This window comes from Micromys minutus (genome assembly GCF_963924665.1).
Source record: "Micromys minutus genome assembly, chromosome: 30".
Classification (NCBI taxonomy): domain Eukaryota; kingdom Metazoa; phylum Chordata; class Mammalia; order Rodentia; family Muridae; genus Micromys; species Micromys minutus.
The window spans coordinates 30,827,661-30,898,483 of NC_137965.1; the positions used below are offsets into that span (position 1 = coordinate 30,827,661).

General features: G+C 48.1%; 3 protein-coding genes across 11 annotated transcripts in view; 1 reads left to right on the plus strand and 2 right to left on the minus strand.

Moving 5' to 3' along the window:
- Positions 1-4,732: 4,732 nt before the first annotated feature.
- On the minus strand, positions 4,733-14,739 carry GALP (galanin like peptide; the record flags this gene model as incomplete). Its single annotated transcript, XM_080941907.1, is given in 5 exon segments — positions 4,733-4,800; positions 5,947-6,024; positions 8,958-9,002; position 9,005; positions 14,668-14,739. Coding segments are annotated over 5 exon segments (264 nt in total).
- A 6,691-nt stretch (positions 14,740-21,430) lies between these two features.
- ZNF444 (zinc finger protein 444) lies at positions 21,431-40,005 on the minus strand. Of its 6 annotated transcripts, XM_080941796.1 has the most exons (6): positions 39,117-39,236; positions 37,849-38,140; positions 33,630-33,682; positions 30,572-30,911; positions 26,181-26,289; positions 21,431-25,190 (listed from the first exon to the last, which is right to left on the minus strand). In XM_080941796.1, exons 4-6 carry the CDS (start codon positions 30,881-30,883, stop codon positions 24,610-24,612), a joined length of 1,002 nt encoding a protein of 333 aa, XP_080797922.1. In that variant the 5' UTR covers positions 30,884-30,911; positions 33,630-33,682; positions 37,849-38,140; positions 39,117-39,236; the 3' UTR covers positions 21,431-24,609. The 6 variants fall into 6 exon arrangements, with proteins under 6 accessions (XP_080797922.1, XP_080797919.1, XP_080797918.1 ...); XM_080941793.1 differs by lacking the exons at positions 33,630-33,682; positions 39,117-39,236 and adding an exon at positions 39,892-39,924 and having other exon boundaries at positions 37,849-38,115; XM_080941792.1 differs by lacking the exon at positions 33,630-33,682.
- Positions 40,006-55,974: 15,969 nt separating this feature from the next.
- Positions 55,975-70,823, plus strand: part of ZNF787 (zinc finger protein 787) — a 24,392-nt gene continuing 9,543 nt past the window's right edge. Inside the window, exons 1-3 of one of the 4 annotated variants that reach the window (XM_080941754.1) lie at positions 56,319-56,393; positions 56,550-56,707; positions 68,668-68,756. In XM_080941754.1, the coding sequence (XP_080797880.1) occupies positions 68,678-68,756 (79 nt within the window). In that variant the 5' untranslated portion in view covers positions 56,319-56,393; positions 56,550-56,707; positions 68,668-68,677. Of the gene's footprint in view, positions 56,082-56,309; positions 56,708-66,548; positions 66,575-68,667; positions 68,757-70,823 lie in introns of those variants that run through there. The other 3 variants (XM_080941752.1, XM_080941753.1, XM_080941755.1) reach the window with 3 other exon arrangements.

Consider the following 70,823-nt stretch of genomic DNA (forward strand, 5'->3'; position numbering starts at 1 on the left):
CACGTGGGTGTGAGCTACCACGTGGGTGCTCTGGAAGAACGGTATTCTTAACCACTGAGCCTGACGTAGAAAACAAAGTATTGAGGGGCTCTGAGACTTTTCCAAAACACCCATTCTTGAGAAAGTAGACAAGGACAGAATTTACTGGCTGACAGCCACAAGGTCTCATAGAAAAGTCCAAATATGCGTCATCATCAGCCTAAACCCCTCAAAGTTTTTGAGAATGTATAAACAAAGTTTTAATGGACAGGTCAGGCTATGCTGACTAAGCTGAGTTAGGACAAAACAAAAATGACTGCTTTAGGAAAAAAGGACCCTCTACCCCTCCCAGTGATAAATTCTGAGAACAACCACGAGGAGCCAGTCTGACCCTGCCTGACCACCCAGTTCCTCCTGCCTTGGAAATTTTTCCAAGCCAGCCCTTCCCGAGGCCAAGTGCAAAGGCTAGATGAGAAAATGACTAAGAACCGCCCCTTGCGCGGGACTAGCCAATGCCTGATCCTTTGTCCTAAGATCCACCAATGAGAGTAAGCCAATTACTCTGTTGCTGCAATCTGCCAGCTGTAAAGAATAAAAGATGTGTGCTTGTTGAATTCGGGACTGACTCTCCCTTCGAGGATGAGCAATCCCATATGTATGGAATAAAGATTAAACCTCTTGTTATTACTGCGATCTATCATCTAATTGTGTTCTGTGGGTCACGCTCCTGAGCTAAGACTCCTCGGGTCTTATAACAAGCCATATCTCCAGCTGCTCTCTGAGATTTTCAGTGTTTCTTTAAGAACTTTGTTTTATTCGTATGGGTGTTTGACACACATGTGTATCTGTGAGCACGCCCAGTGCACAAGGTAGAAGGTAGTGTCAGATCCCCTGGGATGGCAGTTACAGGGGTTGTCAGTGCCGTGTGGGTGCTGGGAACTGAATCTGGGTTCTCTGAAGAGCAGCTAATGCTCTTAACCACTGAGCCACGCCTCCTGCCTCCTATAATTCTGAGATTTTTTTAAAGGTCAGTTCAAGAGAAAGACAAAAGAGAAGAAATGACAGACAGGGACAGACAGAAACATGGAGTTTGTGTCACAAAAAAAGGATGTTGGACAAGGAAGAAAGAAGGCCATCCTACTGATGTAAGATTTTGTTTCTATGTATTTGTTTTAGCTGTGTTTATGGGTGTGGGCTTATACACCTGAGTGAAGGCACCCAGGGAAGCCCAGAAGAGGCCATCAGATCCCCTGGAGATGGAGGTGGCTGCTGGTGAGCTTTTGGAAACCAAACTGGGCCTTGTCCAAGCACAGCCTGAACTCATAAGGACTGAACCATCTCCCCAAACATGTTCAAAGTACCAGGTCACCACACTGCAGCGGTAAGTTCTCTACAGTCTCTGACTAGTGTCCAGTGGTGCTGGTATCTAATATCAGCAGAGCCTTAACAGCCATTGTTAAGTAAATATTGGAAAGTTTGGCATCACAAACCACCACAGGAGGTCTCTTCTCTGGTTGGGACTGAGTATTGCATATTTAGCATGTTTTCCAAAACAAGACACTCCCTTTCCTTCCTTGGATTTTAGTGTCATTATCTTACTGTTTTCAATTTGAGCAAGATCCCAGCCCACCACCACCTTAACCTCCTCTAGCCTCACCCACACCCTCTGAGGTTAGGACTGGGAAGAAGAAAGACTCCAGAGTCTTTCAGAACATCAAAGTAGCCACTGAGATTGTGAACGGGATCTCAGAGGATTGTCCCAGTTTGAGCAGGTGAGTTGGCTCAGCAAGCAAAGGCTGGTAACCTTGAGGTTGATTCCCAGGACTCACATGATGGAAGGGGTGAATCAGCTCCCTAGAGCTGTCATCTGACCTCTACACTTGTGTGTGGTTACGTGAATACACACTTGTGCATGAGCAGAGGTGTGTGTGGGGGAGATACAACCAGCCAGAATTTATTATAAGGATGTCCTGTGATTATACACCTTCCCCAAAAGAGTCTCCACATTACTCTTAGGTTCCTTGATAACCGCTATCTTTAGGTTGTGCATGTAGCCATGAGCATCTGAGGACAAGTGTCCTTGGAAGCCAGAGGCGTTAGGCCCCAGAGCTGGGGTTTCAGGCAGTTGTGAGCCACAGGATATAGATGGTGACATAGAACGTGGGTCCTTTGTAAGAGCGGAAAATACTTCTTACCAATAAGCTGTCTCTCCAGCCCCCAGTTTATCTTTTTTAAAAGATTTATTTTTATTACTGTTGTATTAAAATTATGTGTGTGTGTGTGCGTGTCTGTGTGTGAATTTGTGAAAGTAAGTGCAGGTACCGTGGAGGCCAGAGGCATCAGAGCCCCTGGCGCCAGGATTATTGATCGTTTTGAACCTGACAGTGTGTGTGCTGGGAACTCATGTCCTCTGGAAGAGCAAATGTGTTCTTAACCCTTCATGGCATCTTAGACTTGGCCCAAGAGCAATCAATAAAACCAGAGATGCTCCAGATTGCTTCAGAATAATTCTTTAAATATTACATGCCTTAGTGAGATTACAGGATAGAGTTGTAGGGTCTTAGTCTTAGCAAAGGGTGTTGAGAGCCCTTCCTGGGGGTGGGGGAGAATGAGCTGGAAACAAGGAGGAGTGAGGTGTGGCTAACTCTCTAGAGTTTAGGGTGGCTTCTTCCTTGGGAACATTCTTGTCTAGTATGTGCAGATCTGCAACAGGAGAGCAACAGGTGGGTTAATTTTCAATTAATGTTATTAATTAGCATTGTTTGTGTGGTGATAGTGATGGCAGGTGTGTGTTTGTGTGTGTGTGTGTGTGTGTGTGTGTGTGTAGGGGATACAAGTCCATGGTGCCTTTGTGGAGGTTGTGGAAAATTCTCCCCTTTCACTTTTGGGTAAGTGCTTCAACCTTGGATAGTTTAGAGCAATGTCACTGACCCCAAAGGCAGGTTTTGAATTGCTCCACCCCACTAGTGATGCAGAGGCCCTAGGTGGGCTCATTTGCTCTTGTGAGAAAAGTTGGATGTTCTCTCTCTGTTTCACTGGAGACTGATCAAGGCAAGTGTCAGCCAAGTGGCAGTGATTCTGTCCCCTCCCCCTCCCCACAGGGCTGGAGTTACAGACTAACACATGAGGTTTTTTTACGGGTACTGGTTATGTGAGCTGAGGTCACCATGTTAGCAAGATCTAGAACCCTCTGAGCTCTTCTTCCCAGCCCCAACATGTGTTTCTCAAAGGAGCCGATACAGTTGGAATAAAGCTGTGGGGTACTGGTTTCCAAGAATTGAACTGTGACTGAGGGAGGAGCGGTCACTTGAACAGAAAATACTGAGAGCCAAGAAAGAGACAGCATTAGGTGAAGTTCCAACACAGGAAACCTGCAAAGCTGAGGCGGCAGCGCACAGTGAGCACACATCAGTGGTTAGAAAGCGGGATGTGGGCCAGGTGTTGGTGGTTTCACCTTTAATCCCAGCACTCAGGAGGCTGAGGCAGGTGGATCTCTGATTTCAAGGCCAGCCTGGTCTGCAGAGTGAGTTCCAGGACAGCCAGAGGGAATATCCCACACTTGGATAATTTTGTTCTTTTTAAAACTTCTTTACTTATTTGAATTTATCCTTTTTAAAAACTGATTGACATGGGCTGGAGAGGTGGCTCAGCGGTTAAGAGCACTGACTGCTCTTCGGGAGGTCCTGAGTTCAATTCCCAACAACCACACGGTGACTCACAACCGTCTGTAATGGGATCCAGTGCCCTCTTCTGGTGTGTCTGAGGACAGCAACAGTGTACTTATATATAATAAATAAATAAATCTTTTTTAAAAGGAACCTATCAAAAACTGATTGATTGAATTTTTTGGAATTTGCTATGTAGATTGCCAGTCTGACCTTGAGCTCACAGAGGTCCACCTGCCTATACCTCCAAGTGCTAGGACTAAAGGTGAGCACCATCGCATGCAGCCAAGTACCTAGTATAAACCTGACACTGCACCAGACAGCAAGCAGTGCAGAGACAGCCCCTGAGCACCTGGAGCTTATGCTGGTTGTGGTTTACTTTATATTGCTTATGACCAGAGTCTCTTGTTGTCCCTGGCTGACCTTGAACTCCTGATCCTCCTGCTTCTACCTCCTAATTGCTCAGATTTAAGGTGTGTACCACTACACCAGGTTTGCTTTACAGATCAATTCATGAGCCAAAGAAGAAAAGAAGAGGGAGGGAGGGAGGAAGGAAGGAAGATAGAGTCATGGAGAAGGCTCAGGGGAAAGGGGCAGGCCACCAAGTCAGGTACTTTGAGTTGAATCCCAAGGTGGAGGGAGAGAACCAAAGCCTGCTGTCCTGACCTGACCTTCTGTGTAGATCACACACACCACACCACCCATGCACACACACACACACACACACACACACACACACACAAAGTAAATACTGGAGAGATGTGTCAATAGCTAAGAATGCATACCGATCTTGCTAAGGCTCTCAGTTCAGTTCCCAGCACCCACACCAGATGGCTCACAACTGCCAGCAACTCCGACTCCAGGAGATCATCCCGGAGATGCATTTCTGAATGCCAAGAACACAAACACGTACACCTACGTACACAATTTAAGCAACAAAACAACACTCTTAAAACTTAGTTCTGAGGCCAGTTGGTGGTGGCACACACCTTTAATCCTAGCATTTGGGAGGCAGAAGAAGGTGGATCTCTGTGAGTTCGAGACCAGTCTGGTCTGCAGAGTGAGTTCCCCGTCTTTACCTCCAATCTTCATTGGACAAACGTTTCTCCCATTGTCCTTTTGTTCAGCCATGGAGAGCGGGAATAAGGGAGTCCATCCAGGAAAAGGACAAGACATTGTAATCAACTGACATGCCACAGAGCTATGGCGCATGCGCACACGCACGTCAGTAAATGAAGTAGGTAAATAAGTCACTACAGAGGCTCTATGACATTCAACATTCATACGTGGCATGTGGCTTCGCTTTCTTTATTTTCTTGGGCTCTTTTCCCTCATCTCTTTAGCCGTGTCTAGAGAAGTTTTGGGTTGCCATGACTGAGGGGAAAGGGATGGGCAGAAACGAGGAACGCTGTAGTGGCCACCTGGGATTGGCCCCAGCAGCCTAGAAGTACCCAGCTCCAAATGTCAATAAAACCCAGGTGTAAAGCCAACTTGGTATCTGCCCCCTTCAGGTGACAACGAGAAGGCAGCTCAAGTCAAGTCCTGCACGGACTCCCAGGGAAGCAGCAATCCCTGACCCCCTCCTAGCCAGCTTCTGAGACTCTCTCTTAAACGAGTTGTACTCCTACTATGTGCCAGATTGTTTGGGGCTTTGGTAATGAGCGTGGGCTGCTGTGTTTGTGGAAACCAAAGGTCAACATCAGGCTTTGTTTTCCATTGTTCTGTGCCTTAGTTTTTAGAGACAGGATTTGATAACCAAACCTGGAGCTCACCAGTTTGGCTAGACTGGCTGGCCAGCTGAGGGGGTCTCTGAAGGTGTTGTGCAGAGAAGAGAACTCTGAAGAGATGAGAATGAGAACTTGGTTCAGATTGCCTTCGTCGACAAACCTTGTAAAGAGTCTGGTAGCAGGTGGTTTGTTTTCAAGGTATTTTAAGCCAGTATTACTAGGTGGACTAGGGAAGGTGGGGTGTTTCCTGCTATAATACAATTTCCAATGTACAAGGAAGCATAATTACATGAAATTCCACTCAGGGTCCATGTCATTTCTTCCAAGAAGATGGATGGGTTCCAGAGATAGGCTACCAGTGCTGGCTTAAGGGCCTAGGGAAGGATCTGGGCTGGTCTTGGTCATACAGATGGCATCGTGACCATGAGCAAGTCTGTGAGCCATCTCTCCAGCCCTGCCCCATTTTCTTCTTACTAAGAAGTGACAAAGTGACGAGGAGAGCCCACATCACCAGTCTCCAAAGCCAACTGTGAGGAGGAGGAGGAGGATGCTGGAGAAGAGGGGTAATTACTCACCGATGGCCTTCCACAGGTCTATCTCAAGAGCTGAGTCTCTCTTCCTGCCCTGGTTGGCCTGTGAGGAGAGGTGGAGAACTAGGAAAGGGATGGGAGACAGCAGGAGAGCTGTAAACGGAATGGAATCACAAAGGATCCAGCAAGTCCTTGCAGCGTTTAGCAGAACAACCAAAGCTGCGGACCGGATGCACATAAGGAACTGTGGCAGGGCTTAGACTAGGGTTGTAACATACCTGTCTGGGTTCAAATCTCATGCTTTGTTTTTTTTAAGATTTATTTATTTAATGTATGTGAGCACACTGTCCCTGTCCTCAGACACACCAGAAGAGGGCATCAGATCCCATTACAGATGGTTGTGAGCCACCATGTGGTTGCTGGGATTTGAACTCAGGACCTCTGGAAGAGCAGTCAGCGCTCTTAACTGCTGAGCCATCTCTCCAGCCCAAATCTCACATTTTCAATTCTTTCTTTCGTGTTGTCATGACAACGTGAGCTTTTCTTTTTGTTTTTCCTTCACATTTATTTATTTGTTAGTTTTGTGAGTGAGGGTAAGAGACGGAGGGGGAGGGGATCCTCCACCAGACGAGAATAAAACCACAGCCACACTTTTGAGCGTCAGTTGAAGCAAGCTTTAATTAAATACTGGCCAGGATGGGCTCTCGCCAGGTCCTTCCCTGGGTTCTCAGAAAATGGCCGCAGTCACATTTCGCAGAGGCTTTAAAAGGCAGCCCCATGAGACCAATGTATTTTCCATCGGGTCCAATCAGGGACAAGCATGTGTCCTAATGAATTTCCTACCTATGCACCGCTCACTTACATGTGATCAGGTACATCCCATGCGATTTGGGTCAAACTTGTTTAGGGGCGTGAAAACACGGGGTTTGTTATCTTGCCTTTATCATTCCAGGAAGTACTTTCCTTGGGCAAGAGGCTTAAGAGTGAGAGGCATTTTTGTTTCATGGATCTCTTAGGCACCGTGATTAGAACTTAAGATGTAACTTTGCCTCTCAGAAGATACAGAGGGAGAGGTGGGGCGGTGCACATGACATGGCACATGTATGGAAGTCAGAGGACAACTATGGGAGTCAGTTTGCTCCTTCTGGGGTTGAACTTGGGTCCTTGGGCTTGCCAGAAAGTCTCCTTACCCAATTAGCCATCTTGCTGGCCTCCAATCTGAGGATGCATTGATCCCTGAAAGAAGCCTGTGAGGTTTTCATTTCATAACAAAAGCACAGAGACTTGGGATAGGAAGATTGAAGCAGTTTGGTTTATGATTTTGCAAAGCCAAGTCAGGAATGACAGGAGTGCTGACCAAGTCCAGAGAACAGTTTATAAAACAGAACACATGACCTCTGCTCACCTATAAATTTGGAACAGAATCTTAATATTACTGTGTAGACCAGACTGGCCTTGAACTCACAGAGATCTACAAGCCTGTCTCCTGGGTGCTACGATTAAAGGAATCCTACCACACCTGACCAGTTTTATTTCTAACAAACGGAGCCCAGCCTCAGGCATAGTTGGAAGGATGGTGTGTGGTGGATTTGGTAGAAACTGAGCAGTGTGTGGCTAAGTACACATGCTCCTTAGAAAAACCATTCGGAGAAGTGGAGAGGCAGGGATGGAAGCAAATCAAGAAAAAAGAATGGCATCTCAATCACAGTACCCACTGTGTGCCAGGGCTGCTCAATTCATCTGTTAAAATTAAATTTATAGGGGAATTTATAATGGAGGATGTGTTTATATGTGCAGTGCACCCATGCCAAGACACCCCTGTGGGAGACAGAAGACATCTGTACCAACTGGTTCCCTCCTTCCACCATGTGGACACTGGGGCTGCAACCCAGGTCATCAAGTGGAAGCAAATGCCTTTATCCATAAGTCCTCTGGTCAACCCCTTCCCTCTCCTTTTCTGAAGGCTTTAGGATCAAACTCGGGTCAGGAGGTGTGCACCATCAGGCTGCAAGTGCATTACCCACTGAGCGATCTTGCTGACCCCTCTTTAAAATCTCCTTCTTCTTCTTTTTCTCCTCCTCCTCCTCCTCCTCCTCTTCCTCCTCCCCCTCCCCCTCCTCCTCCTCCTCCCCCTCCCCTCCCCCTCCCCCTCCTCCTCCCCCTCCCTTCCCCCTCCCCTTCCTCCTCCCCCTCCTCCTCCTCCTCCTTTCCTTCCTCTTCCTCCTCCTCCTCCTTATCCTCTTCCTCTCCTCCTTTTCCTTCTTCTTGAGGCAGAGTCTCAGGCACCCCAGGCTAGCCTCAGATTCCCTAAATAGCTGACAATGACCTTGAACTCCTGGTCCACTTCTCAAGTGCTGAGATTGCAGGTCTGTGGTACACCTAATTTTACACAACTGTGGGCATTAAACCCAAGGTTTTCCGTGTGCTAGGCAGGAATTCTACTAAATGAGCCACACCTAACTTACCTAACCCTCATAAACTCTCACGAATGTTCAAACTACCAGTGTCCTCCCCATTAGAAATGGAGGCCCAGTGAGAGGAATCCTGCACATCAAGCAAGCGGCAGAGTTGAGACTTGAACAGAAGGCTCTGCACCTAGCCTTCCACCTGGACTAACCCTTCAGACCATCTACATACAGATGCTATGGTTTGAACCTGAGCCATCTCCCACGGCCTCATGTTTTGAACACTTGTTCATTTCCCTGGGATCTCTAGAAAGTTGTGGAACTTTTAGGAGAAGGAGCCTAACTGAAGAAATGTCTTTAGGACAAGCCTTCGAAGGGTTTATAGTCTGACCCACAGTTCTGGTACACAGTGACCCCAGATTTCTTCCTTACACATCCACCTCCATGATGCACGCTGGCTCACCCAGCCTTGCTTACTGTGATGGAGCAAAACCTTCTGAAATCCTAAACCAAATGAACCTTTTTACCCTTATCAGCTATTTCAGTTACAGTGATGTAAAAGCAACCAATCTGGTGTCTTTACAAGGACATAAAGCCACTGGCATCAGGTAGGCACGGCCGGGGGATGGAGCATGGAAAAAAAGCTCTTACCAGGACAAAGGAGGTAGCCAGCACTATTGAGGGTCCAGCCTCCTCATCCTTGGGAGAGATGGAGAAGTGAGGACTCATGAAATTGCCGAGATCCCCCAAGTTTAGGGTGATGCAGGTCACCGTGCCACCTTGATACTACCAGCAGTGCCACACACAGCCTTGCTTAGTCTCTGTTTTAGCCCTGTGCAAGTGCAAGTGGAGAACCAGGCAAGATGGCTCAGGGTTTGCAGGTCTTTGCTATCAAGGGTGACCTCGGTTTCCAGAACCCACCTGGTGGAAGGAAAGAAGTGCTTAAAAGCTCACCCTGAGAAGTGTCCTGGGCTACACGTGATCCTGGACACTCAGTGTAGTCACTAGCCAGCTAATAAAAACTCAGCCAGCCCATCCTGAGCATAGAAAACATGGTTCTGGCAGGCCTTGCCTTTCTCCCCGGCTCCCTCTGCCTTGCTAAAAGCCTACATTCCCAAAGCTACTTTGTAAGACCCCGAGGAGACTTAGCTCAAGAGTATGACCCACAGAATACAATTAGACTATGAACTGCTATATTAACATGAGGTTTTTATTCCCTATACATGGGGTTGCTCATCCTCCCAGGGAGAGTCAACCATGAACTCAAAAAGTATACGTCTGTTATACTTTTTTTGAGGGGGTGAACTACTATTTTACCATTGGTCAGCAGTATAATTTTCAGAAGGAGGAGAGGAAGGGGGAGGAAAGGGGGAAGAAACTTTGGCAGTAAGGTTGTTGACAATTTGCATTCTCCTTGGAATTCAGTACAGGGAGGGGTAGGGGAGCTGTTCCTAAAACAGTCATTTTTGTTGTGTCTGAACTCAGTTTGGTCAGTATAGCTTGACCTGTGCACTAAAACTTTGTCTTTACATTTTCAGAATCTTGTTTCAAAACTTTGAGTGGTTTTGTCCTTGTTGTGTTTCTCAGAATTGGGTGATTAGAGCATGAGCTAACATGACATGTGTCAGACCCTATCTAGGGCTTTCTAGAGGGCAGGTGGCTATCAGTCAGTATATTCTGTGTGTTTTTTTTTTTTTTTCCTGAGAATTACTCTGGGCCATTGTTTTTATTTGTCAGGCACAGGCAGAATCTCATAGCCTTGGGATGACTGGAAAATCTCTGAGTCTGACTTTAACCATTTCTGTGTCTTTAGAGTCTCACATTCTAAGGATGGAGTGTTTTGCAAAAGTCTCAGAGCCCCTAAAACTTTGTTTTTTTACATCATTAGCCCCCAAGGTCTAGTCCCCTATTTAGCCACTTGCTGCTTTCTCATCTGACTACCAAGGTCCAGCTATCAAAGTATTAAAGTCCAGCAATCAAACCCCCCCTCTCCTAATAACATACCCAAGCAAAATTAAACACCTCTCTCTAAACACTGGGTTTCCCATTTTGCCTTTATAAACCACCATTTATACAGGCCACACCTGTCTTCTCTCTATCCAGAGGCTGCCCTTTGTCCCTTGGGACAAACACCCCTTACCAATCTCCCTTTCCCTTTTCTCCCCTTGCCCTTGTCCCTTTCTCCTTCTCCTGTTGGACATGTGTGGCCCAACGATAAGAGTATCCACTCCCACAGAGACACAGACTGAGAACCGATGCAATAGGCAAGAGGTTTAATTGATGAGTCCAGTGCACTGGGGTCGTCCTGCAAGAGGGACAGAGACGACCCCAAGGTTTCAAAGCACACAGTTTTTATACAGTTCTGAGGGCAGATTTCAGCAACAGCATGGGGTGGTGGCGTCTCATTGGTGGGTCACAGTGACCCTTAGGTTCATTGGATAAGGGGTTTAGGCTGATGATGATGCATATTTGGACTTTTCTGAGACCTTGTGGCTGTGAGCCAGTAAATTCTGTCCTTGTTTACTTTCTCAAAACTGGGCATTTTGGAAAAGTCTCAGAGCAGGGGCAACTTAACCTGGCCAAGAGCCTCACAACATTCCTGGGTGTTTTGGAAAGTCCCAGGGAGGTGGCAACTGCAACTTGTCCCTAGGTGACCTGGCCAAGAGCCATACACTCCCTTGCCCTCTCTCTGCTCTTTGTCCTTTATCTTTGCCCTCTGTCCCTCCTTTGTGCTAAGAAGTTGGTCTTGAGGTGTCTTGAACTGACTCAGAGGCTCCCTGCATACTTCATATAAAGTTTCTGTGAAGCCAGAGGGTGGTGGCACATGCCTATAATCCCAGCACTTGGATGCAGAGGCAGGTGTCTGTCTCTGGGTTCGAGGCTAGCCTGAGTCAATTTCAGAAAGCCAGGGTTGCACAGAGAAACCTTGTCTCAAAAAAAAAAAAAAAAAAAAAAAAAAAAACCGTAAAACAAAATCTAAAGTTTGTGTGAAGAGAGATGGATGAGTTCTGAGAACAACAGCACATCACACCGTGCTTGGAGTTAACAACGTGCTAGTGTAACCTGTAAAGTTTGCAGACAGTCAGACCCAATGCTACAGGCCTATTAGCTCTTCTGGAGGTTTGAGAAAGGAGAATTCTAAGTTCAAAGCCTTCCTTCCTGGGCTACTGAGTAAGTCCACGGCCAGCCTGGACTACTCAGTGCAATGCTACCTCAGAATAAAAACAAAATAATTAAATAATAGCCGAGGCTGTGCTCAGCTGGTAGAGCACCTGCCTAGCAAACGTGAATTCCCGGGTTCAGGCCCCAGCACTGAACAAAACATCTGCAATCCTCTAAGAAAGCACTGAGGCAGTAAAGGCATGAAGGTCAGAGCTCAAGGACATCCTTTGAAGCAGGTAACTCAGGAGGCAGAGATTTCCCTCTGAGTTCAAAGTCAGCCTGATCCAAGATAGCCAGAATTATGGAAAGAGCCCCTATTTCAACAAATAAACAAACAAAAAGAGGTTATCCTCAGACATTTTATTTGAGGCTAGACTGTTTCCATGAGACCCTCTGGTCCATGGTTCTCAACCTTCATAACACTGTGACCCTTTAATACAGCTCTTGTGTTGTGGTGACCCACAACTGTAAAATCATTCTTGTTTCTGTTTGTACTTCTAATTCTGCTACTGTTTTGAATCATGGTGTAAATATCAGCTGTGCAGGATACCTGACATGGGGGTCATGGCTGAGAACTACCACTTTATCTGGAAAAAATGAGAAACCAAGAGGAGAAAGGGAGAGAGAGGTGTTGCCAAGGACCCAGCACGTGAAGGTCATTCAGGCTTCAAATCTCAAGAAGCCAAACACTGATGTCTTATCTTTTTTTTTTATCCTGATTAGCATTTTTTAAGAAGACATATTTTGGGGCTGGAGAGATGGCTCAGTGGTCTAAGAGCACTGCTCTTCCAGAGGTCCTGAGTTCATATCCCAGTAACCACATGGTGGCTCACAACCCTCTGTAATGGGATCTGATGCCCTCTTCTGCTGTGTCTGAAGGCAGGGACAGTGTACTCATATATAATAGATAAACAAATCTTTAAAAAAAAGAGCATCCCCTCTTAGCATCTTATAACTGACAAATAAAAGTTGAGACGGTGGACGGTCCCATACATCGTCATGTGCATCCGGTGGGACAGCTTTGTTGCTGGACAAATACATTCGCGCCCGAGTTATCAGCGGTGTGAGTGCAGTGAAGGGTATTTGTTGTTGTTACTGTCCTTCTGTCTTCAATTATTTGAGACAGGATGTTGGGAACAGGTAGAGAAACTCGTCTTTGGTGCTGCCATTTTGATTTCAGACTCCATTTTGCCTAAGCTGACCAGTTCCCTCTCTAAGCAGCAATAGTCCCCGAAAACATAATGCCTGTTCCTAACAACAGAAAGAACAAATAAATTTGATCAGTTGGGCGAAACCACTTATATTCAATGTCAGTTGACAATGATGGAACGTTGGGGAAAGTCCCCAATCCTCAAATATTGGTAAGAATTATAACTGTAACAGCCCTGATGCTTGAGCTTTTATGTCTATAAACCCCGCTTCGGCCCCTACTCAGGCTGTCAGAAGAAACAAAGCTCCTCAGTCCTTGCTTAACAACCATCACAGATCAGTGACTCTGCTCACATGGTGTGGAGAATAAAGGATTCTGCTGTTTGAAGAGCCCACTGGTGTATTCTCTCCTTCCTTGTAGCCCACAGCAGACATACTGTAACAAGGGTCTCATGTAGCTCAGGCTGGCCTTGAATTTGCTACACTTGATCTTAGCCAAAGGCCAGGAAGGGATTTGAATTTGCTATGTTTCCAGGATGATCTTGAAATTCTCATCTCTCCTGCTTCTGCCTCCCAAGTGCTGAGATAACCATGTTCTGCTCTGCAAAAATGTTGTCTCTTCTAGTGATTTACAAGCTTAGAATGCTTGAAATGTCTTCAGCTGCAGGAATGGAGTATTCAGATGTTGTCTTGGGTCATGTGACATAGTTCTAGTTAATCCACATAAGCCAGAGCTATTCAACCTGCTAAGAGTAGCTCAACCCATTAACCTCAGGCTGAGTTATAACTTGACAAAGAACTTGGAGGGGTGGCCTAGATCTGTAGACTGCTTTCCTAACATTCATGAAACCCTGTGTTTGAGTCTGAGCACTACATACAACTGGTTGTACAGCACCCTTGTATCCCAGCACTCCTGAGGTAAATTCAGGAGGCTCAGGACTTGGTAATTTTGGGGCACATGGTGAAGGGTGGGTAGCCTGGGGAAAGTTCCTTCAGTTTGTTTTGAGACAGGTTCTTTCTTCGTAGCCCTGGCTGTCTTGGAACTTCCTATGTAGACCAGACATGCCTGGGCCTCAGAGAGATCTCTTGCCTCTGCCTCCAGAATGCTAGGATTAAGTGTGCCACCCTGCCCAGGTCTCCAATAGCAACCTTGTCTCAAAAACAAAACAAAATATCCAAGCATGGTGGGGTCAGTCTCCCCTGTTTATATCTCAGGGCTCAGTCTACCCTTGCCTCGGATTTAAGGCAAGGGCTGCCACCTGATCTTTGTTTGTTGTTTTTGAGACTGGATAGAGGCTGCCCTCAATCAATCTTGCCCCAGCCACTTGGGATCTGGTATTTCAGGCATACATCACCTCCCATGTTGACTTTTTCTCTTTTTCATTTCTTCTGTGTGTGTGTGTGTATGTGAGTGTGACAGAGCACATGTGTACGAGCACACACACGCCACAGCATGTGGTCAGAGCGCTCAGAGGACAGTCCTGATCAAACTCAAGTCCTCAGGCTTAGGCTGAAAGTCCTTCACCCACTGAGCCATTTTGTAAGCCCTTTTCTTTATTTTATTTTCCTTCAGATTGGGTCTCATGTTGCCCAGGCTAGCCCCAATACTACTAGTTGATGTATAATACTCCTACTAATGGAAGCTGGTCTTCCATTCCTGACCCCCCTCTGCTTTCGGGATGCTGGGATCGGAGGCCTACACCACCACTCCTATAGATATGGAACCCAGAGCATCCTGCATGCCGCCTCCATCAACTGAGCTATGTCCATCACTTTCTTTTCTTATTAAGTAGCAGCTCATCATGTCGTCCCTGGCCTTGAACACAGAGTCTTCCTGCCTCTGCTTCCCAAGTGCTGGGACGGTTGGTAGGTACCATCGTGCCGGGCTGAATACACAGTTTCAGCCCTGTGCTTTTTCCTCTTGTGCTTTACCTTTGGGTCATGCCGATGAGCTGAGTCCCTGCCATTTTCAGTCTCACATTAGCTGGTCTCCCTAACGTCCCCCTGGATCAGAGCAGAGAAGATTTGAGGCAATGGAGAAAACCGTTACCCTGTGAGCAGGTGCAGATTCTGGTGTTTCTGCCAGGCTCAGCGAGATGGTGAAGAAGAGGAGCAGATGCATGGGGCAGGGCCATCGTGGAGCTGGAAAAGCAGGGGACACAGCTAAGGATGCTACAAGGACAGATGGATAGTTAGTCTCCAAAGCAGGGTGTGTTTAAAGAGCTTTACTGAGTGGAATTTATCTACACACATGCACAGTGTCTACAGCTGATGAGTTGAGCCGTATGTTACATCATGACATTATCATATGGATGGACGACGGTCGGTAGAAAGTCTTTTCTCTTTTTTTTAGAATTCTTTATCTTATGTATAATAAGTACACCATAGCTGTCTTCAGACACACCAGAAGAGGCATCAGATCCCATTACAGATGGTTGTGAGCCACCATGTGGTTGCTGGGAATTGAACTCAGGACCTCCGAGCCATCTCTCCAGCCCAGAGAGTCTTTTTATTTTAAATATGTCACAGAAAAAAATAAAATAGACATTTTGATCTGTTATTTGTTTCTTTTGGAATCTCTTTTCTTTCTGTCTTTTATGTGTGTGTAGGGATGGTGGTAGGTAAGTAAAAATTGAATTTAGGGCTTCTCATACACAAGCATTGTACCCGAGCCACGCCCCCAGCCCCTCACTGGGGCATTCCAGGCAGGAGCTTTACCACTGAGCCACGCCCCCAGCCCCTCACTGGGGCATTCCAGGCAGGAGCTTTACCACTGAGCCACGCCCCCAGCCCCTCACTGGGGCATTCCAGGCAGGAGCTTTACCACTGAGCCACGCCCCCAGCCCCTCACTGGGGCATTCCAGGCAGGAGCTTTACCACTGAGCCACGCCCCCAGCCCCTCACTGGGGCATTCCAGGCAGGAGCTTCACCACTGAGCCACGCCCCCAGTCCCTGGGGCATTTGCTCTATTAGTGAACTATTTATACCCCCTGGTATGTTTTAAATTTGTTTTATTTTGAAATAGTCTCACTGATTTTTCTCAGGGTGGCCTCAAATTCATTCTGCAGCCCACGCTGGCGTGGGATTTTTGGTTGTCCTACCTCAACGTATTTGTGACTGGAATGGCAGCTTGTGCTACAGGATAAACCTACAAAGTTCTCACGTTTTAAACTCAGTCTTGCTTCAAAGTTTGATCCTCCCGCCTACACTCTGGAGTGCTGGGGTCAAAGGTACATACCACATTTAAAGGTACATACCACATTTAAAGGTACATACCACATTTAAAGGTACACACCACATTTGGTTTGAGGTGTTTTGGATTTGTTGTTGTTGTGACCCTCATTTGAAATATGTGTTTAAATAAAGCAAGGACCAGGCTGCACACATAACTTCTCAGCACTCCAGAAGTGCAAGTTGGAGGATCAGGAATGCAAGGTCATCCTTAGATTTGAGGCCAGCCTGGGATACATGACACTGCCTAAAAATGAATGAAAAATAAGACCAAGAGAAAGATAGACAGACAGACAGACAGACAGAACCTGGAGAGATAATTTAGCACTTAAAAGTGCTTCCTGATCTTCAGAGGACGCACTGAAGTTTGCAACTTTCTGTAACTTCAACTCCAGGGAATCTGAAACTCTTTTCTGGTAACACACACATATACAAACACACACACACACACTCACAAACATACACATACACACACAAACAAACAAACAAATAAATAGATAAATAGAAAGAAATGAGGCTGGAGAGATGGTTCAGTGGATAAGAGCACTGGCTGCTCTTCCAGAGGTCCTGAGTTCAATTCCCAGCAACCACATGGTGGCTCACAACCACCTGTAATAGGATCTGATGCCCTCTTCTGGTGAGTCTGACAACTACAGTGTACTCACATATACAAGAATAAATAAAACTTAAAAAACAAAGAATACTTGCTGCTGCCAGGCAGTGGTGAGGCACGCCTCTGATCCCAGCACTCAGGAGGCAGAGGCAGGGGGATCTCTGAGTTTGAGGCCAGCCTGGTCTATGGAGCAGATTCCAAGACAGCCAGGGCTACCTAGAGAAACCCCACCTCAAAAAGCAAAACCAAACCAAACAAAACCCCTCGGTGCTCTTGTGGGTGACCTGGGTTACGTCACTGCACCTACAGCAGCTGGCTGCATCCTGACTCCAGTTCTAGGGAATCCTGAATCTTCTGGCCTCGGCAGGCACCCGGGGAACACATGGCACAGATGCACATAAGACGAAATAAAATAAATCTGGGGGGTGGGGCGTGCACAGAGAGGAGACACTCGGTGGATAAACAAAGCATTTCACCTGTCAAGCTTGAGGCCAGGAGTTCAGATCCCGGAACAAATGTAGCAGCTGGTTGCAGACCTGGTGTCCACAGCTCCAAACAAGTCACCCTGCTCCTAACAAGGCAGGGTGAGTCTCAACGCCTCAGATTCTCCCCCAACCTCTACACAGGACGTGCTAAAAAAATAGTAGGGAAGCAGTAAGGGAGAAGGAAGGAAAGGAGAGTTGGCCGAGAGGAAATGTACACTTAGGTATGTACCCCCATCTGCCGTCCCTCTTATGAAATGCACAGTGCTTGCCCTGGAGACGGGTCAGAGCCCCAGAGTGAAATTACAATTGATTGTAACTTGCCTGGTGTAGGTGCTGGAATCTGAGCCCAGGTCTTTTGCAAGAACAGCCTTTGCACTTAGCCACCAAGCCGCCTCTCCAACCCCCTCCTGCATGGTTAAGGTTGCCTAGCACAGTGAAACTAAAGGTCCTCTCTAAATAATGCAGCGTTGCATCCTCAGGGAAACCTAAGAAAGATGCCAATATGTGTTTGGAGGTCCGAGGAAGGATTTCAGGAGTCCCTTCTCCTTCTTCCCCCCCCCACCCCCCGAGGCATCAAATTCCAGGTCACTGGGGTTAGCTCCACCCACCTTTACCAGCTGGGCTGATTATTTGATTATTTGAACCTATGCGTTTGCAATCTGTGGGTCAGACTGATAGAACACTGAGAGTAAAGACGAACAGAATGATGGTCTCAAGGGTCAGGTGTGGCGGTGAACACCCATGATCTCAATACCCCAGAGGTAGAGACAGGAGGATTAGAAAGTCACGGTCATTTTCTTCTATGCAGCTAGTTTGAGGCCGTCCTGGACTACATAAGATTCTGACTCAGAAACAGAGGTCAGCTGAGAAGGTAAAGGTGCTTGCTGCCAAGCCTAATGGGCCTGAGTTCGATTCCTAGGAGCTACGGAGGTATAGGGAGGGAACTGATTCCTACAAGTTGTCCTCTGAACACCACAGTCGTGCTGAGGGACATATGTAAGCTCACACATACCCAAAATGAGTAAGTAATATAATAAAAGGGGAAATAATCAAGAAAACAAGCAAAAGATTCCTCTACCCACCCTTTACCCATGTTTCTCAGACCCACTGTCCCGCACATGGCATCTGGCCATAACTGGGCTCTCCTCTCTGGTTCTGTGCATACCTTCCTCCTGTCCCATCCCTGGTGCCCCATCTCTCCTCCTGACCCATCCCTGATACCCCATCTCTCCTCCTGTCCCATCCCTGATGCCCCATCTCTCCTCCTGTCCCATCCCTGATACCCCATCTCTCCTCCTGACCCATCCTGCCATGCCCCTGCCTGTCTCCGAGATCTGCCGTACCGCTCCAGCCCTCATCTCCCCAGCCTTGCCTCCTTCCTACCCATGCTCTCTCCTGAGTGGAACGCTGGCTCAGCCCTCAGCAGCTTTTATGCTTCTGAGGAGAATGAAGAGGTTAGGGAGAAAAACAAGGGTGAGCTGGTCCGTGAGGATGGAGGCGGAGAGGGTGACTCATCCACCTCAGAGTTCTTCAACTGGTCTGTGAGATCAAACAAAGGTGCCTTGTGGCAAAAAAACCAAACCAAACCAAAACAAACAACCAAATAAAACTCCACTTTGTCACCTATGCCTAAACCTGTCTTTCCTCCATGGCTTCTTCATGCTCTCTCTGACTTGTTTTTTGTTTTCATTGTGTGTGTGTGTGTGTGTGTGTGTGTGTGTGTGTGTGTGTTGGGGTCCCATGTGGGTCCCAGGAATGAAACTCAAGCTTGCCATCAAGTACCTTTATCTAATGAGCCATCTCAGACCCCCTTGTGTTTCTTTGTTGCTGTTGTTTTAACATAGGGTGTCGGTAGCCCAGGCTTGCCTCATCTCCAATTTTAGTGAAGGATGACCTTGAATTCTTGATTCTCCTGCATCTCCAAGTTTTATAACAGCTATTACCACATCTAGTTTGACCTGTGTTTTCTGGGGGTTGCATGTGTACTAAAGGTCCTTCCTTTTTGTGTGTGTGTGTGTGTGTGTCCATCTGTCTGTCTGTCTCAGTCTTTCCTAAAATGGCTCCTGGAGCTTAGCTTGAAAGCTTATAGTTATTTTTTGATGTTGTTCTTGTTGTCTTCTGAGATAGAATTTCTGTGTAGCTGCCCCGAAACTGTCCTATAGACCAGGCTGGCCTTGAACTCACAGCGATCTGCCTGCTTCTGCTTTCTGAGTGCTGGAATTAAAGGCGTGCACCACCACCTCTCAGCTACCTCTCAGCCTGGAAGGCTCGCCTACACTCGTGATCCCAGCACTTTGGGGACTGAGGCTGGAGAATCATGAGTTCCAGGCCAGTCTCGACTTAAGTGAGCCCCTAACTTACCCAACCACAGAACAAAATAAGGAGCTGGAGAGATGGCGCAGATGTTAAATATGCTTGCAGACAATCATAAGGTCTGAGGAATTTGGATCCCAGCATTCAGGTATCCAGCCAGATATCCTATATACCCTGCATTCACAGCCTCAATTTGGGACAAGGAGTGGATAGACAGAAACAGGTAAATCACCAGGACTTGCTGGCTTCCCACCTAGCCAAGAAAAAATGAGTCCTAGTTTCTGGGAGAGACACTGCCTCAAAGGCATAGGTGGAGAGTTGGGGGGGGGGTAGGATGGGGGAGAGGACACACAGCGCCCTCTTGTGGCTTTTGTGTGTACACACAGGTACAGTCACCCATGCACACACCCAAACACATACATACGCTAAGGTTTTGTCACTCATTTATTTGTGGTAGCCATATGCCATGACACGTATGTGGAGGTCAGAGGACAACATGTAGGAGTTCTGTCCCATCATATGAGTGAGTCCTGGGTATTGAAGTCAGGTCAACTGCCTTAGTGGCCAGCACCCTCTCCCACTGAACTATCTCACTGGCCAATAAATCATTTCTTAGAACAGATCGCTCCTGGATCTCAATGAACAGATACAGGGTGAGCAACTTATGGGCACTGTGTGTGCCCTCCATGCGTTTGCCATTGACTGTCTCTTCATTTCTCTCCCCTTTGGCCCTGAACAGCAGCCAATTCAAGAGGAAATTGGGGGTTGGGGTGTAATTCCTGACCCTGCCAGTTTTGTCCAGAGACAAAACAGTCTGTAAGATAGTCTGGATTCTCTTGGAGTTCTGTCTCTTCCTCTCTGCCAATGGGCCTCCTCTCCCTCCCGTGTCCCACTGACCAGGGAGCACTTTTGTCTCTGTCTTTACATCAGCCCCTGCCCCCACCCCCACGCCTAGTGCCCCTTCTGAAACCAGCCCCTGCTCTTTCTTGTTCAGCCGGAAAATGAGTCGAGGAGAGGCATGGTGAGACGTGTGGGTCACAGTATCCTTTGTGTGACCTCAGAACTGGGGAGGGGGAGGAGGAGGAAGACTCGCAGGAAGGACAAACTGACAAGAAAAGTGAAAATGGCTTTTCTGGGAAAGAAAATGGAGGAGGGGAAGTGATGTCATCAGAACAAGGGATAGGCTCTCTCTCCTCTTCTCTCGACCCTGACCCGTCTGGTCATTCTATTAAAACCTCTCCACATTGGAAAAAAAAAAAAAAAAACCCAAGGGACAGAGGGACAGAGGGCTATGGGATAGAGATCTAGAAACCACAGGGAGGGAGGGAGAGGGAGGAGTACAGTGGAGAGAAGGGAGGCCCAAAGATATCCCCATTAGTCATTCTCTCACCTAAAAGATTTTATTTTCGTTTTCTTTATGTGTATATGTGTCCATATGTGTTTGTGTCAGGTGTATGCAGATACCTGAAGAAGCCAGAAAAGGGTGCCAGATTCCCTAAAACTAGAGTTACAAGCAGTGCTGAGCCACCAGATATAGGTGTCAGGAACTGAACGTGGGTCCTCTGCAAGGGCAAGTACTCTTGAGGCAGTACTCCGGCTGCCTCATTCCCACGTTTCTCAGTGTTCCCTACTCTGCACGCCCTCTCTTACCCCGTTCTTCATCTCGCTCAAAGAATGCCCTAGCCATGGGAGCCGCAGTGTCTCTTTGTGACCAGGAGGGGGAGCCAACCCAGCGCTGTGTGCACAGAGCAGGCCTCCTGGCGTGACTCTGATCTCTGCTCTTCAGGTTACACGCTCCAATGACTTACTGATAAACTGAACTTGAGCTTGGCCTCTGCTTCTAAAAAGAACCCCACCAACCTCTTACTGCTTTCCTGAGCTCCTGGGTATTCCAAATAAGACATACAAATGTGAAAACGTAAAGCTAACGTCCACAAATGAGAGAAAATGTGTAATGTTTACCTTTCTGGATCTGGGTCACTTCACTCAGAATGATCGTATCCAGCTCCGTCCATTTACCTGAGAATTTCAGTTTTGTGTCCTTAACGGCTGAATTGTGAAAATGTATATTTTGTTTGATGGACATTGTCTTCATGAGGGTTTTACTGATGTAAACAGACACCACGACCAAGGCAACTCTTATAAGGACAACATTTAATTGGGGCTGGCTTACAGGTTCAGAGGTTTGGTCTATTATCATCAAGGTGGGAACATGGCAGCATCCAGACAGGCATGGTGCAGAAGGAACTGAGACTTCTACATCTTCATCTAAGGGCTGACAGGACAGTCCTGACTTCTAGGCAGATAGGATGAGAGTACTAAAGCCCACACCCACAGTGACACATCTACACTTCCTAATAGTGCCTCTCCCTGGGCCATACATAAAGAAACCATCAGAGACATCTAGGCAGTTTACACCTTCTGGCTATAAACAGAGCATCAATGAACACAGGCATTTCTACAGTAGGATAGTATGGTCTTTTGGGTAAGTGCACACCAGGGGTGCAGCTATTTTCAGGTTGTGTTGGCTTTGGAGGCGTCCACGCCGACTTCCATAGTGGTTGCACTAGGTCTGTACTTCCACCAGCAACGAGGATGTGTTCTGTATCCAACGCCAACACCATTTTCTTTTTTTCCAGACAGGGTTTCTGTGTGGCCCTGGCTGTCCTGGAACTCCCTCTGTGAACCAGGCTGGCCTCAAACTCAGAGACCCATGTGCCTCTGCCCGAGTGCTGGGATTAAAGGTGTGCATCACCACCACTCAGCTGTTTCCTTAAATCATAGCCATTATGGTTAGGTCAACATAATCTCAAAGTTGTCTTAACTTCATTTTCACTGATGGACAAAGATGCTGATCATGTGTCCGGCCTTTGGAGAGCTCTGTATATTACCATGTCCTACCTCTAACGCTGGGCTGTTCTCACGAAGCTTGGTTTCCTTAGTTCTTTATATATTCTGGGTGCAGACTCTGCTAGATAGGCAGCTGGCAAAGATTTCCTGGGACAGTGAGTTCAAACCTATCCCCTATCTTCTCTCAGATTCGAGGTATCTAAGGTATCTGTCTGGTCTTACGTTGATGTCCTTGGCCCATCTGGAGGTGAATTTTATGCAGGATAATGGTTCATTCTACATATGGCTATCCACTGTGACCTACTCCATCTGTCGAAGATGCTGTCTTTGCTCCTGTGTCAAACACCGGTGGTGATGAAGTGTGGGTTCCCCAGCCCATGCAATGCTAGACATGCTGATGAACTGAACTTGGACCCTGTGTTTACAGAGCAAGTGCTCTTACCCAGATTTCTCAGTCAAGCACAGCGTTTTTGCCATGTGCTTCCTGTTGTCAAATGACATCCCCACCTTCCCATTGCTCCAGGCTCCTCCCAGTAACTTGGACGCCTGCAGCTGTGACTTCTCCAGTCTGTCCCCCGCCATGAAGGACACTGCGTGGGTGTGGGCCCCGAGCCACGTGTACACTTTGCATCGACGTCTTCGTGTGGTTTTCAGAACTAGAACTCATTAGCCATGTTAGGGTAGACATTGGAGCTTGGGAACTTTGTCAAAGGTAGTATCTGCATCTACACCTTCGTGTCTCTGAAACAGAGCAGCTGTAAAACTGGAAAATCCAATTAAATAACTTCCTTACTCATCTGCCACGAGAACTGGAAGCCAGAGGCAGCAGCACTATAACTGACAGAGGCTGGAGCGCCATCAAGAGTACCGAGGAGTGAGGGACGAGTTTATGTGCTCATCCTGTTCCTTAAAATGCCTGTGAAAATTCTCTTTGCAGAATAGGCTGTCCACCTGCTCTTTACTACCTGGGAGGAGGAAAAACTCCAGAGATGTCTTCAACAGCAGAGGGCATCACTGCTTCAGAGGAATGCACTCTCATGAAGACAGCCCAAACTCCCCGTGGCATAACCCTACTTCCTAGTGAACCTCCCATTTCTGCCAGAGCCCTGCCCCCACCATTCTGCCACTTACTCACACTATTCTTTTCCTAAAGGTACAGTTGTATGCAGATTTGACCATTTCTTTGAGTATATATTCCAGGAAGGTTCCATGTATGTGTATCTGGTATGGTGGCCTACACCTTTAATCCCAGCACTCAGGAGGCAGATCTCTGGAGTTTGTGGGCAGCCTAATCTATATAGCAAGACAGGACTACACAAGGTCCTTGTCTCAAAACAAACAAACAAACAAACAAAAAACCCCACAAAACAAAACTTGGGCATGGTGGCACATGCCGTCTAAGACCCTAGGCACACTTATGATCCTCAAACTGGGGAGTTGAAGACAGAATTAGAGATCTGTGGTGACCTTGGGTTACACACTGAGCCCAAGGTCAGCTTGGACCGATTCTGCAGGTTCCCATCTTAAGACAAGAACCCAAGCGCTGCAGCCCCTCTGCCTCCTCCACCTTTTGAAGCCATTATAGTTCTGGGAAGGAAACAGAGCCCAAGGGCTCAGAGCAGGTGCCCGGAGAACCCAGCAGGGCCGGTCCACGGACTGTCCCAGCCAAAGAGCCTGTTCCTCAGCAGCTTGGGGCCAACTATATATTCAGAGATGCTTCCTGAAGAGACTGTCACTGAAGATCTGACAACCTGTGCCTTCCCAAGTTCAGAATGAAGTCTTCTCAGTAAAATGTGCTTCCCAGACCTGCTGGCTGGCACTTGGTTATCTAGGAGTGGACCGGGGTCACCTTACTTATTAACTCAGCAATGGTGGTTGGCGACATTACACCATGACCTACGAAATTGAAACTATTGTCCAGAAAAGGGGGGAAGGGGTCCACCTACCTGAAGCTATACAGCCAGGGCAACCCGGATGGGGTGTATCTGGTGCCAGTCTAGTCTTTCTCCTTGCAGTATATGAGGTGGAGCCCCCAAGTGCCCTGTGCCTCAGATGCTCAGCTCCCACAACACTGGAGAGTCGCGGACTCCGGTACACACTGAGTCAGTCACTTTATTACTCTCTCAGATGTTGTGACCGGTCATCTGTGACAAGTTCTCTCCGGCACCTCTTCCCACCTCGTTCCTTTGGGTTGTGGAGAAAACCAGATCCAGGTCTGGGCTTCCTCTCTCCATTGGCCCCAACTGTCCTGGGATGCGGAGGAGTGCGGGCCCTGCTCCTTCCCTGAGCCCCTTTTCCCATGTGAAGGGTGTCCTGGGGCAAGTCTCTCTTCCATGAAAAGGGGATGAAATGACGGAGAAAGGGGTATTTTGCAGGGGCGGGTAAGATCTGAGAACTCCAGAAGGGAGAAAGGAGTGGACACGGGGCCTGAAAGGGAAGAGGCAATGGGGTTGGGAAGACTAAGGGGATGACGCCCTGCAGCAGGTGTTGGGAACCACAGCTAGCCCAGAGCCCAGGGCGGAAAGGCACCGCCACCTTCTGGACTCGGTGCTGAAGTTCCTTGCGCTACCGCAGCCGCCCGGCCATGGATGCGCTGGTGACGGAGCACATGCTCACGTCTCCCGAAGCCCTTGCCACACTCCCAGCAGGCGAAGGGCCGCGCACCAGAGTGTGTCTTGCGGTGGCGCACCAGGTGCTCGCGCCAGTAGAAGGTCTTGCCACACTCGCAGCAAGCATGCGGCTTCTCGCGCGCCGGCAGGGGGCGCAGCGCAGGCCCTGGGCTGCCAGGGTGCGTGCCGCGGTGGCGCCGCAGGTGCTCCTTGCGCCGGAATGCCTTGCCGCACTCGGGGCATGCGTGTGGCTTCTCGCCGGAGTGGCTTTGCCGGTGGCGCAGCAGATGCGCGGGCTTCAAGGGGGATTTGCCGCACTCTGGGCACGACACGGTGCCTGGGGCTGCCAGGAAGGCAGGGAGGACGGGTGCCACTGGGGCTGGTGGGGGACTGCCTGGCTCCTGCTTGTATGGACGTATGAGCCCGCTGTTCCCCGTTGCGGGCACCTCTGTCTCGGAGGAGGAACCAGTTCCTGCAGGAAAAGGTACACTGCAGTCAGGGCTGAGCTTGTGGGCAGCGCAGTTTGGGGCAAGGAGATGGCCTGGAGGGCAGATTTCCCACTTCTGTACCTTCTAGCAAGGAGCCTCACACAGCCTAAGGCCAATGCGTAGCTGACTGGACAGGGAGTGGGGGGTGATGAGACAAAAAAGTCGGAGGGCAGTCTGAGTACTGGGGAGTGGACAGATGGACACATGGGTGAGGGTACATACTGATTTAAAAACAAAGGTGATGATGAAGAAATCAGGTGGTGGGAAGAGGAACTGACTATTATGAGAAGCTGAGTGTCCGAATGGAACAAACTAATGGGCAGAAGCAAGAAAACATGAACCGTATGATCCCTGTCTGGGTTTCCCATCCGTTCTGTGGAGCCTTAGGAATGTCCGCAATCTTGGTTCCGGCAGTTTCACAGCATGAACGTGGGGCATCCTTGACTGTCTGAAATGCCCACTTGTTTCTCGTTGCTGCCCTACTCCCACCCTCAGCTGCTATTTGGTTTCTTTCTGGATATCTGGCGTCCGGCCCACCACCTAGAGATATAAGGAGTCACCTCACCCTAATGTGACGGAACAGACTCCATGCCCAGCTCAGGGCTAGGTACAGAATGCCACCATAGCACCTGAGATAGCAGCACCCATCCTTGGGTGAGCCCTTCTAGCACCCTGCACCCACACGCAGCACAGCCAGATCTGGGCACAGCTGCCTGCCTCAAACCTCAGCACTCAGGAAGTCCGAGGCAGGGGCTGGATTAAGTACGCTGTAGAGTCCGCACAGGCTGGCGGGACAGCACCTGTCAGTACATGTCTGAGCCCATGGGCCGGCTTCCCAAGGACAACGCCATGTGTGAACTGTCCCTACAGCATTGATGGAGTTAAGATTGCCAGGTCAGTCCCCGAGTTAGCCTGGGAGACAAGGACTTCTTTCTTCATCAAGAATGAAGTGGGGAAAGGGGCCGGCTGCTCACCTAAGGGAATTTCCCCACCTTCTTCCTTTCCAACACTGACCCCCGGGCCTTCTGGCATATCCCGAGGTGCCCTCATTGCTGACGACCGATCTGGGGAGGTTGCTGGGCCCTGAAATGAGACAGCATATGCCAAATTGAGAAATCATACTTGCCTGTGCTTGCCTTCTCCCCACACAGTTCTGAAATCCTATCGCCTGTTTTGTTGGGGGCTTTTGTTTGTTCGTTTTGTTTTTCAAGACAGGATTTCTCTGTGTAGCCCTGGTTGTCCCAGAACTCTGGTTCTGGCTGGCCTTGAATTTAGAGATCTGCCCTCTGCCTTCCACGTGAAGGCGCGTGATGCAACCGCGGGTTCTGTGGTGTCCTCTGAAGCTGAAGTTACAGAAGTTATGAGCCACCTGACACGGGTACTGGAGACCAAACCCCAGTCCTCCGTAGGAGCAGCAAGAGCCTTCTCTCGGCCCTTAGCATGACAGGGATGGGCCAATCAAGTTGTACACAAATGTTAAGAGAATGACTTTTGAGTTGGCTCTCTCCTTTTACTGTGTGAAGTTTAGTTCCTCATCAGGCTTGGTTACAAGAACCTTCACCCACTGAGCTGCCTCGATGTGTGTTCCAAGGGCGGCTGGCTACCATACTGGAGGCTGCTCAACCTCCTCCCTGTCAACCAGTGCAAGCAAGTTCCTTGGAAATGGGGTTCACAGCCTCGGCTAAGCCTTCAAGTGATGGCAGCCATAGCCAACACCCTGTGTCCTCTTAGGAGGCCCTGCGTCAGATCCACTTCCTCCGGTCACTCCATCCTCTGGCCCACAACACCTTCATGGCATTGGGAGCATTTGTTATAAAGCAACAGAAAACTCATTCGTCTGTTTTGAATCTTACTTGAGCTGCTGGTGTCTGAGTAAAAAGCAAACTTTAAGCAACTTTTAACTCAGAAAATTATCAAGAACCAGGACTCATGGTCGATTCCTAAGCTCATGCTCCCTGTGGTGCCGGGAATGAGATGCGGGAATTACACACAGTACCCTCTCCTCACCTCCGGCCTTAAATGCACTGGAACACTGGCTGGAGGGCGACTTAAGGTCACACAGCCAAGGCACAGGTGACCAGCCATGCACATAATCCTACCTGCGGGTCCAAATTCATAAGCTTTCCTAGCAGTGTGGGTTCTGTAGGCACCTGTTCTGCCTGCGTGGGAGAAAGATGAACAACCTAAGTGGCCCCTTGATGTTGGCGGACTCAGGCAGCTGAGAGCCATCTTCTGAACTCACAAGGCCAGCCTCTACCTCTGCCTCCCCAGTGCTGGAGTCTCAGGCATATACCGCCAGGCCATGCCCTGCTTGCTTGTGTGCTGATGTTGACCTTTGCCCCGCCCTCACACAGCTGGCCTCAGCCTTGAAAGATAGGTCTGTCCAGAGCTACACTTCACGGGTCGGTTTCCTGATAGGACATTCTCCGCACCTCTGTAAAGCCCACTGGCTACAACACACCGGTTTATAAATCCTTGGCTGGATAAGGGCACACAACACTGTACTTGAGACTCTTGGGTCTACTTCCTTTCAGATATAGGCCTTGGCTTGCTTTTCGGCTGTCCTGGAAGTGGCTTGGTTGGACTATCGGGCGGTACTGGCAGAAGGTTGGCAACTGAGCACGGTGAGCTGGGAGCTCCGCACTTCATCACCGTAGCGGTTTGTAAAATGTTAAAGGATCGTCCCTTAGAGACGTGGCAGCACTTCAACCCATAAAACCGCCAGGCCTTTGGCCACTGTCCGATCCTCCTGCCCCCTGGTTTTCAGGGTCTAATGTGAGCACACTGTAGATGTCCTCAGACACACCAGAAGAGGGCATCTGATCCCACTACAGATGGTTGTGAGCCCCCAAGTGGTCCTGGGAACTGAACTCACCTCTGGAAGAGCAGCCAGTGCTCCTCACTGCATCTCTCCAGCCAGGGTTTGTTGCTTCTTTGTGAGACTACATTGGCGATTTGAATTTTACCTCCAAAAGTCCATTCCCTCTAGGTTCAAACGTCTGCTCACTACCCACACTGCTCCAGTTCTTACCTCTGGTACATACATCTGCTGTTTCTCCTTTTGTTCCCAAGCAGCTTGCTACAGAAGGCTTGTGGTACTACTCTGATGCTTTTCAAAGGCTAAGAGCTCTAAGGAGCAGCAAGCCTTGGATGACTTCTCTTTTACTAATTTTTCCTCTTGTCACACATCATACACTCAGTATTTTGTACTAACTTCCCATGTTCCCAGCTGCCTCTGGGGCTCTAAGACTTCCCTCAGTTCTGAGTCAAACTGATTTGGCATTTCCTGTGATAGTAACCTCAGGCACAGGCCAGAGCTGACTCTTCCCACTCTCCTAGTCCAGCCACCAGCATTTCTTTAGGTTTCTTAGGCTGGCAGACATCCTGCTCCCAGGGTCTCAAACAGTTCCTTGGCTACGTATATACTGAGACCAGAGGCTGGATTACCACAGACAGACAAATGGTTCTATCTTATGAAGGTCACATTCTGGCTCAAGAGAAGTGAGCAAGCAAAATACACCTTAGCCTTCTGGTGTGAAACTTCAAGGCTTCAGTGTTCCTCATTACTGCCAAAACAAGCATGCACGTAGCACTCACTAACACCACGGACTATTCCAACCTGGGACACATGAAAGCAACAGGACAATGCTCCTTCCTAACTGAGTAGGGCTGAGTTTACAATGCAGCTTGGACCAAACACATCACCAAAGAGAGACACGTGCACTGTGGTGGCTAATGCTGGCACCTCAGCAGGACCAGCATCACTTCGGAAAGAGCCCCTGTGCCTTTGTGGGGGAAGACTCACCCTAACTGTGTGGCGATTCCATGGCAACAGGCTGAGAACCAGGTGTGATGGCACACACCTTTAATCCCCACACCCGGCAGGCAGAGGCAGGCCAACCTCTAAGTTTGAGGCCAGCTTGGTCTACATAGTGAGACACCAGGACAACGAGGGCTACACAAAGAAACCATTTCTTGAAAAACAAACACAATAAGATTAAGAGTGGGGCAGCAGTGTCCGCTGCTCTTCGAGATCTCCAGCTGCCTCAGCCCCCAATGGACCCTGGAACTGTAAGCCCAAAGAAACGCCCTTATCATAGGAATGACAAGTAACTCAAGCATCAAGACCATCCCTAGAAGGCATTTCCTATACCCTCCAAACCCCAAAGGTACGAGATGAGCAGAGTCATTAGACCCAGAAAGCCCAGTGACTTCCACGCTTGGAGATTCTCTGAATCATGAGGACCCTACCACCTAACCATTAAAACAGATTTTTCTTATGGTTGTTTATTTTCAGACATGGTTTTACTCTGTAGACTAGGCTGGCCTCAAATTCAAAATCATCCTAGCTTAATTCCCAATAACAAAATTATAGCTATGTATCACCACATATATCTTCAGAGGGATTTTTAAAAAATTTTGCTAGATACATACATTAAAAACAACTACTTCTATCATCCTTGGCTAAGAAGAAACAGAGGGTGGGCCATGGATAGCAGTTAAAGGTGCGGTTGCCAAACTGATACTCTGAATCCCACATGGTGGAAGGAGAGAACCAACTCCTGCAGTTGCTTTCTGACTTCCACACACGCAAGATGGTGCATGTGTGACCCTTACCCACTAACATCATAAGAAAACTAACTGTCCTGAAGTCATATGAGCCTTCCAATGTCACACCTGGGAAGAGCCTCTGCTTGGACCCTGACCAGACAAAAAAAAACATGTACGTGGCCTGAGGTGGGCGTGTGGACCATGAAGATTACCAGCCACACGGGCAATGTGCCATGTTGTCCAGCTGGAGGCCCAGTAAACACTCTGCATAGCGAGGCCTCAGGGTCCTCAATGGCAGCATTCCCTGCTCCCGTGTTCTACTTTAGGGCTTTTTAAAAAGGTTCTTGTTTGGTTGCAGGCTGGTCTTGAACTCTCCACGACCCTTCTGCCTCAGCCTCTTTACAGGTGTGCACTACCACACTGGGCGGAGGGCTCCCCACTTGTAGCTAAGACCACTTGGCCCTACCTATCCTCAACATCATCAGTAGAGAATACCCTGTGCTGTCTCCTGAGACATCCTTTTTAGCTGCTGTCTTTTCTCTACATTAATGGGAAGACGGGCAAAGCAGATTTCAGCTAGACCTTCCAGCCAACTATTTATTACTTGAGGGAGGAACTGGGGACGGACACACTGATGACACTGGAGAAGAACCTTTGTGCCTTTGGAAGAACACCTGTCACCCTGGCACCAGCCATAGACCACACACCTCCATTTTCAGGGTGTTTTGCCTATGTGTGATGTGCGGCCACAAGCATGGAAGCATAGTCCAGCAAAGGCCCTCCCACGCCACGGCCACCACGGCCTCCTGCTCACCCAGAGCTCCTCCAGCAGCGCCACAGCCTCCTCTCCGCTCTGGGGCCGGCGGCTGCACACCCACGCCTGGGTGTCTGCAGGGAGGGCGCTCAGGAACTGCTCCAGCACCAGCAGCTCCAGCATCTGCTCCTTCGTGTGCACTTCCGGCTGGAGCCAGTCCCGGCACAGGGCGCGGAGCAGCCCCAGGGCCTCACGTGGCCCGGCCGCATCGCCCAGGTGGAAGTGGCGGAAGCGGTGCCACGGGGAGTCGAGTATCAGGGCCTCGACGGCCAGGTTCTCCTGCTTCACTGGCTGGGACGCCGGGGCCTCCATGGGGCCGCCTAGGTTGAGTGACCAGCACCTGTAGAGAGGAACAGTCAGCAGTGTGAGAACTCAGCTTAGCAGTCCAGACAATGGCCTCCTATGTGGTGAGGGAACTCGCCTGAAGCTAAATGGAATTAGCGTGTCCGTGTCTCAACAGCCTATAGGACTTTGACTTCGTATTCTGCAAAATGAAAGCATGCCCGTTTGCCTCTCTGACCAGAGAAGACAGGCAAAGGTTCCTGCGATCAGTGCTTAAGAAAGGGTGATTAGAATTACCTCTTCTAGGGGTCATATGGAAGCCTAATACAGTAGAAGCTTTTTAATATATATTTTATGTATGTACATATGTATATATGTGTGTGTGTGATCTAAATGGAATCACCGAGTAATGGGGGAGCAGAACTTCAACTGGATAACTCTCCTCACCAAACGAAGCTTTCAGTACCAGGAATGGCTTATATCTAATCAAGTTGTTGGCCAAGGGGCCCCATGGGAATCCCCAAACAATCCAGGCTACTGCCAAGGCTATTGGCTGCTTGCCACAAACTGATAGTCTTAAATCCTACTGCTTAAGACTAACACCTACACAACTCATTGAACAGACAGAGTTGAGCTGGTGCTGACCCTGGGAGACAATCGGCACAATGCCAAAGGAGAAAGGTAAACAACGCAGCTACAAACCCTTCTATCTACAAGATGCATGGTTGCAATAGTGGCACAAAAGCTGTGGGAGTGACCTAGCACACTCTGACTGACTGGGAGAGACCTACCACACTCTGACTGACTGGGAGAGACCTACCACACTCTGACTGACTGGAGAGACCTACCACAATCTGACTGGATTTAAGGTCTATTCCATGAGACAAAATCTATTCCTGACACTGCTCAGGTGACCAAGAAGCTGAAACTAGATCCCAGGGATCCAGGGGAAAAGCAAATAAATACTAATGTTCTGCTAAAAGAAGCCAGCAACAAAATGACTCCTAATGGCATTTGTCACACCCATAGATCGGTCATCACAGAAGCTTCCTCCTAATAAACAGGAATAAAAACAGAGATCCACAAATGGACAATGTGTAGGGTAAAAAGTCTTGAAACACTCAGTCCTAAGTAAAATGTCTCCATCAAATCTCTCCCCTCAGGACTCAGGGAATTTTGCAGAAGAGGTGGCAGAAAGACTGTAGGAGAAAGAGGAGATGGAAGCCACCAAGGAAAGGGTGCCTTCCATACACAACAGGACCGGTAGGCATGAACTTGGAGACTGTGGCAGTATGCACGGGTCTGCGCTGGGTGGGGGTCCCAGAGCTGAGAGTGGTCACATGCCTCCATCTCTAACCTAGAAGCTATCTTCAACTGATAACCATTTGGAAATTAAAAATTAGTTTTCTCCAACAGTCTCTCTGAGCATACAAACCATTCTTTTTTTTTTTTTTAAGATTTATTTATTTATGTATATGAGTACACTGTAGCTGTCTTCAGACACACCAGAAGAGGGCATCAGACCCCATTACAGATGGTTGGGAGCCACCATGTGGTTTCTGGGAATTGAACTCAGGACCTCTGGAAGAGCAGTCAGTGCTCTTAACCACTGAGCCATCTCTCCAGCACCAAACAAACCAATCTTAAGGGCAGGCCTCATGTCCAGCAATGGAAAACACATTGGGATCTTGGAGGTTGTCTCATGTTTAATCAGGACATCTTTAAAATTTATTTTTATTTTATTCACTTTTATTTTTTTAAGCTTACAGGTCCTTTGCATATATGTTTTTATGAGAATCCTGTGTGTATGTTTCTTGTGCTTTTTCTTTGGTTCTTTGTCTTGTGTTTGTTCTGATTTATTTTTGTTTTATCTTATTTTTTAGGTGCCTGGCTGTTTTCTAAGGAGACAGAAAGAGTGTGGACTGGATGGGAGGGGCTGAGGAAGGTATAAGGTAAAAAGTCCAAACTCATTTTGGGGTTTTGAAACTCCACTTACCCTGAGCTCACCCTGAAATCCCATTAATCCCCAGCCTAAAAAGCTCCACGCCCCCCAAAAAGACACTATTAGCTGTCTGCTGTCTCTGGCCTGTCTGAGCAGAGGCAGCCTCAACCACCCTGTCTCTCCCAATACATCTCTTGTGTGGGGATTGTGTAACTGTGGTATTCCTTGGCTCCCAGATTCCAGGATACCTTTAGCTTGAGCTGCAACACTTGCTCTGGGGAAGCCTTATACCTCAGAGCTGTAACACTTACAGGAGGGAAGCAATGATCAAAATATATTGCATGAAAAATATCTTTTTTCAATAAAAGAAAAATAGAAAACAAATTTTTTAATTCAAATAAAGAAAAAAACAACGGCTAGAGAGAATCAGTGGTCAAGAGCACTGACTGCTCTTCCAGAGGTCCTGAGTTCAATTCCCAGCACCACATGGTGGCTCACAACCATCTGTAATGGGATCTGATGCCCTCTTCTGGTGTGTCTGAAGGCAGCTATAGTATATTCATATACACAAAATAAATAATCTAAAACAACAACAACAGCAAACCTCCCTCTCTTACAGCAGACCAGACTTAAATCTTAGCCTTGTCCCTCCCCGGTGTCACCTTGGCCAGGTTGGTGGAGCCTCCTAGTTTCCTGTGGCTATCGAACTAAGAAAACACAAGAAGGTAATGGTGCGATAACAGCACGAGTCTCGGGGTAGCCCCTGGTTTCTGAATGGCTTTGAGGCCCACCCCTCAGGAGGGAACCCCATCCAGGACCAGTCTGGGTACTTACAACTGGCTGTAACTCCAACTCTAGGGGAATCTGTCTTCTGGCGGCTTTGGGCACTGAAACGTGTAACACATACTCAGAAACACACACACACATTGTAAAGACCTCCTAAAAGGCTTTAAAGTGAACAGGGAAGGACTCAGATGTAGGTGCCATCTGCCCTGACTACTGAAGGAAAGAAGCGGAGAGGTGGAGTAGGCTGAGGCTCCTGAGCGCTGGGGAAGCCTCCTCCCGGAGCTGCCATGTCTCTGCTGAAGAGGCTTCCTTTCAGGGCTGTGTGGTCCCTCCCTTGGCTTCAGCTTCCAAGTCCCAGGAACTCTACCATTCCAGCAGGAACACTTAAATTACTGCAGGATTCCAATTCATCTCTGACCTTTTCTTTTCGAGTCTCAAATGGCCCAGGCTGGCCTCTCTCACTTACTAAGCAGCTTGGGATAACCTTGAACTTCTGACCTTCCTGTTTCCACCTCTCTGGGTGTGTGTCACCACCAAGCCCTTCTCTAGAAGAGTGCACTCATTCTAAAATGGTTCTACTCCATGACCCCGTACTTCCTCTTGCACACACTTGGAGGCTGGGGTTACAGAAATGGACTCTGGTGGGGGAAGGGAGCAAAAGCAGCCACCAAACTGTTTGAGAGCTGGCAAATGTGGCCAACTGCCAATGGCTCCAGTACCTATCTGCACGTGTTTACCTCGTAAAACCCCCCAAGCCAAAGAAAGCCAGCTGCCCTTCTTCCTCTTCCCCAGTTCCCGAAGACAGATGGCGGTTGCGGAAATGGCTCTAAACCTGGAAGACGGCTTGACTCCTAGGGGATATCTGGAAAGTCCTGGAGACATTCTGATTGTCAGACAGGAAGCAGAGTGAACAATGCTGCTTGTGGCTGAAGGGTGCAGGCCAGAGACATAACTGAATACTCTGGGACATTCTCCACACATTGTCACCAGACACTGCAGGTCAGCTGCACCAAGGATGAGAAATACTGGCCTGGAACCACGGTCCTCAGAAAGCCTGAAGACTCATGAGGTCCTGTCAAGAACACTAAGACAGGAGTAGTTTCCATGGTAACACTATGTCTAAGGTTAGAAGCTCTGGGTTTCTGGTTAAGTCAAAGAACCTCCTACAGATGTGGCACTCTGAGCTTACTAACTAACACACAGAAGATACCCCACCCCACACGACCTCAGTAACATTTACCTTCACCATAACTTGGGATGTGGATGCTAAGTTAGTTTACTGTTTTGTTCACGTCACGTGGCTCTGGCTTAGCTTCTCTCTCTTCCAATCTCTCCTGGAGTCTTTACAGTGCAGCTTCATGGGCTCCCTGTCCATTAAAAGGCTACTTCCTACCTCTGGTACAAGAAACCTATCAGAACTGCCCCAGGGCTTCTAAGGTCTTGGGTCTTAGCAGAGAACTTAGCACCTCCACTTTGCTGGACCAGCAACACAGAAAAACACAACTATCATAATAGAGAGATCGACAGACTGTGCGGAGCTCAACCCCCAAAGACAACACAACATGTGCACCCAAGGTTCAGGAAACATTGCAGAAGAAGCAGAAAGACTGCAAGAGCCAGAGAATCGGGAATCCCATCCCTAGGTGGAAAGAATGAGAACATAAGCCTCTCCCAGGGATGAGTCCCCTAATTGGCTTTTTAATACCAAATAGCCAGCCCTGAATCCATACACATCCAAGCAGCACTAAATGTGGACTGAGAATACTGTACTTATGTGTGTGTGTATTTTCTTTTTTCAAAGAAAAAGAGCTCACCAAATTTGGGAGGCCGTGTGGGGGGATGAATATTCAAGGGACTGGGGTAGCAGAGGGGATGTTTATATTAAAATTAAATTATATATACATATAATTATAAATTATATGTTATAATTAAAATTAGATTTTAATTTGGAGTGTGTGTTTTGAGACAGGGTTTCTTTGTGTAGCCCTGGCTGTCCTAGAACTCGGTCTGTAGACCAGAATGGCCTTGAACAAGAAATCTGCTTACCTCCCCCTTCCAAGTGCTGAGATTAAAGGCCTGAGCCACCACCGCCCGGCTTTTAATTTTGAATAAAGTTGCTGAGAGCTAAATTAATTGAACACAGCTGAAAGCATCAACTGACGATACACAGTAATTAAAGGGAAAAAAAAAAAAAACGACTCCACATTACTGTTGATATGGCAGCTGAAATCATACCAAAAGGCAGAGCCCAGGTACAAAGAACAAGAACATACCAGGAGCCATAGGGATGGCTCATGGGTAAAGGTGCTGACCTCCATGCCTAAGAACCTGAGTTGGAGTCCCAGGTCCTACTGTAACAGCAAAGAACTAACTCCTTCCCCGCTCCATATTAATGTGTATACGAGACACACACACACACACACACACACACACACACACACACACACACACCCGTAGCTTGTTTATGTCAGCTCCTCCTCATCCCAGATAAACACAAAAAAAATAAATGAAAATTTAACAAAAAGAAAAGCAAGCCTTTCTCAACATGCTTATCTTAAAAATAAAAAAAGATTTATAGACTGTTTTTGCCACTGTATGGGTATACGGGTAATGGGATTAGAACCTTAGTCATCAGAGCTGGAGAGATGGGTCAGCTGTTAAGAGCACTGGCTGTTCTTCCACAGAACCTGGGTCCAATTCCCAGAACCCACATGGCGGCTCACACCCGAGTTTCTGACACCCTCAAGAAGACATACATGCCAGCAAAACACCAACACACATAAAATAAAAATAAATGATATATTTAAAAAAGAAAAGGTACCCTGGTCATCTACAAGAGTAACAAGTACTCTTACCAGCTGAAGCCATGTGGCTGGCCCTCGGCACAATTGTCTTTAACGTGGAGTCAGACTCTATCGTTCTGTGGCTTTACTATCTGAACATAAAGCCTGCCATAAATTAAGAATCTATCGATTTCCCAAAACAAAATCCTTAGATGACAGAAAGGGACAGCAAATCACTAGCCCGGGTTGGTCACCACTGTGGTGGGGATGCTAGGCAGGAGGAATGGGAACGGGCTCTCCCCAGCCCTTTTCCTTCCAGGAACCCTATCAGCACATTTCCAATCACAGAGGGTCTGAGCAGTCAGTAACTCCCCCTCCCCTTGTCAAAGACCAAGCAGATGTCTCCCATGTCTGGATCAAGTGAAAGGGGTATTCCTTTGAGACGAGACCCAACTCCTGCAATAAAGAGAAAATTTAGTTTTATGACCTGAAGTGGCCAGCCTAGAGCCACATGGAAAGAGAAGACAGACCTGTGGATGAGGTAAGACAGTGGAAGGAACAGTAAGATATGTATTTCATATCCCTCAGAACCCTCACCCTTCACACTGGACCCTGCAGGAAAGTAAGGGATGTAGAGAAAAGGTGCCCAGTGACAAAGACTAAGATGGAAAGCCTCCAGAAGCTAATGTTCAGGCACTGGCCTTCAGGGGCCGGGTCAAAAATAACTCAGCACTGGCCGGAAGTGGGTGAAGATTCTAAGCTGCTTCTAGCAAACCCGCAGGGCTGAGGCTCAAGTGGTTGCAGGGGGCTTGAAAGCAGCTGGCCGGAAAAGCAGGGGCTGGTGAGATAAATTCAGCTACAAAACTAAAAAAAGTCAGGGCACTGGCTAAAGACTTAGTTACTAGTTACCAACACTGACTACAATAACTACCTCCTGACACTAGTTAGTCACTAGTCTTTCTATACTACACAGGCCACAGACAGTTTCTCTTAGCTGTCAAACCAGTTAAACTAAATGCTACAAAAGTTACCTATTTCCTCCTTGCCTGGCCCCAAAGGACTGGCAGTTGATTTCTTGCCCAAGATACAAGCTACTATGGGCAGAGGAGAGTTCTGTGTCCCAATTCAATAATCTCTGGCCATTTTTCTGCTTTTTCACTTCTCCAAGCTGTTGATCTTGAGAGCAGTGGGTCTGTGGGGGCCTGAGGTTGAGGTTAGGGCGTCTTTACCTTCCTTTTTTAAGTCTCTTACTGCACCTGAGGCCTGCTGTTCCAGTTGGGATACGAAGCTAACGAACACAAACTGAGGTGGTTTGTGCTCAACCTTTAGCTGAGTTCTCAGCATCCTCGGCTTGTACTTTACCCCCAGAGCCATCTCCCCAGCATCTGTGCCCCCTCTACATCCCTCTGAAGCTCAAACCCCCTAACTCCATCAATGGTCCTTCACAAGGCCAGGAATCTGCACTGGGCAGCCACACAACTCACCAAATATTTACTCAGAGGACAAGGACCTCGGAACTGGAACACATTTGGGCTGCCTACTAGCAATGTGTCAAAGAACAACTGCTCCTCTCAAACACCAATCTTCGTTTCCTTGGCTGTAAAATGGGGGCAACAATCCAGGCTGGCGAGTCCAGTGAGATGAAGACCACAAAAGTGCCCCGAACACAGTTGGAGATGGCTCAGCAGTTAGAAACGCTGGCTGCTGCTTTTCCAGAGGATTCAACCAACACACATGCAGGCAAACTACTGCTGCACGTTAAAATAAAAATAATCCCTAAAAAAAAAAATACCCAGAACAGTACCAGGCAATAAAAAAACTCCACCTACTGCATTTAATATTAACACACGTTTACCCTCAAATTCCTAGAGAGCTGTTTCGTAGAGCCACCGTGAAACAGTCGCCCAAGACTAAATTATAAATTGGAACCGGTGTTAAAACAGCAGTATATAAAAGGAAATAAAGATGGGTATTGTAGTGATTTTTTTTAATTCAATTACTTTCTCAGGTTTAATGCTTGGCATGGCTCTCAGCTATTGTGATTAAGGCCAGCCTGAGCTACATCTAAAACATCATCAAAAAAAAATAATAATAACCTGAACAAAACAAACTAGGCCAATGCTTGTAATCTGAGCACGTGAGAGGCTGTGCCAGGAGGAACCGAGAGATTAAGTCCTTCTTATCCTGTTAAAAATCTGTCTCCAAGCCCCTTCTGCACATTAACGAATTTCGCCTCTCGCGACATGCTAATGAGGCGGATACGCTTTTAATAAATAAATACTTATCCTCCAGAATCTCAACTCGACAGAGTGCATGTGAACCTGTGAACAGCACACAGGACTAGCCACCTGCACCCGTCTACCCTGCGCTTGCACGAAGCCCCTGAACGGACCCCTTCCCGCAATCCTTTCCGAAGGGGTTAGAGGTCCCCACGACCCAGGCTTTCCAGTGCGGTCCAACTTCCACTCCACTCTCAGCTTCCAACCATCCCAGGGCTCCACCTCGAACATCCCAGCCCCCTCCCGCTGCCCAACCTCTCCAGGCCCCAACTCTCCCGCGTCTGCACACCTCGCGTCCCTCCCGCTCCCCAGCCCGCCCCCAGAAACCCCCCTCCAGCCTCCTAATCATCCCCCTCCCCCAAGCCGCCCATCCCTCCCTTCCTCTCCCTCTCCCAGACCTGGGTACCCCTCCCCGTGGCCCGCCCGTTCCCGTACACCAGACTCCCCAGTCCCTCCTTTTCCCTCTAGCTCACCTCACTCTCCTGGGCGAGGCCCCCCGAACACCCTCACCTTCCCGCACATGCGCACAAAGCTCATCAGGACTCCATGCCCCAACAGGCTTTGCGCCAAATTCACCCGTACCTCCCCGCCCCCACATCCCCTGACTAGAAATCGCTTATTCTACCCAACACCTCCCCCTTCTCCCAGCTGGAAACTACATCTCCCAAGAAGCATCGCGACAAAGCGGCTTTCCATTAGCACTACTGTAACGACTCGTACGTTCGTGCGTCCTGAGCTAGTCATCTCTGCCAGCCCGAAAACAACAGTTCTTAAACTGTAAAGGCAAACCCGCTTCCTGTTGGCTCACACTGGTGCAAACAGAGCGCTTCTGATTTTGGACTACATTTCCCAGCTATCAAATGCTATTTCCTCCCTCAACCGGCCTTCACAATATGTCCTGCGGAAAGACCTCAGGCATACGCAGGCCTGTCCGGGGATGGACAGGAGTAATTGGTGGTTTCGTTGTCGTGGAAACCAGTGGAAGCAGCCAGCACACTTGGGAGACCCGCCTCCGGGGCCTTAAAGCGCCAGTAGAGGAGGTCGTGGAGGCTATGGTAGAGTTCTCAACTAAGCAGTGGGAGACCCGTGTCCTTGACCACAATTGAGTTCCTCCCTCCCTCTCCAGTACTAGGTTAAAGGAAGGTTGAAGCTGGTCAGCGAAAACCGACCTCTGAGTATTCGCTCGTCCCGTACCGCCAACTCTCTAGCCTCAGTTTCCCCTCTTGTGAATAGGGAGGAAAATATTACCTGTCAAACGGCGCTTGTATAGTTCCTTCCGACACCAAAGCCTCCGCTTCCCTACCTCAAAAAAGGCAAGAAGGTTTTGGGTTTGCTCTTTGTAATGTGTATGGGTGTTTTTGCTGAATCGGTGTACCACGTGCTCGCAGTACCCACGGAGGCCAGAAGACGGCGTGGGATTCCCTTAGAACTGTATTACAGACGGTTGTGAGCCACCATGTGGGTACTCGAAGTTGAATCCAGGTCGTCTAGAATAGCTTGTGCTTCGTTATTAGCCTCTTTGCCGGCTCTCCAGCCCTATCCCCACCTCCCACCCCATTCATGCACACCAGGAAGGTTAGGAGATGGAGCTTCTGTTCACGTGAGAGATGGCTCTTACAAACTAGTTGACCAAAGACTCTCCCTCCTCACTGGACTTGGAAAAACGGTGACATTGGCCGACGAAGGAAAACATGTGACGCAGAAGTTGATACTGTCCTTAACAAATTAAAGGATGGACAATGCCACTGCCCTAGTTTCTATTTACTGGCTGGTTTGCAACTTAGAGACTGATCTTCCATCCCCACAGCAGTTAAAACTCCCACCTCTCTGCCCCCTTTGTCCCTCATCTTGTTAAGTGTCCCAACCACACAAGCTGTTTTTCTATTTCTAGAGCCTGTAATACCACATTCCTTTCCCACGTGGTGCTTTTCACATTCTAGTTGGATTCGTTTCATATACGCTTTTAAACTTTTTGAGATGGAGTCTATTGTAGCCCAGGCTAGCCTCAAACTCACTGTGTAGCTAAGGATGATCCTCTGCCTCCCCTTCCAGAATGGCTGAATTTGAAGTCTGAACTACCGTGCCGTTTTATTTCCATGTTTACCTGTATTTTTTAACTACATTTATTTCTTGTGATTTAGCGTGTGTGGGTGTTAGAGTGTCACCGTCTGCATGTGGAGGTCAGAGGACTGCTTCCAGTTGGTTCTCTGTCCACCAAGCAGAGACTGGGGGTTGAAAGCAGGCGCCTTTACCCAGCGCCCCATTTCCTTCCTTTGTAAAACTGAAAATTGTAATCTCAGCACATGGGAGGTGGGCACCAGAAGATCGGGAGGTCGAGATCTCACCCTTGACTATACAGTGAGTTTGAAGCCAGCTTGGGCTACAAGAGACTCTTCCACAAACAAACAAGCAAACAACAGCAAAAACCAGTGAGATGGCTCAGCTAGTAAAAGTGCTGCCAAGCATGAGAAGCTATGATTCTGGCAGCCATACGGTAGAAGAAAAGAACGGACTTACACAAGTGTGTGTATGTATGTGTGTGTGTGTCTGTATATGTGTATACATGTATGTATATATATATATATATATCATTTGTTTAAAAATTAATTTATATGTATGTGTGGAGGTACTGTGTATAGCAGCCAGTACTCTAAACTACTGAACCATATCTCCAGCCACCAAACTAAAAAAAAAAAAAACAACCTAGCAAAAATTCTGGGGACATGGCTTAGTACTAAAAAGCTTGCCTAACATGTTTAAAGCAATGAATTCATTCCCAGCACTGCAAAGAACTGAACTAAATAAGATCCCGTTGTATGACTATGGGCCATTTTACTTCTCCATGCATGAGAGGGTTCCTTTAGACCCAGGAAGGATTTTATCTTTAAAACCTTGCAGCATTCATTCACTTTGGGTTTCTCCTGTATGGTCACCCACATGTCTGACCCTCTCAGATCCAAGTTTCTGTTACAAACACAGTGTCTTTGTTCACGTCAGCAGAAACAGGCAGTACCAGGGCCTGGGGACAGAGCAAATAGACTGGGAGGAAGCTTCCAGCCTCCACTCCCCACTTGGCCAGCTGCCTGTAGACCAGGTACAAGGTTCGCACAGGCCGGCGGCCCCACACCTCCCCACTCCCTCACTGCGGTAAGGACTGGCCACCTGCGCACAGCCATGCTCCCTTGCCCTCTCCAGAGTAGGGTTTTGATAAAGATATTTTCATATAGGTTTAAGGACGAGATGGCTCAGGGGTTAGGAGTACTGGCTGCTTCCAGTTCAATTCCCAGCACCTGCATGGCAGCTCACAACTGTCCGTAATTCCAGGAGATCTGACAACCTTACAATAGTGTACATAAAATAAAAACTAAACTATTTTTTTAATACATAGACTTAAGCCTATCAGTTAAGAGAAAAACAAATGCTCAGAAAGACGCAGAAGCACAGTTTTGGGCTTCTGTGTCGTTTGTGTATTCTCATAGAGCAGCAGAGCGTTGGGACTGTATCATACATGTTCAACTTGGCCCCATTCTCCAACCCACTGACTCAGAAACTCTGGTGTTTTATGCAGCAATTTGCTTCTAGGTTTTTTTGTTTGTTTGTTTTCGTTTTAAACAGGGTCACATGTGTAGCCCAAGTTGTCCTGAAACTCATCGGGTAGCCTAGGTTGATCGTGAACGTTCTTTCCTTCAGCCTTGTGAGTCTTGGGGCTGAAACCAAAATCATCAAACCTAGCAGAAAGCACCTGTCTTGGTTATGGTTCTCATTGCTGTGAACGGACACCATGACCAAGGCAACTCTGATAAAGGACATTTCAATGGGACTGGCTCACAGGTTCAGAGGTTGATTCCATCATCATCAAGTCGGGAAGCATGGCAGCGTGCAGGCAGGCACGGTGCTGGAGGAGGATCTGAGAGCTCTACATCTTCATTGAAAGGAAGCTGGGAGTGGACCGTCTGATGGTCTTAAATCCCACCTTCTCAGTGACACACTTCCTCCAACAAGGCCACCCCTCCTAATAGTGGGTCCCCTGGGCCAGGCCTGTTCAATCCACTACAACACCTTTACCCAATAAGCCTTCCAGATGCCCCTATACCATCATTTTCATCCGAGATGTAGGTAACGATAGTGCTCAGAGAACTAGGATGGAGACTAATGAAGAAGCCAGAGCTGGTAGTACAGGCCTGACATCCTGATCACTTGGGAGACTGAGGCAGGAGGATGAAAACTTTATGGTCAACCTGAGCTGCACAGTGAATTTAAGGCCAGCCTGGGCAAGTTATTGAACCTTGTCCCAGAATAAAAAGTAACAAAGAACTGCTCTTAGGCCTTTTGGCTGAGATCAATTGTAAGGCATAAAAAGACCTTTGGTATTAGGTCACAATGGCTGTCAGTGATGAACCTCATAAGCATGAGGATATAAGTTGGGAGTCCCTGGTATTCTGTAAGCTGACCACAGTGACGCACTCTACAGAGCTAGAGAGACAAAGACAGTTGTATCCTGGGCCTCACTGCCCTGCAGCCCAGCTGAGTCGAAGCTCTGGGTTTAGTGAGAGAGCCTGTCTCAGAAACAGAATGGCTCAGCAGTTAAGAATATACACAGTTCTTGCAGAAGACTAAGTCCCGGTCTCAGCATCCATTTTAGGTAGCTCACAACCATATGAAACTACAACTCCAGGTACCTGAAAGTCACAGGCACATATGAGTACTCTGGATATGGAGTTAAAGGTAAAAACAAACCCTTAAAACAAATGAGTAGACAGAGTTGTATGCGCTGCCTGACACCTGTCTGAATGGCACCCGTAAACACGCGCGCACACACGCGCACACACATACATACACCACACAACACAAAGTAAGAGAGTGAGAGGCATCTAGCTCCACAGTAGAGCATTTACCTGGTGTGTAGCAGAGAGGGGTTGGCTCAGGGCTAGAGCACCTGGCTAGAATCTCCCAGTGACAGCTAGGGACATGGCTCAGTGGTAGAACCTCTGTCTGACAACACATCCTGTGTTCAGTTCCCAATATTTAAGGGGAAGAGGAGGAGGAGGAAGAGAAACTCATCCATATCACTGAGCCACGGCTGAGTGTCTCCTCAGCTGTCTCCCCTAGTTCCCTGCTTACTTACTTCCCCCACCCAAGAGTCTCCAGCAACCTGCCTACCTTCCACAGGCTCTTTCCACTGAATCTGAGAGCTTGTGACATGTGTCTGTTACCCAGAACCTCTACCTTTTCCGTCCCTTTGCCAATGCAACTAAGGATGGTGACCTGCTTTCAACTGCTGCAGAGGAGTCTGTATATCAATGTAATAATTCATCAGTGGAATGGCAGGAAGACACCACTGTCCAAGGGACCTTTGATGATGGTGATGAAAAGAAAATCATGAAGTGTTTAAAAAGAAATTTGTCTTCAGTGGTGACTGAACATCCAAGGATGGGGAAGTTATCCAGCTACAGGGTGACCAGCACAAGAACAGATACCAGGTTCTGACAGAGCCTGTATCAACTAGCTAATGGTTCCTGGGTTCTGAAGCTTAAGCAAGGCTTTCCTTACAATGGGTAAAAGTTTCTTTCAGTCTGCCAAGTCTGGCTTGGCCTGGTTAGGGTGGGGATGACACGGCTCCCACCCCTGCACCCCCGGAACAGAGCCAGCAGGGCCTGGGCCTCCATGACTGTTGATGGTTGCTGTGGGCATAAGGCTTGTTTATATAATAGTTTTCACATTCTTCCTTCGAGAACGTCCTCTCTGCCAAGGGTAATGACTCCATGATAGAGACAGCGTGAGTCTGGGAGGCCAGGATGTGTCTAAGGTCTCAGCAAAATGGCAGAACTGTGGAAAGAAACGCAGAAACATAAGTTCGAAGATATATAATTTCTCAACTATACACTATACAAAGATGCAATATGGATTGTATAAGGAGCTTCACAGATGTAAAGGAACAGGGGCAACTGCGCTATGAGCCAGCTTGTCAGAAAGATACTAAGGAAGGAGATAAAGAGATTTAGCAAGTGATGATAGGAAGGTAAGATCCCATCCAGCTAAGGTTTTTGTTGTTGTTGTTTATGCTTACAAAGGCAGGAAGATTCCTGAGTTCAAGGTCAGCCTGGGAGAATGGGAATTTAGGTCTAGACCTGGTAGGAATGGAGATTTACGGTGGTGTCCCACCCAGCTGTTGTATTATCTGTGCTGGTAGTCTCCCTTTAAGAATCAAGGGGCTGGGGTCAAGGGATGCTGATTCATGGTATAATCAAAAGGGAACCAGTTGTGTTTTATAAAATAAGAAAAGAGAGGGACTGTTTGGTGGATGTGTAGTTGGGTGTGGGGGAAGGGGGTGCCTGTGCTGGCCCATGCTGAGGCATCCCTTCTTCCTGAGGAACCAGCCATGCAATGGTGTAGTATAGAATAGAGTTATTTAGGGTATGGGAGGGGAGTTCAGAGGGAGTTGAGAGACAGAGAAAAGCAGAGAAAGGAAGAGGGGGAGAGGGAAAGAGAGAGGGTGCAGAGGAGTAGAGGCCAGCTGTGAGCACTTGGAAAGAGAGGGACAGCAGGAGCAAGAGAACAAGAGAGAGCAAAGGGGACAAGCAGCCCTTTTATAGTGAGTTGACACACCTGGCTGTTGCCAGGTAACTGTGGGGCAGTGCCTAGACACAGTTACTACAGAACCCGGGACTGAACTGATAAGACTGGGCTTTGGTCCGCAAGAGCTGAGCTATCCAGAGAGTCTTTTAGAATTTAGAATTGTAAAACAGCTGTGTGGAGCGGAGAGCTGTCTGGGCATCCTCCAGAAGAAGCTGACCGAGGGAGGGAAAGGGGAGAAGGAGAGGAATGGCGTCTCAAGGTTTGACTTCCGAGTTGTTTGCTCCAGTGCACCCAGATGCTCCTTCTCTCGGAATCCTTCTCCAAGCTGAGGCTGGTCCTTGGTATTGTGAAGTTTGAACTGGACCTCTTCCGGGACTCCCTGAACGAGACTCTGAGAAGGGATGATCAATGCAAAAGCAAGAGGAATTTTATTACTCCAACATGTCGGAGTCATCCTACTTCAAGGGGAGAGGACCCTGAGCAGATTCTAACCTTTGCAAACAACTGGAGCAGAATTCAAACAGTTGGGGCAGAACTTGAACAATGGTAACTAGGCAGGAAACTGCACATTTGGTGGAGTGAAACAACTTTCAGAGGCTGGTGGGTTGGGAGTCACAGGTAGTTTTGTGTGTAGCTGTTCCAGGAACTAAACTGGCTTTTTTTTTTTTTTTTCTTGCTGGGAGGGAGGGGGTCTTTGTGCTGGGAAGTTAGTGGTGGAATTTCCCACTGACCTTAGATTGACCCCAGCTCTGGCTCTTTCAGCAGCAGTCCTTTGTCACAAGTTAAAAAGCCTCTCAGCCTGGATGACACAACTGTGTGTGTCGTAAGGGGAGTGGTCCTGCTTTATTGATTTATTTATTTAGATTGTATTTTAGTGTGTGAGAGTTTATGCTGGAGGAAGTCAGAGAGTGAGTTAGGTCCCCTGGAAATGGAGTAGCAGATGCCAGAGTCATCATGAGGTGGACACAGAGAACTCAATCGCAGTCCTCTACAGGACTCTTAACCGCTGAGCCATCTTCAGCTCCCAGGGGTTCGCTTTTTAACATGGTCTAGTATACTGCTTTCATGCAATAAACCAAAAACAGCCAGCAAAAAGTCAAAGACCCAATGAGAGGTGGACATTTGTGACCTAGAGACAATCCAGACACCCAGAGTCCTTGCTGGAGATTAGCTGAGGCTCAAGAGCTTGGGTGCCTTGGCCAAAGCAATATGAAGATAGGTTTGCTAGTGGGGCTTTGTGGGAGTGTTTCTTCCACTATAAAAATGAGGTCACTAGATCTCATTTCTCATCAGAAAACATTGCCCAGCAGTGTGGCAGCTATGGAGCTGGGGCAGTGGCTCAATATTTAAGAACACGTAGTGCGTGACTTAAAGTTTCTATTGCTGTGACAAAACACTGTGATTTTTAAAAACAGCAAGCTGAGGTAGAAAGGGTTCATTTAGGTTACACTTCCACATTGTAGTCCATCTTTGAAGAAAGAAGTCAGGAACTCAAACAAGGCAGGAACATGGAGGCAGAGCTGATGCAGAGGCCATGGAGGGATGCTGCTCACTGGCTTGCTCCTCATGGTTTGCTCAGCCTGCTTTCTTACAGAGTGCAGGACCACCAGCCCAGGGATAGCTGCACTTACAATGAGCTGGGCCCTCCCTCATCAATTAAGGAATTTTCTAATTAAGAAAATGCTTCACAGGCTTGCCTGCCACATGATCTTTTTTTTTTTTCAATTTAGATTTTATTTTATGTATGTGAGTACACTTTTGCTGTCTTCAGACACTAGAAGAGGGCATTGAATCCTATTATAGATGGTTGTGAGCCACCATGTGGTTGCTGGGAATTGAACTCAGGACCTCTGGAACAACAGTCAGGGCTCTAACCACTGAGCCATCTCTCCAGCCCCTATGCCACACGACCTTATGCAGGCATTTTCGTAAATGAGGTTCTCTCTTCTCAGATGACTAGTGTCAAGTTGACATAAAACTCTCCAGCACAGAAAAATAGAAAGGAAAAGAAAGAAAGAAACAAAGACAGAAAAGGACAGGAGAGGAGGGGAGGAGAGAAAAGAGGAGGGAAGGGGAGAAGAGGGGTGGAGAGGGGAGGGGAGAGCTCCAAGTTCTGTGGATGGATGGGCCATCCCCCAACAACAACTGAAGAGTAAAAACACTGTGTGCTATTGGAGAGAACCCAAGTTTCGTTCCTAGCACCCCATGAGGTGGCTTATAACTACCTATAAGTTTGCTGTAGAGGACATCCTGTCCTGGTATCCACTGATACCCACACACAGGTGATGAATGCGCACAAGCACACAAAAAACTTTAATCTGTGTGGACCATTTGGGAATCACGGGCACCAATGACAGCCAGGACGTCCACAAAGATATTAGTGAGGAGGGGCCTGAGACCTCTGTGGAATGGCAAACCAGGTCCGTTAGATAGTGTGCGCTCATATTTGTGCTCTCTCCACCGCCACCTTTTCCTGAGCAAGTCCCTGATCTCACTGTGTAGTTCAGGTTAGCCTTAAACTTAATCCTCTTGCCTTTTTTCCTCCAGAGTGTTGGAATTATACATGTGCGCCACACCTACCTACCTCAGCCACTTTTAGCCAAATTATTCTCTCTCTCTGGTTTAAGTTACATTTCTCTAACTCCCGATTCTATTTCTTTATCTCTTGGAGGAAGGAGCTTCTTCTCCAAGCCCGAGCTTCCCGTCCATGGTTTACTTCCCAGGGTTAACTCTTCTACTTTCCCACTGCAGCAGACAGGTCTATATTGTGAGCTAAACAATAGCGTCGTCTTCTAGCTGTTCTCAAGGACAGTGCTCCCTCCTTATCATAGACCTGGGGGACAGCCTGTCCTCAGACTTAAAGACACTTGGAGACAGGCATACACGGGTCTGGAATGGGGGGAGGGGAGGCCCCTTTTCCTGAGACAGCTTCTCAATGAACGAACACAGCACACGTACATGTCACTGCCCTGCACAGTCCCAGGCAAGTGGCTCCATCAGGGACATCACTGCTTTGGGGCTTGGGGCGGGAGGGGGGGGGAAGCGCGGGGGGTGGGGGCGATGGCCTTCGAAGAAGTAAAGACTCAAGGAAAGAGGTTCCTTTCTCTGGGCCCCAGGGTGAGAATTCCTTTGGCAGAAAATACAGGTCATACTTTCTTAAAGCTCCCAGCTTCTTTGTAGCGCCATTATAATTAGTACTCTAAATAATAATTACCGCTTTCTTGTAGCATGGGGCTTTGAAGTGGCAAGATCCTTCCGGGCAGGGATGTGGTTTGGTTCATTGCTGGGTCTCTTGCCCCTGGCACCAGGAGGCTCAGATTATGTTTATTGGACAAATGGATGATGGATGAGCTGAGCAGGTGAGCTAGGGAGGAAAAGGAGCAGGGAAAGAGAAGGTCTGTCAGATGGTGCCTCATAGCCTGAAGTCTTAAAAGTGAGATTGGAGTGTGTGTTATCTTTTGATCTACAGACATTTTTTAAAGGACAGTTAAATGAGGGACCGGGGTGTAGCTCAGTTGGTAGAATGCTTCCATAGCATGTACAAAACCCTGGGTTCCGTCTGCTGCACCGTATGAAATGGGCGTGGTGCTGAAAGTCTTGGGAGCCAGCAGCAGGTGGATCTCTGTTCAAGGGCAGCTTGGTTTACATGGCAAGTTCCAGGTCAGCTAGGGCTAATGAAGAAAACAGACAAACAGACCACCAAAAAGACCGTGCTGGTAGAGGTGCCTCAGTGGTTAAGAGCACTTACGGCTTTGCCAGGGGCCTACCATCCATATCTGGCAGCTCACAAATGCTCTAACTTCAGCCACACGCAGACATATGCACATGAAAACACAGCACAATACAAAGCATGTTTTAAAACTGGGGGAGGTTGCTGTGCAGGGGGTTAAAAGTGCCTGTTGAGGGGCTGGAGAGCTGGCTCCGCAGTTAAGACTGTTCTTCCAGAGGTTCTGAGTCCAGTTCCCAGCAACCACATGGTGGCTCACAGCCATCTACAATGTGACCCGATGCCCTCTATTGGTGTGTCTGAAGAGAGGGATAGTGTACTCATATATATGAAATAAATAAATAAATCTTTTAAAAAAAGTGTCTGTTGATCTTGCAGCACCCACATCAGAAGACTCACAACCACCTATAGTTCCAGATCCAGTCAATCTGACACCTTCTGGTCTCCTTGGACAAGACTCTTTATCTGCACATGGCCACACAAACATGGATGCCCGAGGAACAATCAAAGTGGATCTCTGGCCTCCATGAATCTACACCCACACCTACACATGCACACACTCGGTCTCGGTCGCTCTCTGTCACACACAAACACACACACATAAAGAGGGTACTCATGTGTAGGCTGAGAGTAGAGACAGGAGAGGTTTGATCAGCCTTGCCGGTCGATTAGTTACCTTTACGATGCTATGACCAAAATATCTGATGTGAACCACGTAAGGGAGTAAAGATATGTTTCGGTTCATGGTTTCAGTCCCTCATAGCAGAGAGTATAGTGGAGTATGTTCACATCATGGTAGATAGGAAGCAGAGAGACAGAGAGAGACAGAGAGACAGAGAGAGAGAGACAGAGAGACAGAGAGAGAAACAGAGAGACAGAGAGAGACAGAGAGAGACAGACAGAGACAGACAGACAGACAGAGACTGAGAGACAGAGGAAGAGGTGGGGGGAACCAGAGGTGGATGTGATTCTTAAAAGCCCCCACTCTAATTGCCTGCCTGCTTCTACAAGGCAAAACAAGACCTAACACGAGCTCATTTTGCCCTAACAGGCTTCCTTCCCCAGCACAAGGAAGCCCAGTGTGCCTGCTCGGGAGTCAAGTCCTCTAAAGGGCAGTGTACTCTTGACTGCTGAGCAGAATCTCTCCAGCCCCAACCCTGACCTTCTGCTCCTCCGTACCTCCTTTCCGAGTAGAGCTGTGACGGTAGCACTAGGCGTGAATCTCCATCATAACATAAAGTGGACGAGGTGACACGTGTGTAATCCTAACACCGAGGAGGCAGAGACAGGAGGATTAGCAGCTCAAGGTCAACTTCAACCTGGGCTCCTAACAACCCTGTTTCAAAATACAAAAAGAAAACAAACAAACAAACACAAAAACCCTGAGGCTGTAGAGATGGCTCAGCAGTTAAGAGCCCTGGCTGCTCTAGCAGAAGACACAGGTTCAGTTTTCAGCACCCATGTGGTTGCTCACAGCCCCCTGTAATTCCAGTTCCAAGGGCTCTAACACCCCCTTCCGGCCTGTTCAGTCACTTGGCACACACATGGTATACATACATATATACGTTCAGGCAAATACCCATATACATACATATATACACTCAGACAAATACCCATATACATACATATATACATCCAGGAAATACTCATATACATACATATATACACTCAGGCAAATACCCATATACATACATATATACACTCAGGCAAATACCCATATACATACATATATACACTCAGACAAATACCCATATACATACATATATACACTCAGGCAAATACCCATATACATACATATATACATCCAGGAAATACCCATACACATACATATATACACTCAGACAAATACCCATATACATACATATATACACTCAGACAAATACCCATATACATACATATATACACTCAGACAAATACCCATATACATACATATATACATCCAGGCAAATACCCATATACATACATATATACACTCAGACAAATACCCATATACATACATATATATACATACATATATACATCCAGGAAATACCCATATACATACATATATACACTCAGGCAAATACCCATACACATACAAGAAACAACAAAAGCATTTAAAAACAAAACGAAAAACCTTAACAAACAAAAAGAAATACTCTGTCAATTTTATTTCTTAGAAAGTAGCTCTAACCAAACACTAAAATAATTATCTTGCAGGCCTATGAAATGTGTGTTTTTGAACTCAATATGTAGTGAAGGATGTCCTGGAATTTCTAATCCTTGTCCCTCCGTTCCAGGGTCACCATGCTGGTACACGAAGCGCCCAGAGGGTCTAACCCAGGACTCTGTGCACACCAGGTAGGTGTTCTATCAACTGAGCAACATGACAATGTCAAGACCTTCAAGTGGCCTTTCTCCACGTCAGAGATACTAAGTGGCAAGGGCGCCAGTCTTGCATCAATCACCGTGAAGGACTCAAAGGTGGCTCTCCCTGTCTCATTCTCTCTCCTCCCACCCATCTTCACATCTAGAAGGATTTGAGAGTAAAGCCTCAACCAACACACTTTTATAAAGACCTGCACCACCTCACCAGATGCAGACATGCAGGTACAAGGTCAGATTGAAGCCACAACAGAAATATTTTATATTGTACGTCATAGTATTGTCCAGAACACACACCTTTGAAAAATGACACCTGTCACCACAAGAAGAGAAAGGGATAGAAGTATTTTTCAGAACCATTTAAAATCTAGAGATAAATACTTCCTAGAGTCCAAGAATATTCCCTTCTCAGAAAGGGGAAGTTTACCAGGTTTATCTTGTTATCTTTGTCCCTTGTCATATATATATATATATATATATATATATATATATATATATATATTATATACATACACACACACACACACACACACACATATATATATGTATATATATCGTTATCACCTCAAGTGAATGGAAGTCTAAGGGCTCTCCATTTACTTATCAGGGGAAAATAAGCTCTCTTGTTAATAGGGCTTGAATCCAAGGAAGAGGTTCAGATGAGCCCTCAAGGGTTCTTGGGTTCTATCTGAGCCTGGAGAGTTTCATTTTATTTGGGTGGTCTGCAGGTGATACTCAGGTTGTTAGGATTGGTAGCAAATGCCCATACCCACTGCGGCATCTTGACAGTCCCAGTACATTCTTTCATCTGTTTATTTACACTGACGTTTTTATTTTTAGGTGAAGGGCATGCATGCCACCAGGTGTGTACGTCAGAGGACAACTTGTGAGAGTCGGCACTCTCCTCTTACCACGTGGGTCCTGGAGATTGAACTCATGTCACCTTTACTCAGTGAGTCACCAATGACATTTTCAGAGGAGAGAAAATGGAGGGTCTAGATGATGTAACTCACCCAGCCCTCCTTACTGTTCATGTTGAGCCTGAACAAGATCTTGTACTGTATTCCAGCGTTTGGGATGGGAGGATCCCTCAGGGTCAGGGATAAAATGCAGATTCTGGGGCGTGTAGAGAGGGCTCAGAAGTTAAGAGCATTTGTTTCTTTTCCAGAGGACCCACATTCAAGTTCCAGCACCCATGTTAGGAGGCTCACAACCACCTGTTAGCTCTAGCTCTAAGGGATCCGATGTCCTCTTTGTGCATCTGTGGGAATGCCAGTGAGTACTCATACATACACATAAAATCACAGAGCTGACCGTATTAGTCTAAGATGAAATCTGGGATTCCACATTTCTTACAGGGTTTTGAATGATGCTAATACTGCACGCCCGAGACACGCCCCGCCCACTGTATGGGCCCACACTCCCTCATCGGAAGAGAAGGAAAGATTAAAAGACAAAATCTTTGAATCTCCTGACGAAAACTCAAAAAAATGTTTGCTTATTTTAGTAATGATACTTTGCAAAGGATGAATGTGTGTGTGTGTGTGTGTGTGTGTGTGTGTGTGTGTGCTTGTGTAACCAGGGGATCCTTAAGGGGATTGTATTTCAACAGCTGCAGCCTCTCTGTGACTGGCAGCTGTTTCACATAGCTCTGTGGGAGAGGACATCCCCTGGAAGAGGAAGGTTTCTGAAGGGGGGCTGCCCCTCAGAAATCTGTACCAACTTCAGGCTTGGGCTGGAGGCTTGTCTCTACAAATACTCACTCACCCAGGTTTTCTCTGGCTTTTCTGTTTTCTCTGGTCCATGTTATATCCAGTAAAAGGCAAAAGAATGCCAGGCAGGCATACTGTTTCCTAAGCTCATTGTGCTTGGAAGCAGCCTAGGACATCTTTGCTTCATCTTACTGGTCAGAACCAAACAGGAGGCCACACTTAGATGCCTGGAGAAGTGTAATCCTTGAGTGTGAAGAGACACCAGGGAATAAATTTGACATAGTTGCATGAAAAAGGAGAGCTGGTCTTAGCAGTCACTAAGCTATGTGTGGAAAACTGTCATGGTTAAGACTGATTGCCAAACTGGAGAGATGGCTCAGCAGTTAAAAGTTCTTGGGTGCCTGAGTTTGGATCCTAGCAGCTATGTTGGGCACCTTCGAGGCACCTAACTCTAGCTCCAAGGGAATCTTAGTACCTCTGGCTTCTTCAGGCATCTGCATTCATGTGCATACACTGGCATACATGCATGCCCATAATTTAAAATAAAAATTTTAAAGTATAAAAAAAAGATTGATGACCAATTTGGGAGGTTCTAGAAAGATCTAGACAAGCCTCCGAGCATACTGTGAAAGATTCTCTAGATTAGGTTAACTGAGGTGGGAAGACCCACATTACCTTTGGGTGGCACCGCTCCGTGGGTTGGGGTGTCTGGGGGGCTGAGCGCAGCATTCACCCGTCTGTTTCTCAACCATGGTTGCGATGCCATGGTGAACGGTATCTTCGAACTGGGAGTTCAAGCAAACCCTTCCTCCTGTGAGTGGTCGGGTCAGTTATTCTACTGCAGCAAAGAGAAGTAACTTACCACAGAAATAGTCTAGGATTGGCTGGGTGGGTAATATTGTTTAACTCTGCTTTAAATTGAAATGGAGAAGAGTCAGCAAGGTCCTAAATTCACATGGATCATGGAACTCAAGTGCTACAAGATTCAATTGCTATTGGCCAGAAATTGCTGGGAGGCTCGACAACCTGGGTTGACTCCCAAGACCCACATGATGGAAGAAAATCAACAAACTCCTGATAGATGTTTTCTGACTTTATACACACACACACACACACTCATACTCACACACAGAGTGCGTGCACACCTCAGAAATGGAAAAAATAATCCCACAGAAACCAGATATAAGAAGTGAGTTAAGGCTAGCTTGCTCGAGTTAGGGAAGGAGTATGCCCTGGGCATCAGGGCAGAGTAGGAAGTCGTAGGAAGGGCAGAAGTGTAGGAAGGGCAGAAGTCGTAGAAGAGGCAAAACAGAATTGCACTTTACTAGAGTTAAAAAAAAAGATGTAGTTTGGAGACACAAGAGAAAGCCTGGGATTATTCCCTGAGCCTTTGTTCCTTGTAGTTGTCATTGAGATTGGCACAAAGCTGTTCCCCTCAGGGTTTCATGGGTACTAGGAGAGTGCTCTTCCCCCAACCCTTTGAGGCTCACATTGGAGGAAGTATTTAACCTTCACATTACTTGGTTTAACATTCTAGGAATTCCTCTTTGTGGCCTAGGACTCAGAATGGGATAACTAACTTGGCTGTGTTTATTGCTGCCAGTCTGCCTTTTAGTTTTGTTAGCTTTGAGCCAGGAAGGAATAGTTAATTATTTTTTTACTGTCCTCCGTTTACTCTTTAGCTTTGGGGATATTTAATGCCCCTACCATGGGTTCGCCTTTAGCCTTTTGATCAGTTACAAGCAGCCTGTGATCTTTATCACCCGTTGAAAGGTCCTGGCTGGTTTATCTTTAATCTAACCACAGAAGCCCAGCACTTGAACATGAATTACAGGCAGTTTGGACATTTTCCATTACAGGGCTCAGCATAGTCTTCCTCTTGAATTTTCTACCTCTCTACACATCCTAACAGCCCAGCAGTGAAGACTGGCTGGTGCTTCTGGGACATCTTGCTAAGGTTCTGGTTATGTTTTCCACTTTCTTAACTTGTCCTCAGGTGTCATGTATCTTTTTGCCTACAGGCTTTTCTCTGGTGCAGGAGTTTGTTTAAAAAGTTTATCCCTCACTTAGTGCTTGTAACAGCAGCACCCGAAGTCTGCGTTTGTAAAGGTAGTTACATGATGATGATATTTTTTTTTTTTTTTTTTTTTTTTTGAGAGAAGCTGACATTGATTTTCAAGTTTCAAATTGCTCCTTTGAAGCAGATAGCTGTAGAGGGTCCTTTCATTCCTTTTCTTCGTCATCAGCCTCCTCCAAAACTGTGATAGACCTTTCTTTTAGGAGGCAGTCGTAAATCACGGAGAAACACTTAGTTTGGAGGCCGACTCTGAAGATTAGAGGTCATTCTTGCTATGTCAGTAAGGTAATGTGCCCTCTGGTCCTATCCAAAACTGAGGCGGACTTCAAGATGAGGTCGTCCCAAAATACATCCCGCACCGGAGGCGCTAGCGGAAGCGGTGAGGAAGGTTGCATTTTGGGGAAACCCCCCAGATGCCGGGAACCGAGTTTTTCCTAGAGACCTGCATTGGCCCGGAGGCACCCCGGGGCGGAAGGGGTTACGATGATAGAGACGACAGGAGGACTGGAATGGTGGGAGCGTCGCCGCGGGCAGCTTACCGCGCAGGCGCGAGCTGCGAGGCTGGGTTGGGGGCCGCCCCGACACCCGGAAGTGTGCGCCTAACGGGTCGAGCCCGGCCTTCTGTCCTGGGAGGGGGCGGGGCCCGAGCCCCTCCGAGCTAGGCGCCATAGAGCAGAACGGAGGACCAGGGTCCTAGACAATTCCGGAAGTGGTGCCCTGAGGCGCCTCTCGGTATCATAGAGCCGGAGGGGGTGGCGGTCAGGGGTCGCGGAGCTCCTATGCCTAGAGCGGCAAGGTAGCGGTGGCGGCCTGGGAGGGGGCGGAGAGGGAGAGGCGCGAGCGGAAGCGGCCGGGAAGGTCACTTCCGGCCTGGGCGCCCGTCCCCCTGACCCCAGGGTCTGAGTCGCCGCTGCCGCCGCTGCAACCATCCGCGAGGCAGGCAAGAGGAAGAGTGCGGTGTGACGGCCCCGGGGCCTAGGAGGTGAGGGCAGCCGCGGGCTCAGGGGGGCGTGCGCCGAGTGGCTGGGATGGGAGTGCGTCGGGAAGCCGGGCTTCGGACGGGGGTGGGTGGGGAGGCGGGAGGGCGAGCGCGGCAGAGCGGACAAGTGCGCGTGCGCGTCGTGTTAGGGGTGGGGGGTGGGCGTGAGCGGGTGCGCGGCCCGGGAGTTCATGCGCGCGCGCGGGAGAAATTGGCGCCGCGGCTTGGGGCAATGCGCGTGCGCTACTCCTCCGGGTTTGCGGGGCCGGCAGGCACCTCGGTTACCCGAGCGGTGGAGTTCGGGCCTCTCAGACTGTACTTGCAGCGGGTCATGGCCGGAAGTGCGGGGGACTTGTTGGGGGGCGAGGCTTGGTGGGGGGAGGAACCCCGCCGCCTGGACTAGGCTGACCGGAAACGGCGGCCCATGGTCAGTCTAGGCCCTGATTCTCCCATGTCCTCTCCTTTCCCAAGCCGCTTGGCCCGTTGCTGCCTCCGGCGCCATGTGCTGGCCTTTGATCCGGCGGGTAATTACGGGGATGCAGGTGGCAGGAGGCCCATTCATCTATTTCCCCCGCGCGTGCTGACCGGTGGCAGGAAACACGTCCTGGGAGGGGAAGCACCAGGCCAAGGTCAGCACCGAGTGTGTCGTAAGGCCCAGCCTGGACTGTTGCCTTCCTTCGCAGCGCGGACTGGGCTGGGTCCAGCGTGGAGCCCCGCCCCTCAACAGTTCTCAGGCCTCCACCCCCAGTCTACCCAAGAGTAGGTCATAGAGTGCCCCCCAAATTTTGGACATGAGTGCTCCAGCCCTTGCTATAAAGGTCAGCCGGAAAAGTGATCCACAGACTAAGAAGTTAGTGTAGCGTGAACCGAGTAGGAAAATGAACGAGAAGTAGGGATGGAAAGCAGAAGCTGAGACCTGACCTAGTACAGCTCTAGATAATTGCTCAGGGCGTTATTAAAAAGCCAGTGACTTGATAGGTTCCTCCAACTCCATAATTTCTGGTTCAGGTTCCATTTTGGGCGTTGTTGAGGATCTAGCTGAGATCCAGCCTCCACTCTGGGGAAAGCACAGGAGGGCTTTAAGCCTCTTGGGTCAAGTGCAGCTAACCTTCCCTCCCTGCTTCTCTGGAGTCACTGAGTGCTGAGCTGCCATGACCCAGATAACGTTCACATTAGATTTTGACTTGGCTTATCTCATATAGTCTCCATCTGAGCTGAGGATGGGATGGGAAGGGTGTACTCTCAGGCTTGGCCCATGGTGAAATTCAAGAATGATTTGCAGCCACTGGGAATATTCCCCCTCGAGCTCTGAAACTTAGTTTCTTGCTTTGGCTTCCTAACTTGTGCAGCCATAGATAAGAAATGTCATGCCATTCCCCACTAGGACACAATGGAGGTGTTAACAGTGATACTAGAAACCCAGAGCACGGGTTTTCTTTCCTCCCTCCCTCTCTCTTTCTCTTTCTTTTTGATATTCTTTGTATTTACATTTTAGGTGTTATCCCCTTTCCGCCAATCCCGTACCCCCTTCCCGTCCCATTGCCTCCATAAAGGTGCTCCCTCTCCCAACCTCCGTCTTCTCAATACCTTGGCATTCCCCTACACTGGGAAAATGAGCCTTTGATGGATCTAAGTCCTCTCTTCTCATTGATGCTGAGAATGCCATCCTCTGCTGCATATGCACCTGGAGCCATGGCTCTCTCCATAAGAGCTCACTGGGTGGTGTTTTAGTCCCTGGGAGCTGTGGTGGGTTTAGTTAGTTAATAGTTTTGTTCTTCCCATGGGGTTGCAGACCCTGTCTGCTCTTTCAGTCCTTTCTCTAGCTCTTTCCTTGGTGTCCACATATTCAGTCAGTTGGTTAACTGAAAGCATCCTAAGGGTTTTCATACTTGGCTTTCAGGCAAAAGTTCAAAGTCTCTGGAGCCAGCTCCTGATTCCTAGTCTTGGCTCCTTTACAGTTCTGTGACCTTGTATGTGTCACTTCCCCTTTCCCGGGCTGTTTCCGTCTCAGTCTACTTAATAATAGTTACATTGTCACAGTTCACTGAACATGCCCAGTCTATTAAGACTACAAACTCAGCTAATCCAAGGACATTGAATTGCACATCATGTGGGTTGGAGAACTGTTCTCAAGGTTTCCATGGACCAGGCCTGCTGGTGGGTGACACTGGCCACTTGACAAGTAATCTTGTAGTTATTATTATTATTTGCAGTAGCTCAGGATATTAGGGAGATATTCTAGAATGTCCATGAGAGTTCTGGAGCTTATAGGGCATGGATGCTGATGCTGTGATCACATTGCTGAGTCTTGGACAAGGGAACCTTGGGACTTAAGGGAGATGGATGGCAGGAAGCATAGCTCAAGGCCATCAGTAACTATGTAGTCACTGATGGGCACCCGTAGCTCTTGTGGGTGCACAGACTTGCTTCACAGGCTTTCCAAAACCATATTGTCATCCTCTGACAGACCAGGGATGTGCCAGGTGTTGTGCCTCCATATTTAGGAGAGATTGAACATTTGATGACTTGCTCTGAGAGGTTGGCAGGCACCTGATGCTGAGTTCTCTTGAGGCCCTGGGACAGAAGTAGTCACCTTAGTTTTGGCAACCTAGGACAGATGCTTGTGCTGGTGCTGTGTGCCCTAGGCCTTAAAGTAGCTTCAGGATAGAGTATGTGTAGGTTCATGATTGTAGTGCCACCCCTTCTGTTAAAGTTCTTTTGGACAGGGCTGGATCTGGGGTTACAGCCCTGTCCTTAAGTGCCAGCCATTGGATTGGGGGTTCTTGGTTCCTTATTCTGTGGGTAAAAGCCTCTTGAGACCTGGCCTCCTTATAGAAGATGATTGGATTAGGATAAGCAGAGTAGGAGCAGCCGAGGTGACTAATACCGGTGGCGGGAATGGGTAGTGAGATCCAGTAGGGTGAGTGGAAGCTGAGCTGACATGACCTTGAGGTGGAGTGCAGAGAGCTGTAGAGAGACCATCCTAGCCCCTGTCCAAGTGGGCTGGGTGACCCTGTTGCCACTATGCTTTTCCTCTCTGTCTTTGCCTTGGCCTCTCTCTCCCTTTGGGATCCCCAGAACAGTGGCTTCTCTCCTGTGCCTGGTGGGGAGTGCCTGCCTTACAGGGGATAATTCGGGGACTAGACACACATCAGATAAAATCTCAGCCTGAAAGCTAAGGGCAAGGCTTGGGTTTGTGTGCAGGATCAGTTGGTCAGGGCTAAGTATAGTTCCTGCCCTCCTTTGAGAACTAAGTCTGCCGGATGAGCCTTGTGATGTTTGGAGGAGGGAAACCCATAGGAGCTTGGGACACAGCCAACAGAAGCAGATGTTAATTGCGAGCAGTGCTGGTGTCCCAAGAGGAATTCTGGCTTACCCAGGTTTGACTTGGCGTTTGCTCTGGCTATATGACATTGTATTAGCCACTCAGTTGTCTAGTCCTTGGCTTTCTCATCTCTGAAACAGGTATAGCAGTAGTAGTATGCAAGAAATGCTTCCTTAAATTGTTGGAAGAAGGTGCCTCAGGTTTCTTGTTCAGTACTGGGCATGTGTCATGATTTACTACTGGCATGGGGTGAGATGAGGCACCTTGTCAAGGTCACATGGTTGGTCATCAGTGACGGGTAGATTCTTACCCTGGCGGCTTGCCTGTAGGGATTGTTCTCTGGCCTCTCTCCCTGGTGGTTCAGGGGATCAGGATCTAAGCTTATGCACTTATAGCACCGTGTACCCTACAGCTTGGGGTTTAATCTGCTTGGTGAATGTGATCTGTACTGTTGGCTAAGGAAGACAGCTGTAGCAGAGGGAAGGGAGGTGGGAAGGCTTCCCAAAGGAGGGACTTTAGATACTGGGCCTTGGCACATGGGCTTGTTACCTCAGCAGATCTAGAGAGGTGTATGGACAGCTGGTATCTGCACACCTAGAAAACAGCCCAGCCCAGAGGATGGGTCTGAGATGGCCCATAATGCAAAATGTAATGTAGTGCTTTTAGAGGGTTTTAGGCTCACAGAAAAGTTGAGCAGGAGGCACCAGTCCTTTATGATCCTTCAGTAATTGTTGAATCCCAGGCTCTGAGTTAGCTTGCTGTTAACAGTAAATCCTTATGTACATTGTAATTATGCAGCATGCACAGTATACTCTTGAAGAGGGTTTTGCATTTGGCAGTTTTCAGATACTTTCCAGTGATTAAGAATTCAGGTGCTCAGGAGTGACACATTTGAGGCTGAGAGCTAGTGCTCAAATCCAGGTTTGACTTGGCTTCTGCTTCCTGGCTGTGGTTAGCCAGGAACGAGCAGGGTGCTCCTCAGGGACTGCTCTAGCTGAGTGCCAGGTGTGCCAGAGCTTTACAGTGGATTAAGAATCTAGAAGACTTTCCTAGGGTAGGTGGTGCCAAGGCTTTTCTCTGTCCTAACCATGTTTACTTAATTTCCTTGCCAAATGGGCCTTGCTAGACCAGTTAGGAATCATAGGCATCTCATCCGTCAAAACACTGGAGGGGAGACCAGGAGGACCAGGAATTGGCTCCATGCCATGGATACAGCCTCAGATATGGATAGGTGCAGATGATATTCTCGAAGTGTGACTACCAAAACTAGATGAGGTGGAGCAGTCCCTACAAGTTCACCTTTGTGGAACAAGTCTTAAGAGCCCAGTGATGGCAAACACTGGGATGCATCTGATAGATCGATCGTGAGGTCTTGCCTGAGGACTGAGGGGATGAAGGCTCAGCTTTGGTCTGGTGCTGGATGTAGGGCTTGGTTAAAGAGGAGTTGAAGGGCCTGGAGTGAGGGGAGAGGCCATCCACAGACAAGGGAAGGCAGAAAAGATCTGCTAGGGAAAGCAGAGTGGTTGCTCTAAGGACAGCAGGACAGTGGGCTGAGAGGCCAGCTGATGGCCATCTATGTAACATTCTGGAATGAAAAGTACCCAGCGCACTTGGTGTTTGCCCTCAGGGATCCCAGAAGGAAATAGAAAGATGATAGAGATGGTAACAAAGCTGGCAAGTGACAGGAGGTGGATCCTGGACACCCAGGAGGGGGAAATACCTGAGTCAGCCCCTGAGAGGAGGAACAGGCTGCTAGAGAATTGGGGTAGGATTCTCCAGAGGGAAATGGGGGACAGTGAGATTGGGGGTCTGTAAGATGGGAGTATGAAAAGCCTAGGCCAGACTGGGGTCCTTTGAGATGTGGGGTGAATTTTAGCTTTGTGGCTAGTGGGGTGTGTGATAGGGTTTGTTTAGGCATGATAGTGTTTCTTGCCATGACAGTTTTACAGAACTAGGGGATCCTTCCTTAATGCACAATTCACCCACTAAAAGCACAGTTTTTTGGCTTTTACCATGTTCAGTGCATTTTATGTTCATCACAAGAGATTCAGGAAATGTCCACCTGCCCCAGCCCTGGGAGCCATTGTATTCTCTCTCTGCAGTGCTTTTCAACCATCTAATGCTGCGGCCCTTCGTACAGTTCCTCCAAACCTAAAATTATGTTTGTGGCTACTCTATAGCAAATTTTGCTACTGTATATTAGTTGTTAGGTAAATATCTGGTGTGTGACCCCCATCAGGGGTACTAGTGGACAGGTTGCCCGTGGGTTCACTTATTTTAGGTGTCTTACATAGAGTTGAGCAGCAGTTTTCTTGAATTTGGCTTGCTTTACAAGCAGAAAGCCTTGGAGGTTCAGCTTTGCTCCATGTGCTTTTGTGGCTGTGTGCTGTGCTTCACATGTTGGCCATTTGATTGGCTCTCTGGGGCTTTTCGGTTTACAGCTTCCCTGAACCTTCACATCTAGAGTTCCATGTGGCACGATTTTTTCTTCCATTACTCTAGAGTGTAGACTAGTAAGTTGTGGCATTGAAGGGTAACTTTTTGCTTAACCTGGAGGCACTGACAGGTGTTTTCTGAAGCAGGTGTACCACTTTGTCCTCTCTGCAGACAAGCCAGAGGTTCCCTTTCTTGACACCCTTACCAGCACTTTCATGACACTGGGCTGTAGTATGAAGTGGAGCCTCTCCGTGTTTCTGCGTGAATTTCCCTGTGGCAGCATGTTGTCATGTGCTCACCGGCCATGTGGATATCCTTGAAGAGATGGCCATTCAGATCTTTTGCTCAGGGTGGGGTTTGTGTATGATCTGTGTTTGTGCTCATGCGTGTAGATGCTTGTGAGTAGAGCACATGTGGAGGTTGAATTCAGTTACTTCTTTATTTTAAAGACTTCTTTACTCATCTACTTAACATGCATGATATATACCTACTTATGTGTGCCATGTAGATTCAAGTCCTTGAGACCAGAGGAGAACTCTGGATTCTCTGTCTGGAACTGGAGTTAACAGTTGTGAACTGTCATGTGGGAGCTGAGAACAAAATCCAGGTCCTTATTCACTGAGCATCTCTCCAACCTCTTTACCCAATTTTTGTTTTTGTTGTGAGATAGGGGTCATTGAGCCTGGAGGTCACCCTTGTGTGTAGATTATTTAGTTGGCCTTGCAGCTCCCCTCCCCAAATGGGCTGGCTGTTCTCCTGGCCCTGAATTACAGCTCTGCACTTACTCCTCAAGCTTGTGCAGCACTGAGCCACTGCCCCAGATTGTCTACCCAGTTTTTCCTCTGTGTTATTTGAACTGAGTAATTTTTATGAAGATTAAGGTCATGGTGTGGAGAGTTGTCTTTAGAGGTTTAGTCTAGATCTAGAACTGGGGTGTCAGTGAGGGAGGCACCCAGAAACAGGTCCTGGGGTGGGCAGGTGGATGCAGGAAAGAGAACAGAGGAGGCAATGGCTTGGTTGGGGCCTTTGAGAAAGGGGGAGACAATGTCCTTGCTGGTGACCCAGGGATGTGGGTAGAGGGTGCTTGAGACTCAGAAGTAGACAGGGGCACTCGGTGACAGTGAAGTAGGACAGGGTGTTTGTTGATGAGAACCGGTAGAGAACAGGCATCCTGGAGATGGTTGTCTGGTAAGGAAGGAGATGCATTGGGATGTCACCATCCTGCCTGCTGGTGGGAGCGGAGGGGTGAGGCATACAGACTGGAAGACAGAAGCAAGTGAGTGTGAGAGGATGAGGCGCAGGAGGGACTGCTTCTGTTCCCGGGCCCAGCAGGCAGGGGGAGGAGGAGGCAGGATTGGCAGTAGAAGAAAGCAAGGGGATAATTGGTGGGCTGGCATCCAGAGGGGGTTGGGTGGGATCTACTAACAACAATAATAACAATAATTTGTCTGTGCTTAATAGCTCTGTCAGATCCATGTGCTAATTGGATTGCTTAAGGGCCCTGCTGGGAGGGGTGGGGGCTGAGGGAGGGTGCCCTTTCTTCCACCTCTCCAGGTGGAGGTCAGAGCAGGGTGAGCACCTGTAGCAGCTGGAGGTGCTGGCTGAGAAGGGAGAGGAGGGGAAAGGAGGGTTCCTGTTCAGAAGGTGCCTAGCATCATGTTGCCTGGACTGGTTTTTATTTCTGCAGAGGTTCTGGGGACTGAACCTAGAGGATCAAACCTAGGGCCTCTGTCACATGAGCTCTGCTACTGAACATCTTTGCACATCTTGGAGTTTTCTTGGGCTAAGTTTGGGCCCTTCTCTGTGGAGCTGTCATGAGACTACAGAGCTATGATTCCCCTGGTTCCTTTGTGCCTCCCCTGCAGATACGACATCCATTACCCTGCCCACACCTCAAGAACTTGAACAAGAGGGTCAGTAGTTTATCTTTATGAATGGGTGAATGAATGCATGGGAAGCCTGGATATCCTTCTTGAACACTTTGTAAGAGTACAAATCCCTGAGTCACCCCCTGAGGCTTGCTTCCACTAAATGCTTCACACAGTGATGTGAAACACCTGTCCCACAAGGATATAGCTGAGGCCCCCAGAGCTTGGACTTGCTCAGGGTCACAGTGCGCAGCTGTGGTAGCATGGGTTGAGCTTCCAGGCTGGGGTTTTCCAGAGGAAGAGAGGTGTGAGCTCTGTCTGGTACCAGGCCTGCTCTCAGCTTGTTTGTGTAAGTCAGCCAGGTGTTGTCAGATCCTGTAGGGAACTCTGTCCTGCTCTAGGCAGTCACCGAGATGGGCCTGCAGCTCTGCTACCTGGAGGAGACAGACATAAGAGCAGCACCTTTGAGGCTTGAAGATCTGCTTCTACCCCACAGATTGACCTAGGTTCCTGTGATGTGTGGCCTGCTGCATCTCTGCCAGTTTGCTGGCAGGGGCCTGGGACAAATAAAAGGTCATGCAACTAGACAGGAGGAACAGAATGCCTTCCCTTTCTGAAGTGACAAATTTCAGGGCACGTTATGTGTGTTTGTAGAGAGCAGACATCGACGGCAAGTCTTTTCCAGTTATTTTCTTAATTTTTAAAACTGTTGTTGAGTTAACTTGGAGCTCCCCATTTTGCTAGACTGCCTGACCAGCAAGCCTCAGGAAACCTTGTGTCTCTACACCCCAGCAGTGTGGTACAGGTATTCTGCCATGTCCAGCTTTTACATGAGTCCTAGGGACTGGACTTTAGTCTTCCTGCTGTGTGACAGGCCTAAGTTTTCCATCTCCCAGCCCCTTCCAGGACATTTTACATGGTATTTCACTAATGGTATAGGAGCCAACCCTTCCTATATTCTGGACCCACCAGTGTTGTGGATTTGTGTGCTCCCTGGGTTCAGAGAAACTTAGACAATAACCAACAACAGCAGCATATGGCCTGTAGATTAGCTAGGCTGCCTCATGTTGGCTGTGCTCCCAACCCATGGCTTTCCTCCTGACTCCCACATCCCTCGGCTTTGAAAGCTTCCCTAATTTTTGCAGTTCTTGATCATTAACATTTGGAGTCAACTAAACTTTTCCTATAATTGGCCAGATAGTACAAACCAAAATTGTCATTCATATGGGTAACTTGGAACCTTTGAAATGTGATCATTTGAAGGGAGATATTGTGGTGTCAGTAGGGAGTATTTGGTCAGGCTAGCAAACCTGTTTCAACCAGCACAGGTTAGGCTCTGTATGCTTGCCTGGAACCCTGCCAGCTGCTCTCTTTGGGGCTCAGTTTCCTTGGGGGTTGCTTCACTGCCTGGTCAGTATAGTAAGGCTTCCTGGGTTTTGAGAAAGAGGCTGTCCTCCTCTGACCACTGAAGACGTTCTGCAGGGGTGAGGCGAGTACATTACAGGCAGGCTTACCCTGCCTCCTACCTATAGCCTGGCCCTCCTTCCTGTTTAAGTGAGAACACAGTATCTCACTTAGTAACTGCCTTTCACAGGTCAACACTCTTCCCCACCTTAGGTACATGCATACTTTCAAAAAAGTTCTATTAAAGGTATTTGTGTGCTGAAAATGTGCTGGTGCTTATTATTTATTTATTTATTTATTTATTTTTATTTTTTTTATTTTTTTCCCCTGAGACCGTGTTCTCTGTGTATAACAGCCCAGACTGTACTGGAACCCACTCCATGGACCAAGCTGGCCTCGAACTCAGATTTGCCTGTCTTTGCCTTCCCAGTGCTGGGATTAAAGGCATGGGCCACTACTGCCATTTTGAAAATATGTTACTTTAAAGCAAGCACATAGTTGGGTGATAGATAAATATATTCAGACTTGCATAGCAATCACTGCTGTCTAGTCCTGAGTGTTGCTATTACCTGTCAGGAAGCCCATACCTCTTCAAGGTCACTGCCACAGTTGTCCTCAAATTGCAGACACTCACGAGTCTGCTTATTTCTATTTATTATTTAAGATTCATTTATTTCTGTTTTGTGAGCACACTGTAGCTGTCTTAAGACACACCAGAAGAGGGCATCAGATCCCATTACAGATGGCTGTGAACCATGTGGTTGCTGGGAATTGAGCTCTTAACCGCTGAGCCATCTCTACAGCCCAACTAGTCCACTTGTCTGTGGACTTATCTAAAGAGTCCATACCCATGGACTCCTACATCGTGTGACTCTGGTCTTGGTGACCTTGAGTAGTTCACTCACATAGAGTCCTACACCATGTGACTGGGCTTATTTGATCCTGAGCTTAGCGATCTTGGGCAGTTCATACACAGAAACGTTCCTGGCGATGCTGGGCTTTGTGATGTTAGGTAGTTTATGCACTTGGAGCCATACACCATGTGATTCAAGGTTAGTGATCTTTGGCATTTCATGCAACCATGTGGCCCTGGATTAACGGGAAGTCCATGCATATGGAATAATAGGCTTAGTCTTGTTTCTTTCCCTAGCATGTGTCTGCTTTTTAGCAGCCACACACAGCACTGCATGCCTGTTCACTCATGATATTATGCAGATGCATGTTTTCTTTGGGTGTATGCCAAGAATGGGACTATAGGTTTACTGGGTAACTGCTTACCGCTTGAGAAATGTTTTCCAGAGAGACAGTGCCATCTGTATTTGCAAGTTCTCCTTGTGGAGTTCTGTTGTTGGTTTCACTTCTAAGACGAAATCTCATGGAATCTAGTGGTTTGGGATGCAGTCTGTGGTTGAGGTGTGCTGAACTTGGGATCCTCCTGCCTCCTCAGGTGCTGGTATTAACAGGTGAGCACCACTTGTAGCTTTCTTCAGAGTTCTGTTTGTGGTGTGCTACGTGGGGGCCTGGCAGGACAGAACTTTCTCCTTTCTAGACTTCACCGCTGTGTCTGAGAAATAAGCTGACATAAAGCAGATTGACTAGAAGAAAGTTTAGGTGCCTCTTTACATGTGTATCATGTGAAAGCAAGGCCCTGCGTGTGGTCGGGCCTGGTGTTTGTTCTGTGCTGGTGACTAGAGTTTTTTACTATGGAGTGTGGATGGGGAGGCTTGTTTGTGCAGAAGTCCCTTGCCCTTGGCTCTTGTTTCTGATAAGATAGTTTATTCTCCTCAAACAGGGAGGCCATGTCTCAAGAGGAAGCTATGCTCTGGCTTTCTGGAAGAAAAGGGAGTCATTGCTGTTTTCACAGACCTTGGGCTGAAATCATCTCTTGCCTGGTGGTTTGTTCTGGTGGGGTTTTGCCATCTTTATAGCTTTTGTCCACACAATGATCTGTTCTGTTCTATAGTCCATATGGTTGTCAGATGAGGAAAATGAATAAAATGGCAGAGACTTGGACTCAACTTTGAGCAGAAGCACCCTAGTGGTGTCATACCCTTATGGCCCATGACGGCCTTATCCAGACCCCCTACTCCTACACATACACACTGTCCTTGTGGAATAGGCTCCTGCGGTTTGCTGACATTTTGTCCACCCTGCTAGTTGTCTCCCTTTAAACCTTGCCATTTTCTCCCCCAGTAGCCTCTGGTGAGGTCATCATGTGGCAATTCCACAAGCCTTTGCATGCAGCTGTTGGGCCACATAACCACCTGTGCACATCCATAGAGCGGTTCAGGTCAGACCTGGCTCCAGCAACTGGAGCACACTTGGGTTTGTTCTTTTCATGTGGTTCTTCCTTCTGGGGAAGGACCAAGTACTGGGATTCACCAAGTTTTGTCTTTTAAGCTTCTCCTTGGCCCAGTTTCATTCACCTGCTTTCATTCATACCATAGTTCTCTGGAGCACTTGGGCTGTGGGTGCTGGAGGTCCCATGGGTAGCACTGGCCTAGGAATAGATGACTGAGGACAGACCAACTGGTACAACATGATGGGGCACTAGAATTGAAAAGGATAACGGGTCATATGGGGGTAAATTGTGGGTAGACAGGCCTTTTGAGGCGGTAACTCTGACTCAAACATAGTCTGGCAGGGACAGCTGTCCTCACATGCTTAAAGGCTCTCAGGAGCCAGGAAACACAGCTGAGGGAGCCCAGGTAGCTGGGCTGGTAGGGAACCTGTGGTTCAGGGAGTTTCTGAGGGCTGGACCTGGCCCAGGCTTTCTACTGACTGGCCTAGAAGACCTGTGTGTTCGTTATTATTGCCTTGTAAACTAGGCTTGTCCAGCCCTGCTGTTTGCAGTTGCTTGGGGTATAAATTTAGGCAGCCAGTCAGTCCACAATGTTTGATATAGGAGGTATAGAGTTTTTGTGTCTGAAATTCTTTGGGGGTAGGGGAAAAGGTTTGAGACAGGGTTTTTCTTTGTGTAACAGAGTCCTTGGCTGTCCTGGACTCACTTAGACTGGGCTGGCCTCAAACTCCCAGGGATCACCCTGCCTCTGCTTCCTAAGTGCTGGGATTTAAAGGCATACACCACAATGCCTGCCCCTTGAAATTTCTTTCTGTTGCTTGTATTTTGATGTAGAAACATAGTCTACTGACCCTGCTCTCCCAGTTGTACTCGAGGGTCCCCCTTCCCCCTTTAAGGAGTCCTTCAGTTGGGTGTTGTAGCTGTAAGGGCAAATGGGCCTCTTCTGGCAAGGGTCAGATCTTTATGGTCATGTTGAAAACCTATTCACATCTTTCCTCAATCTTGCCCATGAAGAAACTGAGTCATGGACCTGTTTCCAGCTAGGTGGAGCTGGGCAGGGGTCTCGGAAGGTGGCTGTGGCCTGTGTAGCAAATGGGGGCTGAACTCTGTCTCTTGAGTCAGGGGTGCTGCAGCTTGAACCACCACTGTCTCCGTGCAGGCTTCTGTTTGCTGTGTGACTGCCTGCTTTGGAGATTTCTTTGTTCTGTTCAACACTTGTAATCTCTGTCTTCCTGTCTTGTGCCCTTCCAACAGGGACCCAGACATGGAGCTTCGGGAAGAAGCTTGGTCTCCGGGGCCACTGGATTCTGAGGACCAGCAGATGGCCAGTCATGAGAACCCAGGTGAGGTGGCCTCGGTGGTCCCTCAACCAACCCCACTGTCTTCCCACCAGGCCAGGGAACCATCTTTTGTGACTCTGGGGTGCCTGGAATCCTCCTCCTTTCCCTCTAAGAGCCCCACACTCCCAGCTTAGAACGAGATGCTGGTGTTGAGGTTCCTAAGGGTCCTTTTCACCCAGATCCTTGGAGCCACCTTTTGTCTCATGTCTGCAGCTAGCTGTTGGTGGGCACCCCTTTTGTGACCCATATCCTACTCTGGTTCCAAGAGTACTAATTCTGCTTCATAGTTGTTCCTCACATGGGTGGGCCTCCAAACCTAGGGTCTAGAAGTTGTAATGAACAAGGGAAAGACTGGGAAAGGTAATCTGAGGTCACATGGTAAGATTTGGGAAGGGTGGGCTGGGCTAAATATGAAATCGTTCACTTTTAAGTGTTGGAAACATGTGTTCTGTTTGTTTAATAAAGCATTACTGGGTTGAAAAACTCACCTGTGGGTTACGTGGAGCCTAGGTGTGTTGGGTAAGACCCATCCTGGCCCACCAACACCCTTCTCCTCCCTGGTGATTCCAGCCTGATGACAAGGAAGCTCATGAGAAGGCACAGTGGGCCAAGTTGTGTGTCTGACACCTGGAGCAGACAGCATTCGCTTCCTCCGCGTTAATAAATTGGTGCTCACAACACTTTGCTTCAGCGTTCCTTAGACTTTGCTGTCATGGCCCAGAATTGTCACCTCTACCTATACACTGCCACATAACCATCTGTGTGGGGTTGCAATAAAAGTTTGGCACAATCCTGACAACTTGAAGTACATGCTGACTTGAGGTTCCACTTCTGCCTTGCCGCCAGGTGTGTGAACTCCACTTGGGCAGCCGGAACTCAGAGGGCTCTCTGCTGCACTCTGTCCTGTGCTGCCATCAGGTGTGGGGACCCTGCCTGGGTGACAAATGAGGCAGGCTGAGGAGGCAGGAGTTCCCAAATTCCCAGCTGGGAACCTCGTGGAGTCCAAACATAGCAACCTCTGCCTCGGGCCTGCAAAGATGAGCCCAGGATTAGGTGGGGGTACGGCAGCTCCAGTTTAGCTCGAGTGTCTAGGATTGCTGAGGGGCTTTCTGCAGGAGTCTTAGGACTAAAGCTTCCCCATGGCCTCCATGGCTCCACTATCTTGATGAAAGAGACAGTCCTTGATTCTAACCTGTTTTTTGAATTTAATTAATCCTGGAGAATAGGTGTATACAACTTCCTCAGGGTGGACCAGAGATTAAATTCCTTTTGTAGGAAGGATTGTCCCTGAAGGGAAGCTTATTGGCTAAACCCTTGGAGCCCATCTAGATAGATACCCATTATCATGGAGAACTCTGTGTTCTGTGTTAGGTGACCAGTGGTCATGTTCTTTATGTGAGGAGTTATGGTCACCCCTTTTGGGTCAGGAATCTGGGAGTAGGTGAAACACCTACCATCCTCAGGTATGAGGTGCCAGGGTTTGTGAAGCCACTCGACCGTACAAAGTTTCCTGGCATGGTTCATACGACCTGTTCTAGTTCCCTGTCTGTTGCTGTGCTAAAGTAACAACATAAGGTAACTTAGGGGAGAAGGAGCTTATCTCAGCTTTTAATTCCCGGTCCATCATGTCGTGAAATCACAGGGGTGGGGGCTTGAAACGGCTAGTCACAGCACGTCGGCACTCGGGTAGAGGGAGATAAATGCGAGTTTGCTAGCTTGGGCCCAGTTTGATTTCTTTCCATTTTAAGGTTCCCTGATTAGGGGAATGACGCCCCATAGTGGGCTGACACTTCCCACAGGACATCTCTGAGTAGACAACCTTCTATTGTATTATATGTGAGCACACTGTAGCTGTCTTCAGACACACCAGAAGAGGGCATCAGATCCCATTACAGATGCTTGTGAGCCATTTGAACTCAGGACCTCTGGAAGAGCAGTCAGTGCTCTTAACTATCTCTCTAGCTTGAATTAATTAACTAATTAATTGACTCTTGCATTTGCCCATTTCTGGTAATCCTGTTTAACCCAGAGAGGCTAATGGTGCTACTGAGAATGGCACTTCAGTGTGCC

What these genes read in the sequence shown, in the direction of transcription:
- ZNF444 (XM_080941797.1), bottom strand. Translation starts at nt 30,883, where the DNA reads ATGGAGGCCCCGGCGTCCCAGCCAGTGAAGCAGGAGAACCTGGCCGTC. An exon ending in CGCTGCTGGAGGAGCTCTGG is followed by an intron (nt 26,290 to 30,571) that starts GTGAGCAGGAGG and finishes GTCTCATTTCAG; the next exon opens with GGCCCAGCAACCTCCCCAGA. An exon ending in AGGTGGGGAAATTCCCTTAG is followed by an intron (nt 25,191 to 26,180) that starts GTGAGCAGCCGG and finishes CTTTTCCTGCAG; the next exon opens with GAACTGGTTCCTCCTCCGAG.